At 38.9% G+C, this 71,101-nt stretch overlaps 3 protein-coding genes and 2 long non-coding RNA genes across 13 annotated transcripts; 3 read left to right on the forward strand and 2 right to left on the reverse strand.

The window, feature by feature from the left end:
* The first annotated feature begins 19,798 nt into the window (after positions 1–19,798).
* Positions 19,799–35,706, forward strand: BNIP2 (BCL2 interacting protein 2). 9 transcript variants are annotated; one of them, XM_053988890.1, is made up of 12 exons: positions 19,799–19,869; positions 23,507–23,644; positions 24,151–24,281; positions 24,989–25,056; positions 25,817–25,990; positions 27,809–27,985; positions 28,614–28,716; positions 28,834–28,965; positions 29,599–29,685; positions 29,806–29,904; positions 31,293–31,328; positions 33,245–35,706. In XM_053988890.1, the coding sequence occupies exons 3-12, from the start codon at positions 24,232–24,234 to the stop codon at positions 33,291–33,293; spliced, it is 975 nt and encodes a 324-aa protein (XP_053844865.1). In that variant the 5' UTR covers positions 19,799–19,869; positions 23,507–23,644; positions 24,151–24,231; the 3' UTR covers positions 33,294–35,706. The 9 variants fall into 9 exon arrangements, with proteins under 9 accessions (XP_053844865.1, XP_053844868.1, XP_053844872.1 ...); XM_053988893.1 differs by lacking the exon at positions 19,799–19,869 and adding an exon at positions 19,941–19,959; XM_053988889.1 differs by lacking the exon at positions 19,799–19,869 and adding an exon at positions 19,980–22,834.
* LOC128813616 (uncharacterized) lies at positions 26,983–37,890 on the reverse strand. The gene is made up of 3 exons (XR_008439100.1): positions 37,801–37,890; positions 30,615–30,767; positions 26,983–27,218 (listed from the first exon to the last, which is right to left on the reverse strand). It is a non-coding gene; the product is annotated as an uncharacterized LOC128813616 (long non-coding RNA).
* A 133-nt stretch (positions 37,891–38,023) lies between these two features.
* On the forward strand, positions 38,024–42,501 carry GTF2A2 (general transcription factor IIA subunit 2). Its single transcript, XM_053988900.1, has 5 exons — positions 38,024–38,065; positions 38,389–38,522; positions 39,002–39,106; positions 40,414–40,540; positions 42,196–42,501. The coding sequence occupies exons 2-5, from the start codon at positions 38,451–38,453 to the stop codon at positions 42,219–42,221; spliced, it is 330 nt and encodes a 109-aa protein (XP_053844875.1). The 5' UTR covers positions 38,024–38,065; positions 38,389–38,450; the 3' UTR covers positions 42,222–42,501.
* A 1,034-nt stretch (positions 42,502–43,535) lies between these two features.
* LOC128813291 (uncharacterized) lies at positions 43,536–44,957 on the forward strand. The gene is made up of 2 exons (XR_008438989.1): positions 43,536–44,039; positions 44,737–44,957. It is a non-coding gene; the product is annotated as an uncharacterized LOC128813291 (long non-coding RNA).
* A 2,789-nt stretch (positions 44,958–47,746) lies between these two features.
* GCNT3 (glucosaminyl (N-acetyl) transferase 3, mucin type) lies at positions 47,747–49,601 on the reverse strand. The gene has a single exon (XM_053988284.1). It carries the CDS (start codon positions 49,599–49,601, stop codon positions 48,324–48,326), a length of 1,278 nt encoding a protein of 425 aa, XP_053844259.1. The 3' UTR covers positions 47,747–48,323.
* Between the last annotated feature and the right edge of the window lie 21,500 nt (positions 49,602–71,101).

A 71,101-nucleotide genomic window follows, 5' to 3' on the forward strand; every position in this document is an offset into this window, starting at 1 on the left:
GCTGATTCAGATCTGGTATGTGGAAGAAGTTCTTTATGATGAGGGTGGTAAAGAACCAGAGCACATTCACCAGAGAGGCGGTAGATGCCCCATCCTTGGAAACATTCAAGGTCAAGTTGGATGGGGCTCTGAGCAACCTGATCTGGTAGAAGATAACCCAGTCCATTTGGAGGGGTGTTGGGCTAGATCTGTGAATGTCCTTTCTAATGCAAACTCTTCTATGACTCTAACTCACCATATGTAATTTGAAGGAAGATATCCATATCAAGCTTTTTGTCAAAGAGGGAGGAGTAAGATAAATACTTTGGGATTTCTATTCATTTAACTCGCACAGCTCTTTGAGGAGGGGCATCATCTTCCTTCTGTTTCTTAAAGTTCGCAGAAGTGTGAGGACAAAGTACAGCCAAGGAAGTGTTCTTGTCTTAAAACCAGTGAAGCACACTGGCTATGTAGTCGATAATCCCTGAAATGTTGCATTATGTAGGATTGGGAAGCAGGAGCTACAAAATGTTAAGCTAGAAGGCAAGCTGTGCTAGAAAATGCTCTTTTGGAGGCAATCTGCATCTGAGTTAGGGTGACTATTATGTCTGCTAGTCACTCACTTGAAGGTCAAGAGATCATCTTGTGGGAGCCAGTGACTCCAAGCTGCTCTGGTGTGACATAGGGATGCTGCCCTCCAGAGAAACAGGAGGTTAGCAATCCAGATGGTGGTTTGAGAAGCCCTATGGAAAGCTTACAGAGAAGGCTGGATCCCATCTCTGTTCTCTTGCTGTAAGACAAATCAAATGGCAGAAATGATGTAATTTTAGACTTCAGTGAGTAAGCACATGTAGGCTGGAAAAAATACAGTTTCATGCATGATGCAATTTGTACAGTTAGAAATGGTAGTTCAGAGGAGGGAAAGCAGACCAGGTTGCTCAGAGTACCATCCAACATGGCCTTGAACACTTCCAGGGATGGGGCATCTTTGGGCAACCTGTGCCCGGGCCTCACCACCCTCACAGGGAGAATTTCTTCCTAATATCTACTCTAACCCTGCCCGCTTTCAGTTTGAACCCATTTCCCTTTTTCCTCTCTCTCCATGTCCTTGTCTAAAGTCCTTCTCAGTTCTCTGGCAGCCCTTTTGCAACCTGAACCTGACTCCTCTCTCTAAATCACTTCTCTGCCTTTCAGTAGCAAACTACTGAAAATGCAGGTAATTTGATTAAGAAAAAATCAACCCTTGTGTAAAAGTAGACTATACACGTAAACCTGTATGAGGCAAAGCAGCTATAAACATAATTCTCCTCCTCTTTTAACAGGATACCACCTGCTATTTAAGTCACTAACTATTCCGATTATTTTAGACAAATTTCAGTGTGCATTTTCCTGTGTCTCAGTAACAAGGAGTGTGTTTGCTCCAAAATCACCCTACTACAGCTAAATGTAAGAGCATGTGTATTTGATTCATATTGGGCTTGGAGTTTTGTTACTGAAATAGAATAGGAATGCTCCCAAGAAGTAAATACTTAAATAAACAATAATGCTGATGCAAAGAAGAGGAATGCTGAGTCTACAGAATGCATTATTAACAGAGTATTAGTACTACTCACATTGGCTGAGACGTGTAGATAGCTGTGCATGCTGTAAATAATTCTCTGACTGTCAAAATAGTAGTGCACAAGACAATTGAGCTCAGTGCAGGCAAAATGGCATGAGCCACTTTATTTTCTTTCATGACTCATTCATGAATCAGTGGACAGCTCTTAGATTTTAAGTATCTGTTAAAGCTGTTGGGCAAATTCCTTTTCACTGGAAGATTACTGATAACCTCTGGTCCTGTCGTTCTCATCTGAACTGGGGAGTATGTATATACGTATATGAGGCCTTTATCATACCTTTACATTTCCTTTTAGAGATTTCAAAGTGTAGTTGCTTTACCCCACTGACTTTAATATTGTTCTTGTGCTTCTCCACAAAAATAACTTTCTAGCCTGTTTTGGACTCTGTAAGAACTTCCCAAGGACCAACTGAAAAGAAATTTACTTCAAATTAAAATTCTTGAATTCAGGTATGATCATGCAGACAACAGGCAGAATTTATTTAACCTTCAGCCAGCTGCTTAACCAAGTTGAAATTATTGATAGCCCATCAGCAATGATCAAGATGGAGAACCTAAATGAAGAGGTGCCTTTTCTTTTCCAGCCTTCCCTGCATCCCCCTCCCCCTCCCCCTCTTCCTTTTTTTTTTTTTTTCTAAATAAGAGAGCCATTGAGCTGGTAACAAGACTTGAAATTTCATGTCAGCTCAGCCAGCGTGGTCAAGGAGCTCAGCTGTAGAAGGGAAATAAAACTGTTAAGTTATGACTGCCCTCCAATCAGTCACAGGGGTAATGATGTTTGGCTTTAGTCAGGTTATATGTCAGTAAATATACATCTCTCAGACAGCCTTAAGATCATGCTTATTGTTTTATACAGATAGGGGTCGGATGCTGATATATGGTGGTCATAGGCCACTGAAATAAATTTCACAGCATTCAGCAGGTAAAGTTAATCTCAGTAGAACAGAATGTGGCGGCACTTTTGATACAATATTCATTCAACAGTGACGGGGCATTTTTTTTCTGTTAGGTTTTGTGCAAATCACTCAAATGCATATTTTTTCCCCCCCTTGCCTTGACTCTAAATTTGCTGCTACCTGAAGTGACCATTTCCATTTGGTCTTTAGTGTAGAGCAAGATCAAAAATTCCAGTTTATAAGCAACACTGTGTTCACCCTGTTCACTGTATTCTGTTCACTCAGCTCACATATAAATCACTTTCAAAGGTAAGGGAATCTCAGCATTCTACGTTCTACCAATGAAATATCAGTCATGTTTGGGTGATAAAAGGAACTTTAGTCTCAGGAGCAAAGGACTGAGACAAGACCTTGCCAAGAGAGACATTCTACACTTACAGCTCTGTGAACTAAAATTTTACTATAGATTTAGACAAAAATTTTTTACTATATTCTTTCTGATAATGATATTTAAGTTTTCACTTAAGCTTACTGCTAAGGACTTTGTATCATCTGCAAATATTGGTTCATCCATTTCATTCCTGTAGCTTGACATTAGACATTGAATTTGCTAAGTCTCACCATAGCATTTTTATAACATAAATGTTGTAATAATCTATGTTATAAACCGCAGAAGGTTCCCATTATACCAGCTTCTGCTCTCTTACTATTATTCAGCATTACCATTACACAGAGTAAGAAAATGTAAAAATACAGCCTACATGCATTTCATGTAACAGCAGTGCAATTAGACCAGAATTTGATAAACCCATATGTAGTACTTATACCCTAAGTAAAATGTGCTTTGGGTTTTAGAGTATAATGCAGTGTCCATTTTAAAATTCAACAAAATTATGGCTGTAGGCCTAAGGTTAAACTGAAGCATCAAGCTGTCCTTTGGTCTCGGAGCCTTTAATCCAGATCTAGAATAACAAAACTGTTTTAGTTTAATTTAGTAGGATTTATCAGAGCAATGGCTTAATCCTAAAGTTTTATTGTGTGTTTAAATTGTCAAATATCAATTAAATTAATGGAAAATTGGTCTGGGTAAAGACAAAAGGCTATGTGTATAATTGAAGGCAGATGTTGTTGATAAGTTGATTATATATCAGGCTTTCAATGTTAACCTTTGTTGGTGGTGTTTCACCAGATTTTTTGAAGCTCTTGCAGTCAATGAATAAGTTAAACTCAGAAATTGTAATATTCATACTATAACTGTTTATATTTGCTAAATGCTGATCCAAGTCCTAAGAGAAAATTATTATAATGTCAGTATAAACATACCAGATTTTACCTTTTAAATCTACCAGAAGAATTTTATGAGTCTCTGAAATATTAAAAAGCTTTTTTCTCCTCTTAGATGGTATTAACTAGTCTATATCCACAAATTTTAAATTTTCTTTCCTAATATCTGATTTTCTTTTAAAGAAGATGCTCTAATATTCTGGGCTTGTACAGCCCTTTTTAGAAAGGTACTGCAGACATCACTGAATGATGCTTCATAAGCTTCTTGATACAAATGTCATCAGCTGAAAAATTCCCACTACTACCAGGAATCCCATAGTTCAATGAAATCCTTTACATGTGAAAACTGAGTAAGAAATGAGAGTTCATGTTGTCTGAACTATAACTAGGCATGAAATTATTCAGAGATCCACGTGATCACTACATGTTAACTTTCGGTCAAGGGGAAGGCCTTTGCAGGGAAGTGCTTAGGCAGGTATTTCAAGCTATCAGCTACTGTAAGCTGTGATTAAGAGCTTTCCTCGACAGTGACCCTAATTATCACTCTTAAATAAGGTAGGCTATGTCTGCAGACCGACTTAATTTGGGGAACATAGGCTCAGCTTTTCAAATTAACATATTAAAGTTTTTTATTTTCCCCATTTAACATATTAAGTTCCTTCAGAGAAAGAAAAACATTTTAAACTATTTTTGAACTCTTCTTCCTCTCCTAGTCAAGTTTTAAAAACATTAAGTTCCAGGTCTCTGAATATTCTGTTATAGAATATATATACTGGCCAATTCTGACTGTTCTTCTGCTTAATATTTGATCAGTGTGTGGAAAGGCACTGATCTGAAGGGAACATATGATCAGTAATGAGTTTGATACTTCCTGTCTTGCTAAGAGTTGGCTCTCTTGTAGCGATGCTTGAAAGGCTATGAAATGGCTTCTGTGTTTTGCAGTAGTGTACCTTATGTTGATTTTCAAAAGTTTTAAGTCTTTATGGGGCATGGGTAATGTCAACGTTATATTATTTATTTTTATTTACCTTTTTTACATGTATACTATCACCCAGTACCATAACCAGTCCTCATAAAAGCTCATTTTTCGGATTTCATTTTTGCCTTGTTTTTCTGTTATTTTTTAAAAGCACATTAAAATAATTCAGATAATCAAAGCAGGTCTTATTTAGGGTGCCTGTAGCTGAAAAAAAAAAAAAAGATTTAAAAGCTTCTGCATCCTTATAATGATTTAATGAAAAGTAAAAAGTTTCCTTGATGTGGATAGGGATCAGTATGAATTTTTTTACACTGATAAAACAAATTCTCATGAAGGAAACACAAATCCTTCAAAGTCTTTAAAAGCACTTTTTAAATCACTGTACTTTCATGTATGCCAATTTTTTTGCTGGCATTATATCAGAAAACAAGTCACAGCCGTTTGTGTAACTACCTTGGTGAGACTGGTCAGTATCAATTATTACTTCTTTTCTTTTACAGATTCTTCATTGCAGCCTAGTTATCTGTAGAGAACCATGGAAATAAATATTTGCTTTGTTTCTCACAAATTATTTTTCAAGAAGAAAACAAGAACTTTTACAGCTATTTTTTCTAAGTATAGTCTTTTTCAACACACAGATGCCCTCAAGAACTACTAACATAATTCTTTAACTACTAATCTAATTGTTAAAACTCCTAATGTAATTGTTTAACATTTCATAATAGGCTACCCAAGAACTACAGCAATGCCCAGAAAATTGAAAGCAAATGGTCATGTAGTAAATTACTAAATTTACATAAATGATCTGGTAGTAAAAGTTCAAATCCATGCAAAAATTATTATTGCATCATTTTAGTTAGGCTGATAAATGAAATTTTAGCATATTGTGTATGGGATTCTGAGTTAAGCTTTTTCTACTTGTATCTTCACTGAACAGATTTTCAACACCTGTACATAAAGTATATTTTTCTTATTTTTCTTACCAGGGCTTAACAAACTATAGCTTATTCCCATATGGGCGGTGGGGGGGGAAAGGAAAAGTATTTTATTACTGCACTGCATATCCACTGTTCAGACACCTTTTAAAATGTTGATGTGATTTTTTCTGTGTTCATGCAACTAAGGCAGACTTTATGCCAAGACTGAAAGGTACTCTGGGAATAACTTTTCATAGTCTCTACTTCCAAACATGCAGCAGATCGCAATTAGTTAGCTAGTTAAGACAGAAGTTAATCAAATCACAGCTGGCTAGAGCCAAGACAGATACATCAACACTCTTTTGCCAAGCTGTCCCTTGCAAATGCAGTGACTGACATATGGATTTATCTCATGCCTATGGAGATCATCAACTGCAGCATTAAAGGGAGGCATTTCCATGAGTTACTCCACAAATTCAGTGTGACTGGTTTTACTACATTCACTGCACTGAATGCTTCTGCAGTCACTGCTGAAGAATAAATTATGAAGGTTGGTTGATGATTCTCAGCAATTACTTCCTAAGCTATCTTTGCAATGAGAGTCAACTGTACTACAAGACACCATTTCTGATTTTTGCTTTTAACGTCTAGTGGTCCGTAGCAATTGCCATAGATTTGGCTTTGAAAAAACGCTATTAAAACATTCCAAATGGAGCACTGAAAAATACAAGCAAATGCAAACTACAGTCTTTAATCACATGGCCATCACTGCACACAAATAATCTGTAGGAATTTGGTGGTTTTCTAGAACAGACCTCTATTTTTCTTGTACTTAGTTGCTGAAACATAGAAGCATTTCTCTTAATTAAGACAAATTATTCTGATATTTTCCATAGGCACAGTTTCAGTGCAATATAGCACTAGTTTTTTGAGATATTTGTCTTGTCTTATAAAAGGTGTTTCAACATAGTTTTTAAACCTCACTACAAAAAAAAAAAGAACACCAAAAAAACCAAACAGAAAAACCCCACCCACAACTATTTTTAATCATTTCTGCTCCTGAGGAGCAGATTAACAGGAAGATTTCTCTTACAGCATTACAAGGAATAATTAAGCTGTAAATGTAGTCCCTGTTTGCCAAGTGGGAAACAATATTTTTACCACAGGCTCCCCCACCTCAACTTTATCTATCTAAATAAACATAATTAAGTAGTGGATGATGGTTTGTTAGCATTTGATTACATGTGTTTGCAAGGGCATTAAGAATAATCATAAAATGCACAACAAATGTTATAGGTATTGAGGTTTTCAGCAGTAGAAAACGTGACTTTTTAAAATCTGGACTGAAAACATGTACTCCTACAAATTAACTATTCCTCTATGCAGAAAAGCCATTGAGATGCTGCTGTCTTGGTTGATTAACATACACTAATTGCTAGTTCCTATTAAGCACTGACTGGTCACCTGCTCAATAACATAAATAGATTCATATTTTCAGATAGCAGTTATTCACAAGTAGTATGAAGCATTAAATTTTCTTTAGATTTTAGCAATAAAATTGGATTTTCCTTTTGTTTAGGATCCTGTTTGCTGCTTTGCTATTCAAACAGAATAACCTAGTGAAGCTGTCAAAATTTGCAATATTTTGTATGTGTATATTATGTAAATGTATGTATATAGTTATATAGTTGGTTATACAATGGTGAAAGTTTCAAATAGGGATGGAAATTTTTTTTTTTTTTCCTGCATGTTGGCTAAATCACAGGATCTAAATGTCTGTACCTGAGTCATTTATCTGGCTGAACCTTGAAAGTGAATTGAATTTTCTACAGACAGAACCTACAGGAACGATTCATATTTACAGCTCCATGAGCTGAAAGGAAAATCTGACCTGGCATGTGTAAAATTCCTCATAGCTGAACTTCCTCCAGAATCCATTTAACAGCTTAGGTCAGTGGCTCATCTGTACCTGAATCAATGCACAGCTGGCAAACCAGGAGACAAGAGGCTGGCAGAGGGACCTTGCTGAAAATGCTCATCTGTAGAACAAGTGGCATAACCTGTCTGGCCTTCCCAACAGCACCACAGCAAATCCTCAGAACTGCCTTGGCCTTCTCAGCCATGGAGAGGAAGCACAGCCAGGCCCTTCTGACTGGCTTACTCCAATAAATGCTCCACTGAGCTGAGGCCTTTCTGTGGGATGCCTTTGGGCTCTATTTGCCCAAGAGACGTCCCCAGTTAGTCATGGCAACAGTGGTAAAAACCCCTCAGTTTTCCAGCACACTGACACTTTCTGAAGCGCTTGGCTCTTTTACTCTCTCCTAGGTTTGGTAAAAACACTTCAAGTCCAGGATACACAACCCTTGGAGATCTGAGTGCAACTTCTAGTTCATGCTGAAAAAACATACAGGAATCCCACATGCTGCTTTAATGATAGTGTAGAGGGACTGTTTTGGGAAAAACAAGTTTCTCAGTTTTGGAGATTCAGTTCTGTACCTGACCTCTGAAGATACTTTTTTTTTTTGAGTTGTTTGTTCTGTTATAACAACACTTGCCATTTTAAAATGTCTTGATTTTTCAAAACTAGAATACCACAACCATCACAATGCTTTTCTTTTACAGAATTCTTGATTCTCTACATATGTAGTTTAATATTCTAGAAAATGAAAAAAACTAGCAAGAGAAATAGGTTTTTTATCTCTGTTTAATTCTTTGTGTTTTGAGGAGTATGTTCAGAGACAAGAGGACCTTGGTGCTCTTGCTCAAGGTATGAGCATATAACATAGGATGGAAAGTAGCATTAATAGCCTGCCATAAGAAAGTGACAAATACAGACCTTAGAAAATGCTTTTAAAGTCTACCATTACTTCTGTTATGCCATTGAAGAGGCACAGAACTGCCACTACTGGAATTTCAAGTGAAACCTCAATTTACTCCTGGAAGCTACTGATTTTCAGAGTCTCATGTGCAGCCTAAGGTCCTGAATTCTGCTTGTGTTGTGTTTCTACTGACTCCACTGAAGATACACTGGAATCCAAGAGGGCATAATTAAGGAGGAAGGGCAAAGGACCCGACAGAAACATTCTGAATTTAGGATATTACTGTCGAGTATTTCTGCATGGTTTTCAAGATAAATATTGTCCTGCATAAAGAAAAATAGTTGATAACTTAATCTGATGGACATAATTAGTTATTTTTACTCTGTGTGTGTATCTAACAGTTACTTGTTCATTACTGTGATACTTCTAATGTTAATTACTAATAATTATTAGCTTGAACAGCACTTCATCCCAAAAAGGTGTGTAAAAGTGCATTGATGCTGTCCTTTTGAAATGCTTATGTGATAGTGTAAAGGCTATAAATCATTCCTGTGAGCCAAAATATAATTTACTACTGTCAGAAGGCAAGTTAACAGTATTACAACTTTGTTGAAATTTGAATGCATTCCATGTTCAATTTTTTAAATAAGAACTGTAAATAACAGGCCATTTTGAAGTGAAATAAATGATCCTTTCCAAAGCCTAATGATAGCTTACTTTAGTTATAGCCATTCTTTTATAGCAATAGACAGCTTTAAAAAATCATTCTTGCCACATACACATAATTTTAAGGAGCTGGCATAAAGTTTTGGAGTTAGTCCATTCATTTAATTTACACAGGTATAGCAAGTAGTAGGAGCATCTTTGATGACCTCAATCTCATCTTACACAGAAAGCTGCCTTATCTTCTGGGTTTTGCACATAATATTTTCTTCCCAGGTAATTAATATTCTAGAGATTTCCTTTCTACTTAGGGTATTGCTTATCCTCATTGATCAAACTCATCAATCAGAGGCTAAAGATTTAGTGTGCCTCTGATTTGGTATGTTTAAAAAAATAAGATTAAAAAAATTAAGGAAGTATTATTAAAAACTTTCCTCTGAATTTGCAATCTCTGTAGAATATATTTTCCAGATATTAACAGAAATCCCCAAGAGTAATATATTTTTTTAATTAAGTAAAACACCAATTCCAAATTAATCACTCAGATTTGGAAGTTGCAAATTTAAAAAAAAAAAAAAAAGCAAGATTTATTATATCATTGAGAAACCATTAGCATTAACTACAGCATTATAGTATTCTTTACCTACACAATAGCAGATAGCTATTTTCAATTGAACTAAGCTTCAAATGTTCTGGAAAAAAAAATAGGGTAGAAAAACCAAGTCCCCTTCAAAGAAATCCATGTATTTTTCTGGCTCTGGTGTGGCTGTGATTTTGTTGTTTGAAAGCAAAAAGATAAAAAATACTACAGGTATTAATGCATCATGAAAAGAAATAATAGTATAAACTTCAGTTGGAAACCACAAATATCTGGTGTGGATGAAGAATACAGATGGTTTTTTTACTATAATGTTTTGACTGCTTGTTGGTCCTGCTCTTACAACAGATAACAGTGACCCATCACCATAGAAAAAAAAAAAAAAAAAAAAAAACCTCTCCAATTGGAATTGTGTCCATGGGAAAAAAAAAGAATGAAAATTATTTGTTTTGGGCAGGTATTTTTTTTTCTTCAGATTTTGCTGGTGGTCACATTTATTCTTGAGGAGAAAGATGTGACATTCTTGCTTCCCACTTTTGTTCTACAGTTCAATCATCAGCTGGCACAGCCTTTTGCACCACTTTATTTTTTTACAAAGTGTAAATTTCATGGTAGTTGGAAAGATGAAAAGCTGTTTCTGGAATAAACAGCAACACAAACCAGCCAATTCTGCACAGCATAATGGGATTTTAATGTATTCTTCTTGTTGGCATAGTGTATTTCTGTGATAATTTTATGTGACAGCATAATTAAACTGGAAAACAATTCCCATTTCCTATGTATTTTATCTATTTATCATAATTTATTTCTTTACTTTCTTGCTCTGCTATAAATATTACTGTAAGGAGAGTTAAATAAGTTAAACCAATGCAATTACTTTTACAGATTGAAATTAACTTCATATATCAATTTATACTGGTTTGTATACAGCACCTACTATTTGCCCTGTACAAATAAATGCATTTGTTGCAGTATATTTATAGTGTCACTATGGTTTCCATGTTTGCACTCCTTTTGACTAATGTTCCATATGTTAAAACTTGACATTTTAACAGTATTTTCAAACAATTTCATTCATTATCAAATAACCATTTATTACATTGTGGCAATTTCAAACCATTTACTGGACCCTCTAGACATTGCTAAACAATGATTTATCAAGGAGCATGCAAATTTTACTGCTTATCACAGCAAATACAAAAAGTAACATTAAATACTGACTTGACAACAGCCCTGACTAAATTATTTTCCTTTTTTAATCTTGATGAGTCATAGTTAGTAATAGCAATTTGTAAGTGCACTGGAAATTGAGGCCAATATTCTAGATTGCTCCATTATATGAGGTTCTTTCTGGTTTGCTCAACTCTTTTGCATGCCTGAGGGCTAAATTGAAGATTGTGGTACATAACAGATGCATCTCTTACTGTCTTTTTATTTTCTAATGGCTCTTATAGTGCCCCAGCTTTGCCCTGTGTGACAGTGCTTTTCACATTTCATTTCACCATGAATCTAACAAAATTCACCTCTAGCCAAATCTATATTGATTTTTGCTTACCTAGAGTGAATAGCAGTGAGGCAAAGGATTTTCAGGAATAAATTCTTCCAAATATTCTAGCCAGTAAATAGAACTGATTGAATTTTCTATGTGGATACTTGGCTGCAAAATGCTGCACTTTTTACAGCATTACTTATCTCTCCCCTATTTCTATAGAATTTGAGATCCACTCCATGTCTGTGAGAGAACTGACATCCACAAATGACAATTAGGTCTCTGCAAGCACTTAGGTGTAAATCTTACAGGAAACAGTATTTGATGGAGACATTCCCATTCTCAGAGATCTCATTAATTGCAGAGCTCACACATTCAGCTCTACACAAAGTAAATTAAAAGGTTTAAATATTCCAGAGGATATTCACAGAAGGAGTTTCAAGAACTTGGGAGTATTCCTTATTTGTGGGGTTCATACACAGAGTAAAGCTGAACAAATACTATTAACACTGAATTTAAATTATCCCTAGGATCCCTAAATCAATAGTTTGGCATTGTTGGTTGATGCTACAGTAACATTAAATAGCTCCAGAAAAAGCCAAGGCTTCACTGTGCAAAACTAACAGCTTAACATCATCCTACAGAGAAAAATTTATAGCCCACACTGTTTGTTTGTAAACAAATTGAGGTAATAAGGAACCACAGAGTAGATTGTGATCTTCTTTGGCCAAGGTCACGAAAGGAGCAGAACTGAAGAGTGCACACAGATTTTCTACATGTCATTCTTAATTTCAAAGGCAGCCAAAAGGTTTTGATTCATTTGATCCAATTCAGGACTGGTTATGAGGAGCCCTTATTCTGTTACTGCTTCCATACTAGAAGCAGCAAAGACAGCTTTTACTCATTAACCTAATAATGTAGTCATTTAACTTAAATTGCCACAGCTTTAGCTGGTTCTGGTAAGTCAGGTTGTAAACTGTGGTACAGGAGAAGTAGCCAACTTTCTGCTCTGCACCCTGTGTCACAGGACAACCTCTGCCAGAAGGGTGCAGTTGGGCTGGGGCACTTTGCCAGTGCTGCAACAGGAAAGGTAAAATCTTGTTTGCTTGTTGAAGGTCTTCCAACCTCCAGCATAAGTACTTCTCTTCTTTATTTTTACCCACGTGTATCTGATATGTTTAGCCCTAGCACCTGAAAGCTTGGGTGTTTTCTGTGATGTCAGTAAGTAATGTTTGGGGTTTGGAGGGGTGAACTGCTTTCTTGAGGTTTTATATTTGTTTGGTTTTTGGTCACCAGCTTTATTAATGTTCTCTGAGAATTCTGCTAGACTAGTAGGGTATAACCAAGTCCAAAGTCTCTTTACAAAGTACACAAGGAATGTTCATCCAAAAGTGGTAAAAATGATAATTTTACCCCAGCAGAACTGCTTTCTTGTTTTCTCAAGTTTAACAGATAATTTCTAAAAATTATTCATCTATTCCCAAATTTTAGTAATTTTAAACACGCTACTACTTTAATCAAAACTGCCACTGAATTCAGGGAGGCCAGATTAGGCACAAAAAGAAGTTTTGACTTTAACCAATCATTTAAGTGATACTCTATGATGCTTGAATAAATGAACTATTACATCAATGTTCCTGCCTATTCAAAAACCGAGAAAAGTTTGTCTTAGAAAATGAAAGTGTCTGAGCAGTCAGGAGTGAGCATTTAATTATTGGAGAAGCTGAGTTCAATCCCAGGACAGAGCAGAAGGGCTGCTCAGAACCAGGTACCTCAAATTATAGCACTTCGGGCACAGATGTAATAACCCCACTCCAGTGACCCTAATTTAAGTATATTTACTTTCTTTAATTTTGGTCAGTCTAAATGACAAGCTGCTAGAATTTTCAGATACTTTCAGATCCAACTCTTGTTGATCCAGGAATTGATCCTAAGATGACTGGTCTTGTTAATCCATTTCCAGCCTCCTTTTCTCTACTAGTTTGCCTACTGGAGATTACAATTTCTTGGTTTCCACTGGTCAGATTAATCATGTATCTTCACCTATCTCTATGAAATCAAGCTTGAGGGGATTTTTGAGTGGGTTTGGTTTGTTTTGTTATATTTTGTGGTAGACTTCATATGTTATAATCTTCAGCAACCATCAGCTATCAAGTGCCAGAGCTAAGGCCTGATTAAGGCAAAAATGGCTTTTAGTATAATCAGGGTTAACAGCACTCCCTCTTAGAATGCAGAAATGGAAAAAGTTATTCTCTGTGGCCAGCAGCCTGGGCATGAGGAAGGAAGTCATCAAGGCGAACTCTTTCCTCACTTAAGGAGATATTATACAAAACATTAAACCCAATGAGGGTATCTGTCAAAATCTAAGAGACTTCATCTCTGCTGTTATCTACCTTCCATTATGGATTAATTTGACACTAATTGCAAAAATGATTTAATTTAGCTATTCTTCAAAAAAATACTGTTAGAAAATTAAAATTAATGGCCAGGATAAAATCCAAGTATTCTACCTGAATAAAAGCTTGGACACGAAGGGCCTGATACAGAAAGCTTAGATAGAAATTACCTCAAAAATTGCATTTAATACAGGAAGCAACAGAGAGCTAAAAATTGATTTTAAAAAGAATGTGACAGGTATCAGTGGAGGAAAAGTCAAAGTTGTGTACCACTGGAAAAGGATGGCAAAAATCAAATTTGGAGCATTTTAACTCTAAAAATAACTTTGGTACTATATTTTTTTAGACCTAAAAAACCTCAAGAAATTACACATTGTTAATTCCACACTTTTAGTTACCCAAATAGCAGAACCTAGTAAATCAAGTGCCTATTAGCTATGTACTGGACAAACCAGAGAATGTGATTTTTAGAAGTAGTTTTATAGTTCAAAAGTCAAATTTGTACCAGCAAACTAATAACAGCTTTGTGATGTTCCTCCAAATTCCTATTTCTGATAAAGGCACTGTGTAACATGATAGATTCTCATCTGTACCAGATGGCACAAGTCCCTGAAGAATCATGTGCCAGCTGTTCAGAGGCAGAACACAACTTTCCTCTCACAGCCTTGCTGTGCTGGCACTGGGGCTGCTGAGCATTCAGAGCAGCAGAATCTGTGTGTCACAGGCTCTCTGTGTAGCACATGTGTGACAGGTGACAGTGCCATACTTTGTGCTCCTACTATGAGTTTGTTCCCCTGCATTGCTTTCCCCTGTTAAGTTTGGCCTAGACAGGCCTGCCTTGTCCAGGGGTCAGAAGGGAAATGTTCTCCAGCACACACAGAATGTGATTTCCTTCCTCCTGTTTGCATTAAATGAAGGGGTGCCATTCCAACATCTTCCCAGTGCCACTGGACTTGCCTTGCTCTACAGTACAATGGGAAACACAACTGCCCCAGCCTGCTTCCCTTGTGCTCTGTGTGCCTATTTAATGTGGTCAGCAATGTGTACAGCTTGCAAGGGAGAATAAGGCTGATTCTAGCACATGGTTAATTAAGACATTACAGTTAGCTATTTGCTAGGCAGGCTCAGGGGAGTAGTAACAGGATATGGAGTCTTTCACCTTAAGTTCAGTCATTTTTACCCCCAAATTCCCAGGTAGTGATCAGTAATTTCTCATTAACCCTGACACAAGCTGAATCCGATTCCACTCAGGCATGTGGATGAGTTCTGAGCACATGTCTGCCAACAAGGAGTGTCAGTATCTCTGGTAATTAAATTTCAAAGTGAAGAACCCCACTGCTGTAAGTGAGCAGCAGAAGTTGATGTTTCCCTGTGGCATTATTTTCACTCCTCTGTTGTTGTCTCCAAACTCAACAGCTATCATAAGCTGTCATAATATCAGCAGATACAGATTTAGGTTTTGAAGGCTACAAATTGACTATTGTTCTTAGGTTCTCCAGTAAGACAAACAATTAGTAGTAATACCACATAAAAGTTGGGAAAACATAGTTTAAAAAATACCCAACCCAACACCTAAATTATAATGCATCTCCAAGAAGTCCTTAATTTCATGATCCTACCTGCACTGCCAAGAATGTAAAGAATCATTTGCTCTTGACATCATTCTCTTGCCAAGGGCAATTACCTATTCTGTATGCATTGCCTTAATCATGTCAAGTTGTGTCCCATAAATTTGCATGTCTCCCAAGGAAGCACTGTGCATTGCCAGCAGCCTGATAGGCCAGATCAAAACAATTTCCTGGTGTGTGTTTACATCAGCTTTTGGCTTCTGAGCTGCTCTAGCTGTAGTTGCTCTGCAAAACAGCACAAATTCCCTCTCTCTGAACTGAGCTGCATCAGAAGTAGAGGGGGGGAGTAAGCAGAATCTGGATGGATGCATGGTCCTTCCCAGAACTGAGCAATGCTTTCTAGATTAATGAACTGCAAATCAGCTACACAAATGAAACCACATGCTAGAGATGAACACAGTCCTCTGAGATGGGCTTGTTGTCACAGTCAGAGAGGGAGAAGGAGAGAGAGCACACACACGTGTGACTAGGGGCGTAATGAATGTCAGCTTCCCTCCTGCCTCTCTGGGATATGTGAGAATGACAAACTCTCTGAGGAACAATTCCTTTGACTGGTTCGTTGAGAAAAGGAAACTTGTCATGCTGCCAAGAATAAAACTGCTCCCGGGCTTAGTTTTGAATTTTATAAAGTGAATAAGTGAAAAATGTATACACATTCATTTCAGACCCAAGCCATGAATAATTAAAAGAATATATAATTGTACCCAGTTTTCCCCTCAAGCTCAACCAGGAAAGATATCTTCTGTCCATGTAACAGGGAATTTCATGTGTTTTGTGGTTTTTTTCCAGGAGCTGTTGGAAGTGAGTTGAACGGAATGCATCCTGCATGCAGGTAGGAATTACAGCCTGACCATCAGAGCACACAAAAACACAAACTCAGAACTCAACTGTTTTTTGTATCAAGGAAGCGGCAGATTTTTTGATTATGCATAAATATTTTCCTGGTATGAGTTATCCACAATTGATACTGGATTTAGACCACAATATGATAAAAATTATAATATTAACACAGCATTATTTTAGACATTAATACTGCAAATGGCAAAGATTGGACATTTTTATAAGGCACAGGAAGGTAAGAATGTTTACCTTGTCAAAAATAAATATGCAGAAAATAACCTCAGAAAACAAAAGTTATCTGTATCTGTTTCCCTTTTCTGAGACAGGCACACTTCCCAATACAAATTTAGGAATGCTGAATTAACAGTATACAACCACACATTGGTCTGCAATTCTACTGCTGTACTGGAATTATCTAGTGGTACGTACCTGGAAAGAGATGCAAGAGATCTATTGCCTTTATTTTTATGCATTATTCCCACAATTAATAGGTTCCCCAATTTTCAGCCAAAATGAAATTCAGGATTAATATTCACTTTTCTTGAGAGCATAGTATCAGGAGTCATGTATTTAGTACCTTTCACTTGCAATACAGAAATCTTATTTAAAGAGCAATAAAAAACATTAACAAATTCTGTAAACAAAACAATCATTATACATCCCCTCCCTTCCAAACACAGACAGGAAGTTTCTAATGGGTAGCAAGCTGGCTCTTGCTTCCTCTGATACCAGTATGGCTGTTTGTAGCCAACACACTGTGATGCTCTCTGACAGAGAAAAAGATATAAAACTCCCTGAAAATCATACACAGAGGGGATCAGTAGACTGTATGTAGGTAATAGCTATGTCCTTGAAACAGCAAATGTGTGGGATTTTGTTTGACTCTAAGAAGGATGCACATTTTGTACTTCTGCAGCTAAATTCCAAACACAAGTTCTTAATGTAGACCTGACTTAGAACTTGGCTTCTTTTCAACAGTGCATTTGTCCAGAGACAGAAAAAGACAAAACACCAGAGGGTGTGTTGGGGGATGTGAAGTGAAAGTCTGCTTAAGAACTAATCCACTACAGCATCATGAGCTGTACCTGAAGTAGCTCAGGAAGCTTGGGAAGAGAGAACACAGGGACACAGACTGTGTGAGGGTCACTTCCAGATCAATAACTTACCTCATGATATGCAAAGACTGTGCAACCCAGCTATCACTGCAGTGGGACAACTGAGTGCAGCAGAATGGCTTTAAAGAGGAGATGATAGAAATATCAGAAGTGAAGCAGAATATTATATACCACCTACCTCTTACCCACATACCTGAAAGCTGCTACTCTGTAACATGTTGATCTTAAAATTTCATATCACTGTTGTCCAAGGCAGGAGCCAAATTATTTTTATGGACTACAAAAGCAAACTAAACTACAACCCAAAAACCTTCCCATCAAAAAAGGGCAAAATAAAGTTGCAAAAAAAAAAAAAACAAACCCACACTAAAGTATATGGATTTCCTGTATAGGGAAAATGGCAAGGAGGAGTTCTGTACAAATGCAGTCTCCACATCCACCCCCACTGGGACAGACTTTCAAATTAATGTTTTCAAGTTCCAACATTTCTGAGCTGTTGCCTGAACCAAGTTGAAAGGGAGGCATTTCCTGTCTAGTTGATGGGGGTTTTTTAGATTACTAGAAAATGTTTTTCTAGTATGTAAAACGTGAAAGGACTGTAAAAAAGGGGAATGTTTTGTATTCCACTACTTTTGATGACTAATTTCTATTTAAAGGTTAATTGTCAATTATGTCAGACCCCAAAATTGTGTAACAGTTGATTTTCCCCATGCATACAACAGAGCATTATTCCTTCAAGACTGTTCTCTTTGGTAATGCTTTCATGTCAGAAACTGCTTATATTTGCAATTATCTGATGCTTAAAAATATAATTATTCAACATTCCCCAGTCATTGGCTCTGACCTTTTGTTTGCTTATTTTCTCGGTTCAATTTGAGCACATGATGGATTTCCAGCTATCTTGTGCCACCCCGTGTAAGAGATGGGAAATTACACAACTTTCTGACCACTGTGACCTGAGTTCGGCATTTAGAGTCCTGCTGATGATATTTTTTCATTTTGAATACATTTTTCAGTTTATCAGCAACTGAAGCACATTTCAAAAAGTATTGAAAGTATTTAATATGACAATTTTTCATATTTACTTTCATATTAACTTACATATTTACTTACATATTAACTTTCTTTATAGTTAAGCGAGCTCTACCTTTACATTTGTAACTTTTATATGATAATGTGTACAGCCCTCAGGCCATCTGCTGTGCATGATACTAGTTATTTATGAATATATTTTCAATATTCTAATTAATATATCTTCATAATTGTGCTTTTCTCCCTGTTATTTTTTTTTTTATTTGCTGGTTGGTGCTGCTTGCTTTTTCTTCAGTGGTATTCTTCTTTCTCATGTTTTCCTCCATGCATTTTTTGCACCCTTATATCCCTTTTTAATTCCTTCCACACTTCTGCATTTCAGACACAGTCACTCCAAGTTCATTTAGTATCCTAAAATAAAACAAACTTTGTTGCTATCGTTGTGTCTATTGGTCAATAGATCAGCTGTGATCAAGTCAGTAGTTGTCTGTATATTATGTGTTAGTGGAAAGTTTTAAACCTTAGCCAAAACTTTAATTCTAGTTCTAAACCTAGTACCATTACAATTTGGCACGTGAAAGAGATAAAAGAAACTAGGTTTATCTGCCTTTCCATGATATTACTGTGATAAAGGTCTGTATTTTGGATGCTGTATTTATACAGGTGAAATTGTAGCTGCAAATTATGTGGCGATTCTGAGGTTTGCCTCGGTACTTCGGCTACCGCTATGTTAGTGCTGACATTACCTGTGCTCCTTTCCCTCATGCAGGAGGTTCCCCTCGTGCTTTTGACACTCATTTTACACCTTTTTGGGCCCCTCGGCACGGCACTCCAGCCCTGCACGCACAACTCAGCGAGTAGATTTGACTTCTTCCATCCCGTATTCCGCGGGGCGCGACCCAGGATTCGAGCTCTCGGATCAGTCCTGCGACAAGCGGCACGGGCCGTGGGGGAGGGCGGTACCGAGTGCAGGGACAGCAGCTAATCAGCGTTAGTTACGTCCAGCCGAGGGCTGCCCGGTGCACGGCCCGTGCCCGCCGCGCTCCCGGGCGGTGGCAGCGCCCGTCGGTCCGGCGCCGTCCCTCAGCCACAGCAGGGGCAGCCGAGGGCACTTGGCCCGTTCAGCCTGGAGGAGACTGACGGGCGAACTCACTGCGGGCTGTAGCTTGCTCCCGAGGGGCAGCGCAGGGGCAGGCACTGATCTCTGCTCTGTGGCCAGGGACAGGGCCCGAGGAACGACTGGGGCAGGGCAGGGCTGGGTATCAGGAAAAGGCTTTCACCGGGAGGGTGCTCGTGCACGGAACATGCTCCCCCAGGCAGTGCTCACAGCACCAAGGCTAACACAGTTCCAGGAGCGTTTGGACAACGCTGTCGGGTACGCGGTGACGCTTACGGCACCCGAGCCCTCCCGCCCTCACGGCGGCCGTTCTGCGTCTCCGCTGGCCCACCCGCCCGCCCTCACGGCGGCACGAGCCACGCCCCGCGCTGGTCACGCATGCGCGCGAATATCTGCACGGCCAGGGCTGTCACGTGACTCGGACGGCGGATGCGGTTCCGGGTGAGCGCGGGCGCGCGGCGCGGCCCCGAGCGCGGCGCGGCCCCGCTCCCGCCAGGTACGGCCGCGGAGGGGCGGGAGCGCCGGGCCGGGAGCCGCGAGCCGCGGGGCGGGCGCGGGGCGAGGCGAGGCCGCGGCCCGGCCGCAGGTGCGCAGAGGGCGGCGGATTCAGCGCTCTGGCCTGGCCTGGCGTAGCCGGGGCGGCGGTGAGCAGGGACCCCGCGGCCGGGCAGCTCCTCGGCTCCGCTCGGCCGCGCCCGCCGCTCCGCTGCCGCCGCAGAGGGGAGGGCTGTGAACCGTAAATCTCCGAGGGGAAAATCCCCTGCCCTGCCCTCTCAGGATTTCGCGTGGCTGGGCTGTTCCGCTGCAGGCGTAGCGAACGCGCAGTACAGAGCCGTGTCGCGGAAGTCAGAGTTGCTTTCTAGTGCCTTTTGTCTTAGTCCCTCCCGATTTCCTGCTACTAATGCAATACAGTAAATAATGGTTGATTATTTCTGCTTGTCTTGTATGCGTGTTTAAGTCCTGGGTATTTGGGCAGGGTAGAAATTCTTTGGGATTGTTTTGAGAACAATAAGTTTGGCGCAGAAATACAGACCCTTCTGTTGCTCTGCATGTGGAGTTTAAAGTAGTATCCTCGGGAGGAAAGCAAGAGTTTTCAGAAGCTTTCTCTTTTAGCTGACTGATTTCTCTGTGCTTTGATGCTGAGAGAAGGGAATAAAAGGAGACAATTGATCTGTTATTAACTATAGGCTTTGCATCGTCCCATTTTGCAAACTTGCAAGTGGTAAAGTCTGGAGGTCCATCTTCAGGTTTGGGAAACTTGTCCTGGATTTATGGCTAATCTGGCCACGTTCTAAAAGCCACTGGAATTATAGAAGCATTTAGAAATTGCAGTGAGCTGCATCCTGTTGGTTGTGTACCAGAAGGTGTCTGTTCCTTGCTTTAGGCTTGCTGCAAAATCAGATGTGAAAATTACTCTTAAAAGCGCCTCTTTAATGCCTGAAATTAACTTGACAGTCAGTCAAGTTTAGCTTTAATGCCTGGAATTAACTTGACACTCAGTTAATGTTTCTGTTGACACAGTGAAGTGAAATGTAAGGGGGGAAATATAGGCTAACCGTGTTTTGAAGTTGATTTTGACTTTTTGAGATGGAAACAGCATTCTGTTCTTTGCCAGTCAGGTACATTGTTCAGTAAAAATGCCTGACATTGTAATTGTCCTGCAAAGTTAAACTTTGTATTTATTCTATTTTAGATCAAGACTAAATATAGGTGTTTGTATTGGATAGGCAGATGTGACCATGGAAATGTCTGGCTTGTAATTATTTGTGTGCTTGCCTGAGAACTCAGAGATGAAAACCTAAATAATAATTTTTGCAAGCAGCCTTTAACTTAGTAAATAAAATGATCTCATGCTTTCTGTTGTTCTTCTGTCCCACCACTGCTGCCACCTCTTTTTTAGGTATTTGGGACAGACCCAAGTCTCTCTTTAGCTGTACTGTAAATTTTTATAAATGGCAATTTTTAACAGGCTTCTTAACACTGTTGTACTTGATATGACAGAACCTACCAGCTGGGGCAGCTTAGTATTAATGAGAGAACTTTGAAAATGACCTATTCTTCTAGGAAAAAAGGATGAAAACACTGGTGTTTGACCTCTGGTGCAAGCAGTGACATTCTTCAGATGCAAACTTAAGTAGGTTTAACCTGCTGTTCTGGAATGGAAATTTGTTCATTAGCTGTAGTGAAAGAGCAGTGGGTGAGGATAAGATCAGTCTTGCTGTTCTTAGAAACCAAACCTTTTTGAGCTGGCCATGAAGAGTGCTAGGATGAGGTACAAATTATTTGCGTTTTTTTCTACATGACTGATAAATACTTGCATTATTAAAATTTACATTTTCCAAGTTACATTTTTAGATTTTAAGATTTACAGCTGAATTAAAATGGCTTTGGCATTTTAAAAACATGTCAGCAGTGCCACAGCAGGGATAGAAAGACTATTCTAAACTTAGCTTTAGTTTGCATAAGCAGAAGTAGATTTTTTTTTTTTTGCCTGCTAGTAAGCATTTATATCAGTTGATGTAAAATAGCTCTGAAGTCATCACTTTTCTAACTTCCTTGAAAAGATTACCCTTCCTTCATGATTTCTCATTCTTCTAGTTGACAAATGACAGTGCTTTTATCGGTGGGACTAGAAGTCAAAACATCCAAACCATCTACTTAGTCTGTGTGTTAAGTAGGATGCTGAAAATCTAAATTTGGTTTTCTCTGAAGCTTCACTCCAAGCTTGCTTTGTAAGTTGCTTTCAGGTGTCCTACCTGGTACTTAACAAATGATTGCTTTATAATCTACCTTCTTGAGAAACTGCTGATGAGAATTCTGCAAGTAGTGTGAGGAGTGTTCCATAAAAGCACCTTAAGCTTAGGTAACAGCACCAGTAGCTTTTAAACTCTTGTCTTAGTATAACAGGTTTATCCCAGTGTGATGAAGTAAGTGCAGGTAGAAATGCTTCTGCACTGGAAGGCTGTCCATTTGAAATTAATAGGTGTTACTTGGTGTTTGGTATTCTTCAGAAGTGCGGGAAGAAAACTGTTCAAGTTTTGGAGCAAAGCCCTGCTTTCAACTGTCTGAGAACTGTATAGAGAATGCAGTGCAAGTGAGCTCAAGGGGAGCATCTTACAGCCACCAGCACAGTGACAGGCTTGGACGGGGGTGATATTTGGGTTTTGACTGCCAATTTTTTGTCCTTTAACAGTGAAGTCATGAGTTAAGATTTTCTTTCAGGATTATAGTCACCTGCATATTTGCATCAGCTGGTTTGTTCCATGCTGCTGGAACCAGCAGCCTTCTTCCACCACTGCATTCTCCTGACTGCTGAGGGCCCCTGGGGAAACTCCTTGGGCTTCACCTCAGTGTCCTGAAACAAGCACATGGAGAGTTCTGCACACATTCACTGTTACTGCTGAGCCAAATGAGATCTTCCCTCTGAGCAAATATTTAAAACACTCTGTTGCAGCCAGCAGGTTGGTGGCCAGGAGTATCCACACCTTGTATGCTGAGAACATCATCAGCTTGGTGAGAGGCAGGAGTTGTTTCCAAGCAGAGCTTTAGTCAGGACAAACAGATGGCCCCAGGCAGGCCACTGGCTGGGGCAATGGCTTCACACTGCTGAAGAACAACAACTGAGAAGTGCAGGTGTTGAATGTCTCAAACAAGGAGAGTCTGGCCCTTCAGAGGAACTAGGTTCCTACCTTCTAGAAGTTTTATTTAAATATTTTCTGGGTAGGGAGGCAGGGAAATGTCAGTAAAACAGGCTTAAATTGAGATCATTAGTGCTTAATTTGTAGTACTGCAGTTTTACAAAAAGATCACTTAATTTTTCTTTGTTAGTCAACTTGCGTAACGTAGCTTTAAGCATTGCAGGACATTTTAAAATCAGGTCAGGAGAAGAAAAAATTTGATTTGTCATGAAAGGAAAGCTGGTTCTACAGAACAGTAAGTGTAATTTGGTTTTCAGCCATTTAAAAAAATATATCTCTGGGTTAATAAGGAGTATTGGTTGAATTCAAACTTTGTACTTACGGCTGTTCTCTGTTGATTGGTTCTTTGCAAAATTCCATGGTTTCTTGTTTTGATGGGTGTTGGTTTTCTTAATATCTTCATTGATGAGTTTACCTGTTTCTGCCAATCTTTAGAGCCAACACAGCCAAGACCTTCACCTGGTTTGGACTTTTATGTCAGCAGAATGGTTTACCATGTTCTATTATTGGGGATTCCTCGTTGCTGGTGATGGGTGAGCCTGAAAAACTACAGCTTTACTTGCACATCATAGGGTGAGTTCTCCAAAAACACTGTCTTAAATAGTTATTTTTAAAGTGTGTTGTTAGAGAGGTTTTTTTTTGGGTTTTTTTTTTTTTTTTTTCTTTTTAAATGGCTTGTAGTTGAGATCTGACCATCTGGACTTTTTCTCAAAATATACACTTATTAATTAGCTCCTATAGAATCTACAGACACTCCAGGTTTCTTACATTTTGGAGTGAACTGGTGTAATCATAAATGATACAACAAATTGCTCAAGGCCTTAATTTAACTGAGGGGTTGATCCTCCTTGACTGCTTTAAATCCCTTCCAACCTAAATTATTATGGTATGATAAACCATTACATGAGGAGTTCTGTATGGAAAAAAAAGGTAAAATTGAAACAAACAAAAAACTTTTCCCTGTATTGTTTTGGTTTTATTCTGCATCATACCTCAACTTGATGATAAGTTAAAGGATGTGTTGCAAGTATGGGAATTACCACATTATTGAACTAACACCTTTCGTTATGTTCCTGCAGCTCCTCTTTAGCCCATTGTGCTGAAGACCAGAGGTTCTGCCTGATCAGGAGTCTCTGTTAGCTATTGAAGTGAGCTGGAGAATGGAAGGGGTTGAGTTTAAGGAAGAGTGGCAAGATGAAGATTTTCCAAGGTTTTGAATTATTTTAAAAGTAATTTGGATCAAACACATAATGTCAGCAATAAACTACCTCTTGGTCTTCCTGGTGAACTAATACTCAGTAATAATCTTGAAGTGATTTCCATCAACATAGCAGTTTTGGAAAGGTTTCGTGGCATATTTCTTAATGATTGCTACTGTTGACATTTTCAGTGTTTTTGAAATGAAGATTTGTAAGCTTGGCTTTGTTTATTTCCTATGATAATATTTTGTAACTACATTGTTTGCATATTACTTCCAGTGCCTCATGGCCCAAATATTTCATTAAGCAAAATTTATGAGGAAAGTCTTTAAAAGTTAATGCTGCTACTGGTGCTTGGGCCTACAAAAAATTAAATCAGCTTTAAATGCATTCTAAGATAACATGACTAAACTACTTGTGTAATTTATTTCAAGTCAAATTTTGTCAAGCAAGAATATGACAAGTTTTCTTAAGGATGACACACTGGTAGTAGTCAGTGTTTTGGTATTTGTCACAGGATGGGATGGTCACTTGAATGCTGTAAAGGAATTTTCTGCTGCCTTGGTGTTTGTCAACTGAAAGCTTGAATTTAGGCTATAAGTAAAGTTAATTCAGTACTAAAATTACAGTGGGTTTTTTAGTAATGTGCAAGTCTTAATATATGGCATTAAAAAAAAGATCAAAGCAGGTTTGTAACAATAATTTCTTTGTGTCCCAGGCCCCTGCCAGAGGATGATCCTGTTGACTCTGATGCACTGGCTGCAGCTGGAGCAGAAAGTGAAGCTGGTAAGAACATTCCACTCCAGTCCAGCTGACTGCTTCCTACTTAAATGGCTGCTTTAAAGCTCCTTGGTTTGGGGGGATTTTTTGTTTGTTTTGGGGGTTTTGGGTTTTGTTGATTTTTTTTTTTTTTTGTTTCATTGGTTGGAGTTTTGGAGGTTTTTACATTTAAATTTTTTTTTTTATTTTGTCAGTCTGCTTTACTTGCGGCATTTCCAGTGCTGGATTGGTAATCTGATTTTATTCCTTGCTTTCAACTCCTGTCTAAGTTATGCCAATATTTGCCTTGTACCTTGAAGTATTCTGTGTATTCACAGAACAGATTCGTTAATTTTATGTCCTCACTGTTGTCTGTCAGTATTTTTTTTTTCAGCTTGTATATTATTTTCTATTTTATCAAAGATGGTTATGATGTCACTGAAGCCTAACAAAAGCAAGTGCTAGGGACATGAATCTGTTGTATTATTTGCAAGATTTATTCAGTGTAATATCTGGAGCAGCTCCTGGGACACTTGGATGCAGCAAGCAGGGGTAGTAGTGTCTACCAACCTGCTTGCTCAGACTGTGTGTGTGCAGTGGGTAACTTGAGAACTTTTACCTGCTGTTCTTTCCATCCCCTATTAAAGTCTTACTCCAAAGATACCTTGTTTAAATTATGGGCAATGATTTATAATGCATTATGAGAAAGGACTGAGCTCTTCTGTCTTGGTAATATGCTTATCTAAACTTGCTTTAGCTTTGAAAATAAATAATTTGCTTTCTTTAGATACAGAGGGTAATGAAACAAAATTGAGGAAAAAACTAATGGCTCCAGATATTAGCTTAACTTTGGATCCCAGCGGGGAATCTGTTTTGTCTGATGACTTGGATGAGAGTGGAGAGATTGATTTGGATGATTTAGATACTCCTTCAGAAAACAGCAATGAATTTGAATGGGAAGGTGAGTATTTTGGTTCTTTTGTCTGATACTCTAAAATATTTTCTTATGTGCAGGTCGACTGTTTCTCTAGTAAGAAATAGCTATGATTCAATAGTACAAGAGGAGAAATACAAAAGGGAGTGATTAGATTAGGAATTAGAAATAGATGCAGTGACTTTTTAAAGAGCAAATCAGACCTCATCTGATTAGTAAACAGGCAAACAGTTACTAGCTGTAACTGCAGGTAAACTTAGGTGAAGATCATCTACAGATGCATCTAGAAGACTTGAAGTTATGGAAAATCCTCTATTGCAGTAAGTTTTTAAGAATCACCCAACAGAAGAAAGTACCCAAGGTATTTTACATGTGTTAGAAATGAGTTCTAAATGGAGGGAGCCAAACAAAGGGATATAGATTAGCTACTCAGAAATTGCTGTATTGCAATTTAAGGAGGACTGAATAGTATTTTTAAAAATACTAACTAATACCTGATCTCAAATCTTCCTGTGGTGAGAATGACAAAAGCTCTGTGGCTTTAAAGTATGCATATTTCCAGACTGACTAGAGGCAGTAGAAGAGCTTCTATTTTATGTCAAGGAATTCTGAAATTACTTCATAGGAACTTAAAGTAGCTATAGCCACACTAGTGAGTAATGATCTCAGTTTTAAGACATTAATAGGTGATATATGTTACAGGCAAAACCTTGAGATTCTAACACATTTTATTTGAAATAAAGGTTTGTGTAGGACTTAAAGCACAAATTTTAAACTTGGAGTTTAATGATGTCTTAAGGCCCTCTTTATGGAAGCCAAGAACAGTTGTGTTGGGCAAATTGTTGGAGTCTCTAACATCTGTAAACTTCATGGTTTAGGAATGTCTCTAATAAGTAAATATGTAAACTCAATAAACTGAAAATAAAATAATTTAAAATCCTGAATAAACAGGAAGTTCTCTTTTCACTGTTATGTTTGAAACACTACCTGTGGAGAAAGAAACACCCTTTAGAATAAGGGGGTGGTTTTGGTTTTTAAATAGCTAAAGGCATATTGCAGTGGAAGTTTTCTTAACAGAGACTGTGTGTTTAAATTTGTAAAAGGATTTTCACTGTTTTAATGAAGAAGAATTGGCATTTAGGGTTACTTTTGCAGTGATGCAAAGGAAATGTTCCGGATGTTTGTGTCTTGTTTTTAAAAGTGTCTGAAAAGGGTTTCTGTCTTTTCTTCCTTTAATGCTGCTGCCTTCATTTTCCTGGAAGGATAGTTTCAATTAACAGCTTTGTTTCGGGAACAGACAACTAACTTGCAGTAGGTTTTTCTCGCTTTGGGTAAGGTCCATGCAACAAAGTCAAGAATCATAATTTCATTGGAGCAAATTGTCCTACAGATTCCTCTCAGCAGAAATTTCATATATTTTGATTGCACACATGAATTAGATTTAATTTCCAATAGATTTGTCTGCATGTCTGCTTGCAAGGTACCTCAATGTTTTAAATCACGCTTCATGTAAATCTGTGATCAACCTCTGTAATTCTCATTGGAGTTAACCACTTTGTCTATTTTGGTCAAATTCATTGAGGTCTGTGTTCTGAAAGCCTGCAATTAATTAGGCTTCTCCATGAATGGAAATTTTTCACATACTTGTAATAGAGAAAATTAAAGTCAACAGATAACTGCCAACATGAGTTTGTTAATAAAATATCCATGACATCAACTGGTGTGTCTGACTGGCTGAAGAATACCAAAATAGATTAGATAGCAAAGTGGTTAACTTGTGTTGTAGCAGATTGTCACTATGCATGGTATTCATAATGGGTCTTCAACATGTTCTCATTTTGGCAGACGATCTTCCAAAACCAAAAACTACTGATGTGATTAGGAAAGGCTCACTGGCTGAGTACACTGTGGCAGAGGAGAAGGATGATGGTCGCCGCTGGCGAATGTTTCGGATCGGAGAACAGGACCATAGGGTGGACATGAAGGCAATTGAACCGTACAAAAAAGTTATCAGTCATGGTGGTAAGGATTGGTGACGTGCTGTGGGAAACTACTTCTTTAAGCTGAGATGGGGAGGCAGAGGAAGAGCTTTGGGCATAAAGACTTATGGTAATTAATTTGTTGCAGTGTTAAGACATGTTTGATAAAATATTTTTTTCTCTATTAAACTAAAGTTCCAAAATGTACACATGGTCACATGTACTAAAATGCACCTTAGTAATAAGAAATATTTATTCTACAGTGTCACTGCTACCTAATTTTTTGGTTTCTAGACTATTGAAAACATTAACTGTTGATCTGCTAAGGCAGAAATCAATTCATGACTCTTTCCAGTAGTCTGTAAAGTTTAGGTTGGAAAAAACGTTGATTAAGAACATAAGATATTATTAAATATACTGAGTTTCTACTCTGAAATGTTGGTTATAGATAGAGTGTTTGACTGACATCAGCTTCAGCTGTTGCTTTAGAAGTAGACAAACTTGAAAAAGATACCTTGATGTTTTCTGTAACTGCATGAATGTGTCCATATGGATGTGTGTATATCTCTTTAAGGTAAATAATGAAAAAGCTTACTGAATGTGCTTGACTTTGTGTAAATGTAGTCAGTGTATTGTCACCTTTGTCACTACTGCTGCTTACTTCTTTTTAGGTTATTATGGTGATGGATTAAATGCCATTGTTGTGTTTGCTGTTTGCTTCATGCCTGAGAGCAGCCAGCCTAACTACAGATACCTAATGGACAATCTATTTAAGTAAGTCATCATCTGCTTTTCTGAGTTTTTGTTATTTTTAATGTATTTGAGCACTACTAGGAATTAACTTCAATATCCATAAATCTTCATCTTAAATTTTCTTTGCTGTCTCTCCAGGTATGTAATTGGCACTTTAGAGCTGTTAGTAGCAGAGAACTATATGATAGTTTACCTGAATGGTGCAACAACACGGAGAAAAATGCCAACTTTAGGCTGGCTTAGGAAATGTTACCAGCAAATTGATAGAAGGTAAGAAGCTCTGCAATACTCTCTTACAATATTCACATACTCAGAGATAGACCTATTTAGGAAAAACTGCTATTTAATGTGGTCTCTTCTGGTTAAGATTTGATGAAGGAAACTGGTGTATTGAAAACCAGTATTGAAAACTAAGCTACGTGATGTGGGATGATGCTACAAACATGCCTGGGTAGTGGTGTGTGGTGGATTTTTTTGGTTGGTTGGGGGTTTTGTGTATGCTTTTTGTTGCTGTTGTTCTCAGAGTGTTTTTTAGTGAAAGTAGTACTCTTAGAATACTGAATATTGTTATCCTGTAGAACATCCTTACAACTTAATGTATTAACATAAGGTTAATAAGAGAGGTCCTTTGTCATCCACTTCATCATTAGCTCTGTAAAACGATTTAAAGGAGCTTCTCCTTGGAATGGAATTTCCTTGTCAAATTGATACTGAATCTTTAGTTTTTATTTTACAGTTGTGTAGTATTTTTTCCTCTCATGGAAGTTGACTTCTAATAATGGGATGTCAGAATACTGTGTTTGTGACAGTTGTGCTTCTAAAAACATACTTCTTACATATTCCAAAACCCCTGGTCATGCTGCCTTTTTGTTCTAGTAATTATCCATTGTTTAAATCCTTCAGGTTAAGGAAAAATCTGAAATCGTTAATCATAGTTCATCCTTCCTGGTTCATCAGAACTCTCCTGGCCATTACAAAACCTTTTATTAGGTAATACTCTGGAAGCTTTTTCATAAATAATTCTGACAACTGTTTAAAAGACTGTTTTAATATTGACCTAGTGAAAAATGTTTAGAGTTGTAACTGTACCCTGCATTTGTTCTTCCACAGCTCAAAATTCAGCCAAAAAATTAGGTATGTCTTTACCCTGGCAGAACTAGCTGAACTCATCCCCATGGAATACGTTGGCATCCCAGAATGCATAAAACAGTACGTCTTATTATTCCAACATCTTCTACATTGATCATGGTTTAGGACTGGTAGATGTTGTAATCATTGTTTGGTTTGAATGTAACACTTGGCACATAATGACTTAAATGTGATTACTGCTCTCTCTAGGAGGAGTGTCCATGTGTGACCTCATTGCTAAAGGCAGTTTGGAATGGAAATATGTAGTCATTTTCAGAGTGGAGCTTTGTGCAATTACAAAGTTGTGGTGTGAGAATTAAGCCTTCTAGACTCATTCCAGTTGTTCTGCACCTTAGTGTGTATATTAAACTGGCTTGTGAGTAAGAAATTGTAGGCATGTTGATACTGAAGTTATTTATAATGTCTTCTAAAGCATTTTAACTAAAATGTGGAACAACTTAAGTGCTGAAATATCACTTGGATTGGGTTTTCATTTGAACAAAAATGATGGGAAAACACTGAATTCCTACCCATTACAGTTCTAAACTACTTTGGTAAAGAAATGAAGACAGCATCAGTGTTAATTTTTTTTTCCTTCCCATCCAGATAAAAATAGCCATTTTAACATCAGCACAATTCTGCTGTCAAATAAGATGATGATCCTTTTGTCAAAAGCATTTGTGAATGCAGTAATAGAGTAGAAACCATAAACTTGGGTCTTAAGAAAACCAAATGAAAACACTTAACAATCCTGATGACAGCCTATTAGATAGAGGGTATGGCATACAAACCTTCTCTTGTCTGCATTGTAATAGGTGAGACAAACTGGGGAAAGGTGGCCCAGTGTCATGCGGGCACACCCATGCTGGACAAAGCCTTGTGTCCCTGCAGATGGCTGGTTATTTCAGTAGACATCTAGCTGCTGTCAGTTCCACAGTTTAACTCTGTAAGACAGAAAAACAGTTTTCATGGGGTGGGAGTGAAACGCATGACAAAGCTGAGGCAGCCTTGTGCTGTCTTTAGAATTTTTTTGACTGGGGTTTTATGGGTGTGTTACTAATATTTAGACTGTCATTCTGAGTTTTAAAAGATTTCTCTCTGTATTGATGAACCTTTAACTGTTCTGCAAAGTCTGGACATGCTTAACTTCAAGAGTTAATTCTCAGATTTCTGTGGAGGAGGATTATATCTGGCTTCAAACTGTTATGGACACAGACTTTAAATTCTAGTGATGAATGCTAACTCTGTACAAGAGATCGTATTGAATTCATTTGTTATGTCATAGTAACTAAATGGGTTTTTTAATGCTAATAAAGTTGGAGGTAGAGTGTGGTTTTTTCTTAATTATATCAGTTTCAAAATTTGGTAAGTTTCTGCAAATTCTATTGACACTAATACTGGTTTGCAGCTTCTGTTGATTTTGGCCTTCATATGTTATATTTACTGAAACAAAACTTTTCCTCACCAAGGTATGAAGAAGAAAAGTTTAGAAAGAAACAGAAAAGGTATATTCATCTTTTGATTAGGGTTGCATCTAGATAAGACAATTTGCACTGCAACTAACTCCCAGTTGATTGGCTTGCATAAAGGAATAAGCATTTGTAAATATAAACATGCACTAGTGCCCAAGTGTTTATGCATGGCAGCAACTATACTGTACTTGCAGGCAGTATGGAATCTGTAAGAACTCACTCTGGGTGTTCAGACAGCTATTTGCAAATAGTTTCTATTACACTTTTATGTGAGATGCCCACTTTTAAGGGGATACATAGGTTCTCAACTTGGAAGTCTTTAAGAGGCAAAAGTAGTGCTTCTGTATGAACCCATTAAAGCAAATGTCATTGTTTCTAACACGAACTGATCTCTGGAGATGAGCTGTATTTAGGTGCTAAGCTGTAGCTATGCATTAGCAGAGATGCAACTCTGTAAGAAGTTCTAATATTGAATCTTGTATTTTTGGTATTTGCTACCTTTTTAGTTATTAACTTGCATAGATGCAATCTAAATTAGTATTTTAGTGCTGTTTGTATTTGCAGTGCCTATGTTCCTTCCTAATAAATATTGGATTTCCACTTTATTTCCAGTCTCCTGCTAACTATTCAAGCTATTCCACAGCTGATAAATTTTTGAATGGATATGTTATTTTTTCACTCACTAACAAATAGACTGAAAGATTTTGCTACTAACTTTGGAGTTTTTTTAATTACTTTTCTTTTGTGTGCCTAACTGTTAAGGTTTATTGTCTAAATTGGGTAGAGGAACACTGAGATTGAAGTAAAATGAATTTAAATTATTTCTGGAAACTCACATGTAAATCTAGTGATGTGTTGAACATTCTTCAGGAATTACTCCAATTAAGGGGTAATTAAAAAAATCTCCAGTAGAACAAGCACTTTTTGGTGTCCCTGTTGATAATTTCACCTATACTACCATCACTTTTGTAAAAAGTAATATGTTCTTCAGTGAAAATAAGGTATAGAGATCACAGGTAGAATTGGATACTGAGCCTTCAATCAGGTAGAAAGCAGCTCCTTTTTATGGATTTGTGGCCCAAAGGAGCCGTCACTGTTTCTATCATTTTGAAAAACTGGCTGGTTATAGTTTGAGAAACTGGACAGGTATGTTAGACAGATTGTTAGAGGGAGTTTCTCACTTTAGAACTGCTGTTGGTTTTAAAATTAATTTACTTCCATGCACAACTTATTTGCCAGAAGATGTTACCAAGATTGTAGCTTATTCTTACTGTAAAGAGGAAAAGTACACTTTGTGCAGGGCTTCCAATCATCCCCTAGTATCTGCAAAGCAGCATTTTGTTTGCTGGTCCCAAGGCAGATAGTAAAAAATAAGGTACAAAATCAAACCCACTTTTATCAGCATGATGGTGAATTTTTCCAGGGTAATTGCAAGAGTTTTAGAAGGTAATAGAAAAGGTATTGTAGTTAAGGAGCCTCTTCACTTTTGTTAATTCAACTAGTGCTGTTACCTTTAATGTTATAGTAGTTAAGCCAAGAAGGTAATTCAGTGCTTATGAATTCATCAGAGTGGTAGTGCTTGCCAGTATTGTCATGTTACCTGTACTGTATTCCTGCTTGCATTTGTTACTATGAGCACAGGCCACGCTTTTTTCTTCTGTAGTCAAACTTCACTTGCACTTTTAAAATGCTTCCTCTCAAGTGCTGTAGTTACTTAAATGGTTTCCTAACAATTTTAATTAATTTCTAGGGGGTGGTAGGAAAATAGATATTGAAACGAACCCAAACATCATGACTACATCAAATAAAAACCTTAATTTAATATTTATTTACTAAAATGTTTTCCATGTAAAAGCTTTGTGTTTTCCTGTTAATAGTATTTTCTTAATAATATGAGCTATCAAACTAAGTTAACACAGTTTAATTTTACTACTTTCTTTGCTAAGCAGAGTTGACCAAGAGCTGAATGGGAAACAAGAGCAGAAAAGTGAACAGTAAGTTTGGAGTCCAAAGAAGACTGAAGAATACGCAGATGGAACGATGCTGTTTGTGCTCCATTACAGTGCATTCTCTGTGTGTATGTATTATATAATCTGTTGCAAAAGGTGCTTTGGACTAGCACAAAATGAACTGCTTACTGCTGTATTGGTTTGTCTTGACTTTAATTGCTGTTTATGTAATCATTTTATATTGCTAAATGGCAAAGAACCCTATGTTTTCACAGGATGTTCTTGCAACTGTATATCTAAATGATGCATGTTCTTCAGTAAAATATTTATATACCTAAATGTTAAAGGAAAGAGATAATATATATATTTTTATGACTGAACAATATATTGTGTGTACCTGCTGAAGGAATTCATTTGCAGGTAGACAAGGCCATAAGTTACTTGTTGCTATTGTATAAATCTGTTTTGCTGTAAATGGTCAAGTGCATTTCTTTGTTGTCATGAAAACTTGTTTGGATATTAACAATCACATTAACTTGGCTTTCACAAATACAGAGATCCTTATTTTTGTTCATTTACCTTACACAAGCTCACTCCTTTACCAAGCTTCACCTTTGGTCTCTTTCAGTCCATAATTCAGGATGCAGAACTGCAGTTCTGTGGGTGGCAGTTTGTTGGCCAGGAGGTTTAAGCCTAAGCCACAAAAGCTGAACTGTGACTGGTAAGATACCAGACCCTTTTCAGTTGAAGTTGTGACTTTAGATTCTGCTTCAGTGTGTCAAGACTGTCTCAGCTAGCAGTAGGAAATGAGTTCACTGCAGTTCTTTGTGATGAATCTTGCTTGTTTCTGGTGGGAACTCTGGTCACGCTCAGTAGAACCTGGGAGCTACACAGGTATTCTAGCCACAATACCATTTTTAGGCAGAAATGTGAGAAGTCTTATGCTACCTGTGTCATTCTTGTAGATGAAACATCCATTTCTAAAGCTATTAGTCACATGATACCAGCACTAATTTATCTTTTAAGTGTTTTAAAGGTTGGGGTGTTTTCACTCCCTGCAATGGTGGTAAATCTGTGTCTGCAAGAGGTCTTGGACACAACTAGTGTGTATAGGTTTACTGGGACAACAGTAAAGCACTGGTTGATACATTGTAAAAGTTTGTAACATCTTCTGATAAACATTGCATTTTCCATGTAAGGGCAGGTGTATGCAAATAAATTCATTCAGGAGTTGAGCAATTTAATATGTTGTAGCAAGTATATTAAATCTTTGCTTTTGGTGTTTATTGTGCTCACAGTTTTGTCTTAATGGTAAAAAATATCACTTTTTAACTATATTTAATGTTACTCAGTTACCTTATTTTAAAAAAAAGTTATGTTCAACCAGATTATTACATGACACTGATAGATAGCAGTTGTGAGATATTCCCTGGTCAAGACTTAACAAGTAACAATTAATCCACTGTCTCCAATGACACCTGCATAGACTCTGAGAGCATATGGATGTCAGGTGAGGGAAAACAGCTCATCTCTGGAGGTTTACTGAAGTCTACGGTTCAGATACTTTCATCTCAAGATCTAAGTCCTTTTGTTGCAGTAGTTTCTGTATCAGAGTTTCATGGAGATTGATAGGCAGGATGTATTTACACAGCAGACAATACCAATGCAAGTTACCTTGCATCCACTCCATCAGGTTTGGATCTTGCTCTGAAAGCAGAAGACAAATGCACTTTCTTTGGGGCTGTCTTATCTCCTGCTTCAGTTTTGATCTTGACACAGGTTAATGTAAAGTTCAAGTCAGTACATGGAGCACTTGCAGCCTGTTTACTTCTGATCCTTTCACGGTGTGGTCTGTACAACCATGTAAATCTGATTTTTACTGGGTTGGCATGTGTCCTAAGCTAAACAGGAAGCATTCTGGTTATCTCATTTCCATTTTTTCCTAACTGATAAAAGGATTAGTCTCAGTAAAATGATATTCTTTGTGGAGGGGGTTGTAGCTCTCTATGTCTTGTGGCTTCCTGAGTAGCTGTTCCTCTGTATATGCCACGTTTTCCAAATGATGGGATTGTTAATTGTGTTTCCTGGTAGCCAAGGATTCTACAGTTTCATGCTGCAGTAGTATGATTTCTGTTGGAAATGTGTATGTGTTCATAAATGGTTTATTTCTCTAGTATAAGTTGTTGTGAATGAGTATACAGCACAGCAGTTGTTCTGTCTCTAAAGATAAGCAGCTTGAGAAAGAAGTGTACTAAAGAATTATTCCCCTCTGCCTTCCTGCAGCTCATCATTTAGTGGTGAGATGGATGTTTACAAAAAGCAAAGTGGTCCCAAAGCTATGGATAATGTTTTGTCAAACTTAACTTTTTTGAAATCTATAATATAATGTAATATATTTTAATATTTAAAAACCTGAAAAGTTGGATGTCATACTTAAATAAAAATTATTTCAAAAACTTGAATCACTTTGTGATAAGATTCAGTATTGGAAGGAATTCACCTTTCAATGGCACTTCCTTCTAAAAGTAAGAGTAATTTTGCTAGAATTTGGTGACCCCTGTCAAGAAAAAAATTCATGAGTCACTGATTTACCTCTGATTTGAAGGTCTCATTAGTTTATATATATTTACATATGTAGTAATAAGTCATTACCTATCTCATTATTGCTGTGCACAGCTGAAATAGAGATGTCTGGGCCAGTGGCATCTCACTGTGACATTTCCTAATGATTTCTGCAACAGGGTAAATTCAGAAGTGGCAAAGAAATTCTGGAGAAAATGTCATTTAAAAACTGATGTGAGTAGACTCTGGATTTGCTTGAGTGTTCTTGATCTGTGTAATGTGGCAGAGCCATCTTCTGTTGGAGGGTAATGGAAAAGGATTTAGTGCTGAAGCAGATTGAAGAACTCTTATTCCAAAAAGGGTAGACCTAGTTAGAATAATATGTAACCTTGTTCATTACAACACAGTTTGGCGTATTTTTTCCTTTACTCTCAGTAAACAAGTGAAGAACAGCCCCAGTTGCTGTGAGGAGCATTGTACTGAGACAGCAGCTACACTCCAAATTGCAGCCACTAGATATTAGAGGCTGTGTCTGTTTCAGCAACTTTGTTGCATCGTACCCTAAATGCTCCTATGACAGTTTAAAACAGTTTCAGCAGTTAATTGTGTCATGCTTCAAGGTCAGATGACATGTGGTAGCAATGGAATCTTTTATGAAGGATCTCCAGGTGTGTCATGGACAGGAGAAGGTGTCATTGGTGCCTGGTCATGTCAGCTTCACTGATGCTGTCTGCTGAAATGTCTGTAGTTGACTGAAAAATATCGAACTATGCTGTGAATAGGCGCTTTATTAACTAGATATGTCACAAGGTAGAAAGTTTCCTGGTTAAAAGCATATTTCTTTCAGTGTAAAATTTTTGTCAGTGTATCCTGCAGATTTATACAGTATTTAGTATCTAGAAAGATGGTTTAAATTCACGTCTTCTCAAAAGCTGTTATCTTTGGAAATGACTTGAAGTCTCAAGTCATTCCAGTCTCCCTCAAAAACCTCGTATGAGGAATGGAGAGGAGAGGGATAACAGCTTGCAAGCTTTTTGTAACCACAGAAGCCTTACAAATCTTGCAGTCAAAATTCTTACTCAGTCCTTGTGTATGCAGGTCATTCTCAAGAGGATTTGTTTCACTGACTGCTTGTCAGAGACACTTGAAACAAGTGCTTTAATGATACTTTTTAAGGACACCTTCTTTTAGTCAGAGTAACACTCTGAAATGTAAGGAATATTTAAGTATTCATATTCTGAAAGACATCTTGCAGCTTTCCTAGCTTCAGAATTCTATGTTGAACTACACTGTTTCTTTTATCACATCTCATTACCCATATTAAACTAACAGGAAAAAAGAGCATTTGTGAGGAGGGTGCAGTCATGTTACTTTTTCATCATTCCCTTCAAGCATGACTGAGATCAGTGAAATTAAAGCCATTCTTTGCTCAACTAGATTTTTTTTTCAGTTTTTGCAATTTCAACTGCCCAGATTACTCTGATTTACATGATTTTTTTTTTTTTAGTATTGAAAATGATCTGAAGAGAAGCTATCAGAGTGCTTTCCAAAAGTCCTTATCTTACCGTGTTCCTTACTCTAGCTTGCTCAACTGCTAGTTAATATTGGTAAGATTGAATTCCAGGTTAATAATTACAAATAAATATTCATGGAGGACAGATGCTTAGTTTACCAGTGGCTCTGCAGTTCTGCAATGTTTCTTTTTATTAACAAGAAAGACTTGAGCAGTAAGGTGCTCTAATGGTTGAATGGTACTTTGAAGGGTTAAGATAGAATGATTACGCTGTCAATTAGTGTCTGTAAACTTTACTGTGCGTGATAATGGGAAACGTGCAGGGTTTAACAAAGTGAAGCTGTAGTAATCTTGCAAAAGCACAGGTTGTGAGTTATGGGTAATAGGACTGGCTTACTTGGGCTAGTAACTCTTCACAGATGTGACTATTTTCCTTTGTCCCTTTAATAGAAAAAATGTAAGTAGAAGACTCTTCACCTACCTCTTCAGGCTATTACGATCCTTTCTTTTTAAATGAGCTCGTTGCCTGCGTTCCAGGGCGTCCCGGGGTAATGCGGTAAATACGTGTGTGAATGTGCTAGCAGTCATTACTCACGGGGTATTTTGACGAGGCGCAGCTGTATCCAGTAAAGGCCTGACTGGTGCAGCGAGTGTGTGACTGCGGCGCTGCTGCCCGGGCCCGGGCCCGCCCCGTTCCGCTTCCGGGCCGCGCCGCCCGGGAGGGGCCGCGCTTCCGGCCGCGCGCGGTGAGGGGCGATGGCGGCACGGGGCCGGGCCGGGGCAGCTTCCCCGGGGGCGGCGGGGGGACCGGGACCGGGATGGGGCCGGGTGCGGCTTGGCGGGGCCGCGCGGTGCCCGGCTCCCGCCCGGAATGGCTCCGGCCGGGATGGCTGCCGGAGCCGGGCCGGGCTGTGGGTTGTGCGGCCCCGCCGCCGGGAGCGCGCCCGAGGGTCGGGCGGTGTTGCGGGGTGGTGTTTTGGACTGTGCGTGCCCCGCTGTGTGTGCCCGACGGGCTCGGCTGTGGGGCGTGGAGGGTTTTATTGTTACCTTTGTTTGTTTTCAATGAGAGCGAGGACAGCAGAGGCGCGCAGCCGTGGATGAGCAGGACGTGTCCAGCCCTCCGAGTAAACCATGGCGTATCAGCTGTATAGGAACACCACGCTGGGGAACAGCCTTCAGGAGAGTCTGGATGAGCTCATTCAGGTTGGGGGCTTGGGGTCTGGGCGAGTAGCTTAATAAAGAGAGAAGTTTTTATTCAAATGCCTTTGTTGTTCCTGTGTCGGGGTACTTATGACGAAGGTTTGGGAAACTTCCTGATTAAAATCATAAGGGTTTGGTGTTGTGGTGGTTTTTTCTTTACATTCTGAGTAAAGTGTTTTATGTAGGTGGCATAATCTCATGTGGCTCAGTAAATTAACAGCCACCTTAAGCTGGAACATTACAGTCAATTTACTGTTCTTCTGATTATTTCCAGTAAATATTTATTGTGAAAGATCTTTGTGTAGTACAGGATTGAAATTAAAAAATGGAAATAAATACAGGAACATAATTTTTTTTGTAGCTAGTTCTTCTAGAGATCTGCTTTATTGAAGTGAACTTTGTTTTGATCTTATTAACTTATATTGCACGTTTGAGCTTACTTTTAAACAACTCAAAACTTGTTTTCTTTTCAACAACTTCAGTCACAGCAAATCACACCTCAGTTGGCCCTTCAGGTGCTACTTCAGTTTGATAAAGCTATAAATTCAGCACTGGCACAGCGAGTCAGGAACAGAGTCAATTTCAGGGTAAGGAAATGTTATTTTAAAGTTTTACATGAGATACAGCAATTAAGTGTTGATGCAGAATGTCATTTAAAGCTGTGTGCTCTAAGCAAGAACTTAAGAGGGTTCATTTTGGCTCTGATAATGACTGTTTACCTGTTTATTCTGTATGCAGCTGTAAGGCTCGTTACCTTGTTCTGCCAGGGATCTTTTGAATAAATGCAAAAATCAGATGATGAAAACAGGGAAGAGGGAAATGCTTTTTTGGTGGCTAACATTGCCATCCTCAGTGTCTTGCAGATGAGGAGGGAGACTTCTGTTTCTCGCAGCTGTCCCTAGCAAAAGTGAGATGAGGCCAGATTTTCAGCCACATCAGTAATGTGAAGAAAGACTAGAGAGTTTTAGATCCACCCTTTCACTGGATCATTTTGTAGCTATTTTCTGTAGGTATCATAGAAAAATAAGTTGGGGGGGTGTTCCCAGTCGGCCACCCTAATTGATGTTAGATAGCCAGCAAGTTGTTAAACGTCAACTTGAATGTAGTGTTAAGGAAAGAAGCACAAAACCCAGCTTTACGTTAACTTTTGTTGTAATACTTCTCTACAGTGCATGTAGAACACGTTCATGATGTGAGTGGGTTCCTAAAAGACTAGATTTTTAAACAATCTAGAGATGTTTAAAATAGCATAATTTCTCTTGCATACTTAAATTGTTTCGCAGAGATAGCATGGTATAAAAAACAGTTTAGCATGTGTTTAGTGGATAAATTTTAAAAACATTACTTAGAGCTTAAGTTCTAAGTTCGAGAATGTCAATTTAAAATATGTAAAAGTGGAGGTCAGAAGTTTGTCATATTGTCATCCTCAGTAATACATCAAATAGGGGGGATACCCCTTTATGTCACATATGTCAGTTTTGTCATGATTTTTTATTTAAGCTACCTCATTGTTTAAGTAATTGCAGAATTCACATCCTGTTGTGATCACTGCTGTATTTGAATTTTCTAATGACCCAATATTTTAAGAAATGTTTTCTGCTACTGATCCTTTGTACACTTTAGAAAAATTGTAGAACTTCTTTGCCTACCTGAGGAGCCTCCCCTTGGATATCCTGTAACAGCACTCCATGGTCTTGAAAATTTCAGCCACTGGAGGGCATTTAAACTTCAGTTTTCCTCAGAGTTGCTTGCTTGCCAGTTTGTATGCATTCAGGTCCACTGCTGGCCTTGTAGCATATCTGTTCTAGAAGGGACATAGTTCAATAGATGCTCATAATATTTTCTGTTGCTTTTGAGATGCATCCTGTAGAAAATATCTCTTGTCTTTTTATAGGGGTCTCTGAACACATACAGGTTCTGTGACAATGTATGGACATTTGTACTGAATGACGTGGAATTTAGGGAGGTCACCGAACTTGTGAAAGTGGATAAAGTGAAAATTGTAGCATGTGATGGAAAAAGTAAGTATGAAATATGATATAAATAGGCTGAGACACGAGACTTGATTGATTTTAGAAAGCTTTGGCCAAATGTCTTACTAAAGCCAAGTTGACTGTGTGACTTAGACAGAAGTAGGGCTCTGTATTCCCCTTTACATCTGATGAGAGATGAAGCAAAAGCCAGCTAAGTGCTTCCCTGACTCCTAGGCACTGAGGTAGAACTGTGTTAGGGACTGCTGTGCACCTGTTGCTGGTAAGTACATAATACTAGAGCAATTAGAAAGTCAGAAGTAATCTTTACTTTCTGTGTGGTGAGTTTTCTAGTACTAACCTATTTTTTAGGATAGCACCATGTTTTACTGAATCTGAAGAGTGTGTGAGCAAGGAATTGTCTGAGAAAAGCATCTAAGCAGTCATTCTCTGGATTTGATACTTGGGGACACAAATCCATGCAAAGTTTTTGTGTGCATTTGCAAGTCATAAGACTTATGTGTTGCCTAACAGACCCTCTGTTTGTACACTGCTTGTGAGAGTTTGCAGTCCATATCTGCTTGACTGGATTACTTTTGTCCATGTCCCTTGAGATTCTTTACTGGAAAAAGTAATTCAGTGACTTTTGTGGCAAGCTGCTTTATAACTTTTAAAACCATCAGTGTGGCAGAGTATTGCTAAAACTGTGTGAAACGGTGCTGCTTGTTTCATCCTCAGAGAGTGATGATAAAAGCAGGAACTGAGCTTGGAAAAAGCTTTATTTAAATGCACCATAGACCTCTGAAACAGGTTCTTCATGGCTCCCTGACCCTGGCATGCTCACAATAGTCCCTTCAAATTGTAGTTCTAAAGAGTTGACAGAATTTATTGTTTTCTCAACTTCTGGTATTAGCCAAGCATATAATCTTACTGCTTTGTTTTTGTGTGCTTATTATAGCTAGTGGAGGAAACCTAACTCTCCAAGTATTAATCATTTTCATTCCTGATAAATTGTGCAGATAAGATTTAAACTGGCTGACTTGAAGTTGCTATTAACATTACAACCTTTTTTTTTTTTTCCCACGACAAGCTGACTTGTTGAAGGAGCAGTACTCTAAACACTGGCTTGTTGTTCTCCATATTTGAGTTACATACTTTTTCCACAACTCTAAAAACAAGAAAGCAGTAATGGTTGTGTATCAAAAAGTGCACTGGCATTAACTGGTGATTCTGATAAAAGGTCAGAACAGAGAATTGGTCTCAGTTGCTTTATGAAGATCATGTTCATTCTTGCATCTATTTCAAAATAAATGACATTCTACAGCCCACGCTCCACCAGAGCTTATGGTGCTGGATGTGCAAAAACCTTTTTCCTTAGTAGGTGATAGCCAGATGTGCTTGTGGCTGACTGCAGTAAAGGGTTTGTGTATCGTTACATGTTAGAGCAAAGCTTGCAGTATTTTTAATGTGTGTGTGTACACAGCTCTGGAGTTTTGTGCTGGCTCTTCTCAGTGTTGCTAAGTGAAGTGAAACAGCACAAGCAGTTCATGCATGGCATTGAGAGCAGTAGAGACAATAGGGTAGGTGCAGAACATGTTCTAAAATGCTTGGGGAACGCTTTAGAACTTGGGGAGGTACTAGAGAAAGTTCTTGGTTCTCTGTTTTCAGTGGAGTGTATTTGTCTCACTTTCTCTTTTCTTTCCTAGACACTGGTTCCAATACTGCAGAATGAATAGACCTGTGGTTTGTCTGCAATGTTTTCTGTTAATATGCAGCACTTTCTGGAGAGAAGCATGGAAAGGGACTGATCATACTCAATTCCTGTGATGCAGATGTGAGTTAATCCATACTAGAAAGCATCACAGAATGACAGCGGAAGAAATACCTGTAGCATTTCTTCATTTCACCTTATAGGGCATGAATATAATGTTACCTTTTTTTTAATGACAAGAGATACTGTTGTCTTTTTTCGTTCAAAATAATTTCTGTAATAAACTTTTATTTAAAAACTTTTGAAAGAGTGATCATTGGAAAACTTTGTTTAAAACTAGCATTAACATACCATATTTCCCCAAAATTTTCTAAGTGTGTTTAGAGAAATGTTGCAAATGAAAACATCTTTCAGTTACAGCCTTCCTAGTGTGGTTGCACTCTCAGGTATTGCAAGAAATATCTGTTACAGAATGATGGAGGAGGACATCAGCAAAAGCTTAGCAGCTCTTGCTGGGCAGCATGTTTGTGTGTTTATGACTGCAGTTTTCTCTCTATAAATAGCTCTGCTACGTGCCCTTTGCTGCACACTGCAGATTGGAACGAAAAGAACAAACAAGTTGCTTTTATTTAAATAGCACAATAAGTATCTGTTTTTGTCTTAAGGGATGCAAATGTGTATCTGTACCATGGTCTTCTCTTGTTCTACATCAGACTCAATCTTCTAGTTTTAAACTTTTTTTGTTTTCTAATAATCATGTGGTAAACTGAATTTTAACCCATACAAGTATAAAAATTTGCTCTTCCAATTTCCCAACTACTTGTAGTCTCTTCCTGTTTCTAGACAGACTTCTCCATTTCGAGTTCTCTGTAGCCTTTTGACTCTCCTAATGCAAATATTTATATATTTTATTTTGTTCCAATTAAGTGCGCATTAGAATCATAGAATGGCCAGGGTTGGAAGGGACCTTAAGGATGATTTCATTCCAGTCCCCTGCCATGGGCAGGGACACTTTCCACTATCTCAGGTTGCTCCAAGCTTTGTCCAGCTTGGCCTTGAGTGCTTCCAGGGATGGGACAGCTACAGATTCTCTGGGCAACCTCTTCTAGTGTGTCATCACTCACAGGGAAGAATTTCTTCCTGTTATCTAAACCTACCCTCTCTCAGTTTGAAGGCATTTCCCCCTTGTCCAGGCTTTAACTGTATTTCTGTGATGGTGTTTTCTGCACCTGTATTCCAGGTGCTGGATCTGCTCCTTCTATGGAGGTTGTTTCAGTTCATGGAAGGAGCAGGGGGCAAAGGGAAGTTAAGGCAGTCTGGTGCCAAAGTTTTCTTTCTGCTTTTTGTTGTTTTCTTCTTCATAACTTTCTTGCCACTTGCTATTTTTTGGTTTGAATTTCAGCTAATCCTGCCAAGTTCACATGATTAACGTACTTTGTGGTCTTGGAAGATTGAATTTACAACTAAAAGCATCAACTGCAGTTCTGCTATACTAAGCTATTGTAATATCCAGTGGAAGACACATCATTTCACTTGCTATAGCATCAGTACACTTGCTGTTGCCTATTTGGCTCTTCTTTGCCTGTAGTATTCCAGACTTTTTCCTTTATTTATTTCCTTGTTGATTTTCTTCAGAAAGATCACAATTGCTTCCATTTCTCAGCAGCAGAGAGATTGAACTGGAATAGATGTTTGTACTTAGAAAGTAAATTAACTTAAAGAAAGTGAAGGGAAGAGTAAATACCAGTGCAGAATTGGCTGTGGATGACTGCCTGTTTAAACACGGTTTCCAAGGATTTTGTCAATTCCATAGGTGTGCAAACCAGGATGTTATCTGAGGTAAGCTGTTTGCTCAGTTAAGGATGTCAATACCTGACTTCAGATGTTATAAGAGAGGCACAAATTTAAAGTGCAGGGCAGGAAGAATTTATGATGACTTTCCAGAAGACAAGTTTAATCAGGATCGTTATGTACCTTTGCACGATGACTAGGCACAGTGAGGTAGAGAAGAGTTACTCAAAGCACAGATACTTGTGTTTAAGCATCTTGGCAGCTTAGGGGGTAGGATTTCAGTCAAGGTCCTACTGACCTGGGTTTGATTTTCTGTAGTCAAAAATTTTGGGGTGGGGAGGAAAGTAGAAGCATGTTACAAAACACTTTAGTAAGAGTGTACTGGGAGACATGAACTTTGTCTTTGCTGTAACCTAAAGGGTGGTTTTTGTTAGCATTAGCCATTATGGACTACGAGGTAGTAATTTACAGATATATCAACATTTTGGTTTGCGTCTTGTGCTAAAAGAACCTGCATCATTCAAGGAAGTGGAAAATTGTTCACAGAGAGTAGTTAACATTTAATGGTCACTGCTGCTGCAGTCAGAAGAAAAAGAACACCCTAACCTTATTCCCTGAATCAATTTTACTCAAGACTGCAGATACTTTATTGTGTTCATATTGTTCATGTTTACTTTTGTTTCTTTAGAATTTATTACCTGTTTTCCTCCAAATTCATTTTCATTGACCCATCTCTTTATTATAGGGCATCTCAGAGATGATCATATAAAGTATCAAATGTGAAGCAAGAAGGAAATAAACCCTCCTAACTAAAGCTAAAAAGAGCTGTTATGGAGCTATTTTGTAAGTATGTAATAAGCCTTATTGTTCTTGTAAAAATAAAGTGAAAACCAATTGGAAATAAAATATAAAGACAAGTTTAAACCAGAAAAATAAATCTGTTATTAAATCTCAGAATTATAGTTTCATCTGCCTCCCGTGCACTTCTTGAAAGGTAAATTTGCAGCATATTACCTCATTAAACAACTGGTAGCTTATCTCAAGTTCAAGTTGTTAATTAATGATTGTAGACAGAAGTGCCAGAAGTAGATTTTTTACTACACAAAGTTAATATTTCTGATATGATTTCCAATTGGACAGCCCCTGATTTTACTGACGAATTTCATATGGGGTTTAACCTATTTTTGGAGGTAGTCCTATAATCTGGTGTGATTCTGTTACTTTGGGCTAGTTCTGCTCTATTCCAAATTCATTCTTTTTTCAGTTCTACAACTAACTGGCAAGTTACATGATTTCTCCGTGCTCTGTTGCCAACTTTCTAAGATGCCAGCTAACATCCTTTGAGATCTCTGGAAGACAAAGTTCTCTATTAGAGTTGAGTGGTGGTTTTTACTGCCATTTCTAATGGCAGAGACATATCACTGCTTTAATGTATGACTACATTCATAAATGCATTCCTAATATCTTTGAAAGAGAATATGCTGAGAACATTCCTTTGTAAGAATCTTTTTGTCTTAGTTCACCTTAAGCATTTGGGAGTAGGCTTATTCTTTCAGAAGAAATTAGGTCACTCCTAAAAGAAGTGATTTGAAAATAAATTTGCACAAGATAGCCTTTGTTTTTGCAACCAAATCATCTGAGAGGAATTCTGGGTAGTAACACCATTAGAAACAGGAAATTTCCTTTGGATCAAGACAATTGGATGTCGAGGTTTGGAAGTTGTTTGCCTCTGCAGGTAATAACACCAGAACAGTCATTTTCATCCAAAGCAATGACCTCTGAACGGGAGGGCTGCCTAGGCTGTGCTTTTAGATAACTGCTGTCCCTCGTACTGAGTCAGCAAGCTGGCTTTCTGGTATGCTGGACTTTATGCCTTCATATTCTATGGGCAAGCTCTTTCAAATCTGGATAGATGCTTAGATTCTCTGTCTTCAGGTCTAACCACGAAGGGCAAAGATTGCAGTAAGTAACATTAAAAGAAAAAATATTTTGACTTTGCTAAAAGGCTTACTGTGGAACAGATTTGAAGTGGCACTTTGCACCCCCAATGTAAATTCTTGTCTCTGACTCTCTGTCTGTAACATTTTTGTGTCTGACAACAGATAAAACACTGTTATTATATGTGTACAAGTTAAACTTCATGTTTCTGAGAGATGAAACAGCTGAAAAAATTAAACATATTTTCAAAGTAAAGGGGATAAAAATTACTGTTGACAAGTCTGTAACTAACTTGTAAGTATGTATCTTTCTCTACAGGTATGTTTGCAAAACAATAGGCCCCTCATTCAATAATTTTTCACTATTTCAAGCTGTGATTCCTTCCAGCCCCCCAAACACCTTTGTTCTTTAAGAAATAAATTATTTAGTTTTTACAAACATCCATTTCATTGATGGATTTGGGTTTGATGCAATTTCTTAGAACAGTTAAGTATGGGGATTTTTTTGTCTTCATGAATGTGCACATTTTTCCTCCATTTTCTAAGGGAAAAAGACAACACTTTGGCACAGTTAGAAACATGGTGACCCTTCTCTGCCTGTTTCAGTCCAGAAACTTGAACATATCCCAGCCCCCAGTGAACCCCTTGGCACTAGTTTGCCATTTTGAACTAATAGGTATTAAAGTAAGCGAAAGAGTTCTAAGAAGCAAAATCAGGTTAGGCAGCAGTGGTTTTTATGCAGTCTTCTATGGTGGTAGTTCTTACCCTAAGTCATCAGAGAAGTTTTGTTTGTTTTAAAATAATGTACTAGACATGGAGATAATTTCTATTTAATGTTGAATTTGCTGTTGAAACCATTTTAAAAATTTGTATGTTACCATCAGGTTAGTTTAAGCTTTCATCTCTTTAGCAAATGTCTGCTTATCTAAGTTGGAAACAGCTCCCCCCAGGATCAATAATTCTATTTATTTGTTCTTTTTTGCATAAACAAATACCCAATTATACATGGGTATTTATGCTTGAAAGCTTTTCTTGCCAGTAATTGGTGGTGTTGTCTTGAAGTCACCATGGCATTTTGAAAATCACTATTTTACAACCAATAAAAAACCATTTTAAAAATCACTTTAAAATGTTTAACAAAATTGCAATGACACACCTTTTCAAGTCAGTTACTTCATCTTCTCATCCTACTGAAGTCAATGTTTTAAAGATCTGTGTGACTGCAATCATAACTTCATCTAAACGTAGCCTGGTGTTATGGAATTGCTTCAGATATTCTTTGTATAATGCTAATTCTCCACTGTAGACCTTAAATTTGTAAAGGTGAGTGTTTACTTACAAGAAAGTTACTTGACCAATGACATTAATCTCTTAGCATTACAGGTAGTGAAAAGCTGTTGGATCCATGGAAAGTGGCTAGCTTTAATATGAGAAGGTGAGAAAAACACATGTGGGGGAAATACAGAAGTTTACAAATCTTCCTTTCAGCTACTAGAAACTTTAAAAACCAATGTGTTAGGTGATTGGTTTGTTCATTGCTCATTACTGGATATGGCAATTACAGTACTGAAATATCACCAAAATAACTTTTTTTTTTTTTTTTGGGGGGGTGGGGGGGTGGTGGTGGGAAGAGAGATGTAGATCTTAGAAAATGCACACCATTGTATGCATCCCTCTGCCTGTGTTTGAGATGGAGAAGTGGGTGCACAAAGGCTTAACTGGTTTAATGCTGCCTGCTTTTCTGCCAAGAGCACAGACCATTCTCCTCAGAGGACATAAAACAGCAAAGCACTATGTATTTTATTGTCTTGGATTTTATTGAAGGTTGGCTTTTAATGATTAACGGGTTTTTATAGAGTCAACGTTTAAAGTGAGGCAAAAGCAGCAGCCAGATGTTCAGCTGAGCAGCCTGTGGCTGCTCTATGGAAAAGCAAATTAATCATTGTTTCAGCTCTGCCCCTAGCCGACCTGGAGGCACCGTGACTGGGGCCTGCCCGTCTGCAGTCCGGGGGTCACCTTTGTCCGTAGACTCGGGAAGGGACTGTACAGCTCCCCGCCCGCTGCCTCAGCGGGGCTGGGGGAGAGCGGCGCTCCCGCGCCCTGTGAGGGGACCCCGCGGGCTGGGACAGGACGGAGGCCGAGCGGGCCGGGGCTGAGCCTCCCGCCCTTCCACACCGGCCCTTCCCTCCGGCGGGCCGCCCCGTCCGTCTGTCCATCCGTCCGACCCTCGGCTGAGCCGCAGCCTCGCGCCCGCCCGCGGGGCTTCTCCTTGGGGCCGCGCCGAGGCGTGAGCCCCTCAGGGGCCCAGGGGATCCTCTCCCGCTGTCCCCGAGGTGCCGTCGGCTGGAGTCGCCACGGAAGGCAGCAGGTGCTGGCCAGTCTCCGCGGCTGCCCCTCAGAGCCCCCGGCCGTACAGGGCCTTGTGGCGCAGGTACTCCTCGAGACACTGGATGGCCGCATCGTCCACCTCGGGGTCGAACTTGTTGGCCAAGAGATGGTGTTGCTGCAGCATCCAGGGCACGTCGCCCACCCCGTAGATGCAGATGGAGCGCTGGTGGCGGCCGGTGCAGGGCGGGTAGGGCGCGCCCTTGCTGATGTCACCCTCCAGGTACTCCCACTTGACCAGGCGGGGAAGGGCGTTCATGTCCGAGAGCTGGAACTTGTCGCTGAGGGGCGTGCCCCCCGGCACGCCCGGCATGCGGTTCAGGGTGGCCCAGACGTACTCGTCAGGGCTGTAGCTGTCCTTGGACCACTCGAGGAACTTTTGTGCTGTGGGGTTCTCGAAGACATACTGCACGAAGTCCCGTGTGACGGCGTTGTACGCGCTGCCCGTGAACATGGGGTAGTTGTGGGGTGGGGGCAGTTTCTTTTGGGCAGTGCGAGAGATGGTCTCGCCCACCTCGTAGTGGTACTCCCAGCGCTGCTGCTTGGCGGCCGAGGGCCTCTCCGACTCCACGGTGTTCTGGCCCTGCAGCACCTGCAGCACCCGGACTATTTCGGCGTTGGTCTTGATGGGGAAGTCAGTGCCGCAGGTATTGATGAGGTAACGCCATGGCACGGGGCTCTGCAGGAGGTCCTGCATGCAATTGAGGTCGGCCTGCAGCCGGGACCAGGCGGCATAGACCACGCTTTCCAGGCGGCTGGCCACGAAGACATTGGGGAAGCAGGCAGCAATGGCCCGCACGGCTTCCTGGAAGGCGGACGGGGATTTGCTGTCTACATGGACACAGTAAACATTCTGGGGGGCATAGATGGATCGCAGGAGTCGCTCAAACATGTCGATTTTGTGGTGGATGATCATGGAGTAGGCGATGGGGAACTCTTCCTCCTCCTGGCTGAGCGGGAACTCGATGTAGCGCCGGGTCTCCTTGAAGGCTCTGCAGTCCCTCGTAATGTTCAGGTACTCGCCGGGCGTCAGTGAAGCCCTTCTGTTCGCCACTTCCAGGTTGTTGAGCTGCGCCTTTTCGATGGCTGTGTGGTCCCCGCGGACGACCCCCGAGCAGTTGATGCTGCGGCTGGGGGAGAGCTCCAGCGCCCGGTAGAGGCGGGAGCGGTCGGCGGGGTCGGGGCGCGCGGTGCCGCGCAGCGCCAGGGCGGCGGCGAACAGCGCCAGCGGCCCGAGCAGCAGCGCCCAGCGCCGCCGCGCCGCCGGGGCCCGCTGCCACCGCTGCATCCCCACGCTGGGTCTGCCCTCGCCTCCTGGCTGCGCTGCCTTGAGGGAGCCGGAGCCGCTGCCGCCCGGGGCGGCCCGACAGCTGGGCACCTGCTGCCTCTCGGAGGTGAGGAAGCAGTGCCCGGGCGATCCCGGTGTGACCGCAGGTGAACAACAGTCCCCTCCCTCCCCGTGGCGTGGCTCTGTTTGGTTTTATCAACACTGGGGGTGGTTCTATAATCTTCTGTGTCTGTTTAAAAAACGATATTTCATCCTACCCCTGTCCATCACATAATGCAAGGAAAATTCCTCTAGAATTCAACCCTCTGTAATGCACCTTTTTGAAAGACTTTACTAGATTACTTTGGTGTCTAACCTGCTTTTCCAGTGTTCTGATTGATAGGGAGGATGTGTGCTAATGTCTTTATGAAAACTTCGATGGCAGAAGGTGTGGCTGTTAACGTCTCTACTAACTTCAAGCAACAGGTTTGTTACAGGAGTCCAGACAGTTTGACTCCTGAAGCAGACAAGAGTCTGCACAACCTGAACTTCTGTGGTATAGGTAACGTGTCAGAGACATATAGATATCCAGGCTTATAGGTAATAGGTAACCTAAACCCATGGTGAATCAGCTTGCTGCCTCTTTCCAGAGTTATTTGGATTAGTTATGTGAGAAATATCTAACCTGGCATGAGGCCTGTAAAATTAATTTGTAGGCCCACACCTAAAAATACTTAGGGTTGGCTCTGATCTTTCTTTAATTTTTTGGTTATGTAATAAAGTATTACTAAGCAAAATTAATGATACTCTCACTGACTGCTATTTAAGCAAAATTTTTCCTAGGTATACTTTGTATGCAATTTGCTGTCAAGTACATATCTTGTAGTAAGGTACAGTATCCTCTTGTGAACCACTGTATTCCACCTTTTTCATTTGTGCTCACATAAGGAATGTTTGTATTGGTGTCAAGTAGTAATGGCTCTTTTCAAAAGAACTGTTCTTTTTAAAATCAGTATTTCCTTTGAACTATGACAGAAATTGAGAAGAAATTACATTTCCATTTTCTTGGCTGTTCAGTTGGTGTTTTTTTTTTAAACTGTCTCTGCTGGTATTGTGATTCTTACCTAAAAAACATGGGATTGTGTTTGGCTTATAGTTTTGAGATTTATAGTTTTAAAATTACCAACAAACATTTGGAAAATTTCATGATAGCTTTCTCATTGTGTGTCTTCAGACACCAGAAGTTCAGTGTTCTTTTTATATGGAGTCTTTGGCACATACTCCAGAGGGGGAAAGTGAACAAAGCAAAGGTGGGAACGAGGAAGTATTGAGGTTTCAAAATAAATAAACCTTACCCAAATATAAGTATATTGTGTATGTACACTTTATCTGTGAAACTTTAACATGATGAACATGATCTTGTGCAGGTTCTGCTTTTTGAAACTGGAAACTGTCTGATTATAGAATTCTGCTTCTGTTTGCTTCCATTTAATTTCAACTGAATGATGTGTCACAGTCCTGTACTAACAGTTCAAGCTGTATCTTTACAAGCTGCTGAGATTGCATGCCCACAGTAGAGTCTTGGGTCAGTTTGATGATAAGATAGAGGTCAAGTTCATCTCTGAAGAAACTGTTGGATGTTAATTAATTTTCCTTTGAGAGTTCTACTTCATTGCTGGTTTGCGACAAATGGTTTGAAAGCACTACATGCAGTATGTCTGAAGCTGATTCAGAAAGAACATGAAAAGGTGACAGGAAAAAGCAGTAAGTAAAATATCAAACCACAATAATTTTTGTTGCATGCATACCAGTTCCTGTTATTTAACTGAGCACTGCCTGATGCTATTCACCTTACAGCTGCAGACTCATTGCTCTGCTCTTTCTTGGACCCGTTGTGCACTTTTACTGAAGTCAGAGGATTTCTGCTTTGATCCAAGACAAAATTGTTTGACTGAAGAGCATAAGTGAGTAAGGCTTAGAAAAAAGTTGAAGCAGACAATCATAATTGAGATATAGTCTATAGGATAGTATTGATTACTTGAAATTTTACACAACAGCTGAACACTGCTCATCAAGTATAACGCATTTCCTCAACTACATTTTGTATAATAAAGCAAAATAGGGTGATAAGGCTTTACTCACCTTATACAGATTGCTGAAGAAACAGACAAATAAATAGGATGATGCTGGTAAAGATGTTTAAAAGTATTTCCTTTAAACCATTCTTAAGACTGGCACTGTTTCTGACTGTGGTGACCAACACTGTAAGCTGGACTGTGTCCTGGGGAAGAAAACCTGTTTTTTTTCTTGAAGGATATAGCACAAAGAAGACACAGACAGTGGTACTGGGGATTATAAACACATTAGCTCATGCTGCACTGTTTCTAGAAAAGGGTTGCTTCATACATCATGGGAAATATAAACAAAACAGAAAACAAAACTCTTATAGACAGATGATAGAGGAGTTCAGGGCTACAGGAACAAAGAACCAAAAAGAATGGGTTTAATTTTGTACATTTTCCCACAATGAAAACTCCATTATAACTGTCTTATTGAAGAGATTGTTTCTTAAGAGATAAGGGACTTCCTGAATTAGACACAAATGTTACTGAGAAAGGTTTTTGTCTTTTACCCCTTAAAAGCATGTTAGTTTTATTTCTTGCCTTGTTTTCAGCTGTCTAAATAGTATTCTGAACTTGAGGTGTTTCTGTTCTGTGGTAGAACTTTTATCAATTTATCAATGTTCTGTGCAGTTCAATTTGGTCACAAGTAGAGAGTCTGCCACGATACACAGACACATGCACAGAGTGAGGGCTGACACACAGATCATGTCCAAAGCCTCTGTGTAATGGAGATTGTTGCTTTCATGTCTCTCTGGCTGCCCAGAAATATTTTAATATGTTTAGATCTACAGCTGGTCTGGTTGCCTATAGGCACACAGTTTGTGGTAATTGGGAGTGGGGCTGCAGCCCAGCCTCATCCCCAGTGGGTTCAGCTGTGAAAAGCAGGTGAACAGCACTGACAGCAATGAGCCATGGAGTGCCCAGGGGCACTGACCAACCACCAAAGGGAACAGAGGGCACACAGGTGCAGTGTATCAGCATGAGGGGCATGAAAGGTTGGGCTGAAGAACAAGAAAGGCAGATGCTTGCAGCCTTCTGCAGTGATATGGTGTTACTCTGTGTGGGCAGATGCCTGAAGCCTTCTGATGAGGTATGGTGTTACTGTGTATGGGGGACTGCTTAAAGCCTTCTAGTGGAGTATGGTGTTACTCTGTTTGGGTTGAAGCTCTCTGGAACTTTTTGGGGATACTCTGTGCATCGTGGCCATCTTGACTGAGACGTATGCTGCGACAGCTGCCTTTGAATGTCCTACAGCTGCCTAAGAATACTTTGGGCTGGGACTTTATCCAGTTGCTGAACAGGTATTGTGAGTTCAGTAAATTTTCCTTCAATGCTTGGAGGATTCACCCAGAGCACTCCTTACCTTCCCACTCATAGGGTACATTATAAGGGAAGTCACACAAGGAATCAATGGGGGAAAGGTGATTGTCATCTAGAACTGTTGTTGTGGGCTATTCAGCTCTGTGTGAGGTTTCTGCCATGTGCTGCCCTTGTTCTGGCTGGAATTCTGCAAAGAAACCCAAGTATTTTATAATAGTTTGAGTGCCCTGCTTTTTCTGCCATACGTTCATAGTAGAAGTCAATATGAAATTACTTTGTAGGGGAAAATGCAGTTGTGGGGAGTGTAGTACCATTTTTTCCTTATTTCAGGTGATATATTTGCTTCATATTTTCATCCTTTAAAATTCTTCTATACATTTGACACTTCTGCTTCCTTATACAAAGCTAGAAGAAACATTAGCTGCACTTATGCCAGAGAAAATCCTTAAGGTTTTTACTGCTTATTATTTCGTTCTTTTCATGCTTATAACATGTCTCTACAGCTTGCCTGTCTGTGATGTTTTCATACTGCTGTAAACTATCTTTGGGAAAAGGTTAGTAATAGCAAAAAAGAAGCTTTCTGTACATCAGGTGAACAGCTGAGGTCTACAACCACTGAGATATTTGAGCATCCCACCTCCAAGTAATCAGTGCTTCAGTGTGTAGACCTTTATTCTGGAACAGTTCGGTGCTGCATCAGTGGTGCTGATGCAGCAGACAGCAATTGCATCTTCTGGCACCTATTATATGCTGGTGTGTCCTGCCTGTGCAGAGGGGGCCAAGGAAGAACTCCTCTGGGTTTTGAGGAGCATTCACCGTCCAAAGACTGAAATATTGATTTAGCTGACTGAAGGTTGTACTCCTCAGTGTGTGCAAATGAGCATGACTGAGCTTATCTTTGCGAACAAAGCTTGTTATGTAGTGCTAGATGTCATATTGGCAAATGTATTTCTACTTACTATTCTTACTAAAAAAATATACAACACAGAAACCCCCCAAAACAAGCCCAAAAACCCAATAGCTTCTAACCTTCTGACATGCATTTTCTGCCTATAAAGTGATGCCATCCTCCATGGTTTTGGCACTTGTTTTAGGCAAATAGTGTGCTTTGCAGAAATACCAAAATTTAGGCCTTATGGTAAAACACCTTAATTACAAATTCAACAGTGGAAAGGGGAGTAGTAGTTTAGCCTTAAAAATACACAACACTGGCATGGTCCTTGTCTTAATGTTATTTTCAGTCCTAGATTTGGATGAAGTCTTTTTTTCTACTTCCACTTTTTCTGTGTTTCAGGGGTGAGGGTGTTATACAACAGTGGCAATAAATCTGAGTGGGAGTATGTGAATTGAAGCACTCTTACTGAAATCAGATGGAGAGGAAAAAGAGAAGTGTGTATGTGTTTCACTTCAAATGGATAATTTCATAGTTTTTACCTGAACCTTTGAGCTGAAGTTTGCTCTGACATTAGCTAAAAAGGTACAGTGTCTTAACTTCTCTTGTTGGAATAGTCCATACACCAGAGTGAGAGCGTTTCAGTGATTTGCTGATCTTTAGATTACTTCAGTATTGTCTAATGCTGCTATTGTGAGTAGCTGTTTCCAGAATATTTCACCCACCTTTTTAAAGCAATTTTACTGTGGTCACAAGTAGCTATTAATAACTTCATCTCTGGACTCCTATGGCAATTTAAAGTCATAGAGCCACTGTCTTTATGATTCTGAAATAAAAATAACTATTTGAATATATGCATCTCTAGTTATTAGGCAGCTTGCAGAAGAGTGACATGATACTATAAAATATATTTTCAGTTAAAAAATGATTCAAGCTATTTTTCTTAGTCACAACTGAGATGAAATTTTGCAGGTTGTTTCAGAGAAAAACCACTGGAATTGTCACTAAAACCATACCAGACTTGTGAGGTGTATATGTAAAAACGGTTAGACTAGAAAGATTTTGCCATATGCTAGAGCATAAAAAATTAGAATGTTTGAAAAATGTGTATTGGACTAATTGTGGAACAGTTCTTGGACAATAAAGGCTGGGTTCAACCAAGCTGGTAAGTTGGAACTGTTCTTCCCTACCATCTTCCCCAGGTAGACCTACAAAAAAAAAGCTAAAAAAAGAATGCCAAGAAAACTACCACCCTTTGTAAGGGTATATTTCAGCAAACAATAGATTCCATACTAAAACAAGGTGTTCTTTAAGAGTACTAATGTTCTTTATTTCAGGAAGGTTATGGTTCATGATCTCCTGGAAACTACTTGGATATGATACAGCAAAAAGGGCTACACTGTTCCACATTTAAAATGGTGAGATCCCAGCACTGATGTGTAAATCCTGACTGATACTGTGGCAGAATGCCCTGTGCTGTGCCAGTGTGGGACAGAGTTCTTAGAATACAGATGGCATTGTCCTCCTACTGCTGACACAAGGTGTTAGCCACCATTGCTAAAGCTAATGGGAAGGAGGAAATGCAGAGTATTGGTAATCAATTGCTTGGTGGTTTGTTGTTTCCTTTTTTAAAATATATTTTTTTTTTCTTATGTAACCGTTAGTGTAACTGGAACCATAAATCTCACCAGCAATACGGCTGTGTCTTTTTACTGCTAAGACTTGACAGACACATATATACTCACTAGTGTGAATGTTTAACTTGTAGAAAAGAATTGGGTCAGGAAATGTGGTGTTTGTGGTTGTGTTCGTTTGAATAAAAAATACATGTCACAGACTAAACTCTCTTTGCCAAAAAAGAGGGAAAACCTTCACACATATGAGGGTATGAGCTACAGTCTGGGTAGTTTTGGCATTATTATCTGGGTAGTTTTGCCATTATTTCATCCTATGTGTAAAGCATGTTGAAATTATGGTTAGCTCTAACAGGAATCAAAGTGACACAGATTTTACCAGGCAGTGAAAGCTGACTCTCCTGCTTTTGAAGCACCAGAAGTGACCAAATGTAATGGTAAATGAAATGCTTGCCAATAAGAGATAAAAATGTAAAAAATACAGAAAAGGTCATCATGGTGCATCCCTCCAGGCCTTCAGGCATCATATGCTTTTGATATGTGTGTTCTCACCTCAGATTGGTAGAGAATAATAGGTGATGTTGATGCTCTTACTCACCATTTCCATATTGATGTTGTTTTTAATACTGGGTGACTGTGAGGGTAGATGGCTGGGCTGTGTGCACAGTTTCACATATGAGCATGCCAGTGAATGTTTTGTTTTTGTAGCTTTGAATTTGTCACCTGCTAATGACACGACAACATTGTGTACTTTCATAGAGAAGATAGCAGTTGATCTCTAGGTGGCCAGCAATCAGGAAAAGTTGCAGCTGTGAGTGCAGGAAAACCCCAAAAGAGTCTGGGCAATATGCAACAAACAACTGAGTTTCTGAGAAGGGAATATACTGAAAAGAGCTTTTACCACTGGAATTGATAACAGAGTTTTTGTGAGCAAACAGCTGAATGAGTACTGTAAGAAAAAAGATCAGAAAGGCTCCATGTTCTCTTCTTTAACTTTATTCTATCAATTAATAGCCCGAGGGATGAGGTTTTTCACTGGAAATTAGTGACTCTTGTCTTTTGAAGGAACAGGCAATTATATCAAGAATGCAGCATTGGAATTCAGGGATTAGACCTAAATTAAGATAAGAAGAGGCATTAATTAGAGAAGAGACATGAGAGGAAGGCAATATTGCTGCATATGGAGAGCTGGTCAGGTATTAGTTGTCTAGTTCCAACTCCTTATGGCAGGGGGGTTAGAACTGGGTGATCTTTAAGGACCCTTTGAACCCAAACCATTCCATGGTTCTATTACCTCCTTAACAGGTGTGAGCTGAAAACTGGGTTAGAAAAATTCTTGTTTGAAACAAGGTACTAAAAACCCAGAACAAATGCTAAATACTTGGTTGTCTATAGAGTTTTCTAGTAAAACAGAACAAAATATTATCTTTTCTAGGATGATGGTAGAAGTCCATTTTTCTTTCCTTCCTCCATAAGAGGAATGGTGTAAATTGCTTCTCCAATGTTTTGATTTCCAGCTGTGTTTGGAGCTTCCATTAATGATTAATTTGAGATTATCTGCAGGCCATCAATTTTGTTCGCTCCTAATACTTTGTGTATGCTTAAAGCTGCCAACGTGGTCAAAAGCCTTCTAGATGGAGTGCCAAGTTTCAACTGCAGATATAACTGCAGGCAAATAATGCCTGCAAAGTGCACAAGTCCCACTTTGCAACTCCTTCATTTTTAGTGCAAAGTGAGTAAAGCTGAAGGGAGGATACAAGTCTTCAGGAAAAAAAAAAAAAACAACTGAAAAACAACCAAACCCAAGCAACTCTTTGTTTTCAAGTCACCTCAAAAGGAACACTTGAATCATGTCATACTTGTAAAAAGCAATTTCTCTGTATTTCAGAGTCATCTCAGCAATGTTTGCTTTTCTTTTCAACTTCAAAATCCATGAAAAATTGCCAGAGTGCAGTGCTGGACTCTGCAACCCTCAACACCAACCGAATGGCCTAACAATGGGACTAAATTAGACAAGCACTTGAAGTAGATACAGCCTTGCCAAATTACTGGCTGTGTCAGCAACACCTTCTGTCTGACAGCTGACAGAGAGGATCTGGCAAATCCAGTATATTGCAGGATCTGCCTCTGACACTGTTCCACTGTCTCCTTGTGTTTCTAATGAAACTGAAGTTAATTTACAGCTCAGGGAACTGGCTACATTCCATTGACTATCCCTGTTGTTCAACTGTGGGTGAAGAGTTAAACTGTACTTCAAATTATTCTATTGTTTCCAGCAGATTATTCAAATAATGAGTGTGAGACATTCTGCCAGTTACTAATTCTGAACTTCAAATTAATTATATTTATTTTGTGTACATATAAAGATAATATGCCTCTTCTGAGCAGTGTCACAAGTGATAGTTGATAGAATTACACTCTTGTATGGTGAAAAAGCTGTATGTGTCTTATTAGTTAAATGTGAGCTAGTTACTCCCTATGTGTCTTTATAGCTTGTCAGTGGTTTCCAGTGAGGAGCTGAGCAGTATCAACATGATGGCATTGAGAGGGAGAACTTTCATCCTTAGTGACAAATCCTGTTCTGTCTTCCAGTGAATGCTGGGTCTAGACACTGCCTCTGACAGTGCAGGTATGTATAGCACATTGCCTGTTACCTTTTGTAAATCCTTGAAGAGTCTCCCTCAGCTAGAAATGACTGTTTCCTATATACACATACTCCCATGTGTCCAAATCTCTATCCTACTGAGACACAGAATGTGAGTTTTAATGGGAATTTATAGGTTAGTGCTACTGGAAGCAAAAGGAAAAGGAAGTTGTTTTTTTCAAGAGGAAAAACGAATAAAACATGACTAAAATAATCACCAAGACCAGTACTGCTGGTTAGAAAGGAAAAACAATTTTGTGTCAAAACTCTCCTCAAACATTACAGGTTCTGTGTGGTTTTATTTGGTTTGTGCAGCAGTGTTTTTGAATCAAATCACAAAGTAATGGTGACAAAGTGAACTTTATCTTTTTAAGTTAAAAACTATTGTTTGCTGTATTCAAACATGTATGTTGTTCAAGCAATATCAGCTGTCTTTTCTCCTGCATATTTCTAATTCATTTTATGAAATGAGCAAAGTTAATTTGTTTTTGTCACCTTGCAGAATCATAAATTACTACAGAATGACTTTTATGTTTTTAAAATATGTGAATACAATGTTCTTGGGCAAGTGCCTGCTTAGTAATGCAAGAATAACTCAATGTCTCCTTCCTAAAGAACACCAGGGCTTTTAGCTTAGCACCTGTCTGGATGCAATAAACCCACTCACCTGGTGGTTAAAGGAGGGATGGCTCTGCTTGCTCTGAGTTCCCTTGTCACTGTTAGCAGGATGACTGTAATGAGAGCAGCCACATCAGAAAAGAGTCAAGATTTCAACTTATTTCTCTCTATCAGATCATTTCAGTGACCTAGAAGTCAGAGTCACATAAGCTTTTTTTAAAGGCGTGAGACAGGGACAACAGGCTGTGTTTTCTCTGCAGTCCTTCTGCTTTCTTCCACAATAATTTAACTAAACTCCAGAAAGGAATACACTAGAAATTCTTTTAATGGGAGCTCATCAGTTTATGCCTATACTTGGAAAATAATTCTTTTAAAGTTACTAGAATAACTAAAATGAAGTAATTTTCCAGACAAATTATGCATTCGTTCAGTTCTTTTTATGGGTTTTTTGTTTGTTTGTTTGTTTTGTTTGGTTTTTTTTGTTTTGTTTTGGTTTTTTTTTATATACTTTGTGGTACTTTTTATTAGAAAATAGAAAACTTTTGGATTAGAAAGGAAAAAGTGTGTTTGTGTGAGAAAGAAAGAGATAAGGGAACACTTCCAATTGCCTCTTCTGATGTCTGTATAGATAACTGTTAAAGTCCACACTAGTGACCAGTAAAACACAAATGTGCCTGTATGTACCTGAAATCTGAACTTTTAGACAATCTATAAGTTGTATATTTTGTGGTTAAAAGAAAAAATGCTTTTTAGATTATTTTTTTAGCCATGCTGTCTGACCTTGCTTTATCCTAGTTAATGACATAAATTTTGATCATGCCATCTTTCAATTAGCCTACACATTTCACAGAATTTAATACTTTGAGAAAAGGTGCAGTTTGGATAGAATCTGTGCATATATTTCAGTGTTCTTCCAGTGTTATTACTCTGTCTAACAGTAAAGAAATAAGGTAGGCAAAAAGAAGAGAGACTGTTCCTGCCTCAGAGAAGACAAGGATATTGAGAGTGCTAGCCTGGGAATAGGATTCATTTTCATTTTTAGACTTTGCTTTGGTGAAAAGCAATATAATGTAATTTCTTTATCTTCATTTTTGTACTCCTTTTGTGTGTCTCACAGGGCTTTTCCTAAGTTAAATATTTTCTCTCTGTAATCTCTTACATAATGAGGTGCCATGTGAGTACATAAGACTTAATCGTAAAGATAATCTTCCTCATTTAGATTGGCATTTTAGCTCATAAATGTTCTTGGGCACCCAGAGGGATCAAGTCTGCAAATATCTGCTGAAAAATGTGCACTTAGTATCTTCCCTGATTAGGACCTATGAACTTAATCAGAGGACTGGATATGCAATACATGCTTTGGAAATTTCTGCCTCCTACAGAACCCAGTGTAGTCTCCATTGCAGAATCATAGAATTGTTTAGCTTGGAAAAGGCCTTTGAGACCATTAGGTCCAACTGTCAGCCCAGCACTGCTCAGTCCACCACTAAACCATGTCCAAAGCACCACATCTCGCTTTTACTGTACACATTTATTCTTTTATCTCCAGGGCTAGTCACTCAACCACTTTCCTGGGGAACCTGTTCTTGTGCTTGACAGCACTTTTGATTGTCACAGTCTAACCTCCCCTGATGCAGCTTGGGGCCATTTACTCTTCTTGTATGGCTTGTCACTGTTATTTTCCGCCTTATGCAAAACACACACTGGCATGGAAATTGTGTATTGTCTGCAGTGTTTCCTTGCTTGCTTTTGTGACAGCTGCGTATTAGCCAGCAGATTTCTCAAGAGTGGCTTATCTGACAGATTTTTTTTTTTTTTCCCTGCTGTCTTGTGTTTGTTCTCAGGATGGGAGGATCCAGGAAAAGCATAGGTGCCACAGCCTGGCTTCTATTTGCTTTAATGTGCTGTATGTAATTCCTTGTGGGTTGACCTGGAGTTTGTCATGCAATGCTTTCTGACACAGCTTCTCTTAGGTTGCAAGGCTGGGTCACCTTGGGTCACACCTGTGAATTGTGGAAAAAAGAATCAAACTCTACAACTTTGTAAAGCCGGTATGTTTATTGCAGCACTGGGCACATGTGGGGATTGTTCCCCTTCAAAGGACATGTGCGCTTCTGAGAACCCCCGATCCTTTTTTATTCTTCCTTCTAGGACATATGCATAGAATTTCACAATAGGTTCATGAATACTCATTTTACTGGTTTCACGTTACAGCTTGCAATTAGTCCTAGTACAGAGAACAGTCCTTGTACAGAGAACTCTCTGGTCACTTTGTCCATCTCTTGCAGACTCAGCATTGGATTTTATTCTCTTCGTTTCAAAGTTCAAGGGGCCTCTCTTATCTGCTCAGCCTGGAAATTCGCATTCTTTCTCCTCGGCTGAGGCAGTTTTTACAAGCGCAGGAGAGCTAGCAGACTAAACAGCATATTTTACCTATGCTAGCAAGCTACTAATAATTCAAAGCAGCACATTTCATCTAAATCCAAATAGATTTCTACCCTGTTAAATTTACCCTGTAAAATACCCTGTTTCACCTATATCTGTGCTGCTGTCCAGAATGGCCACAAGCATCATCTTGTGGTGGAAAAATGGAACTAAAATTCTGTCGCTTGGAGGCTGATAATGAAATTAATAACCTGGATTGAAGAGTTGCCAGCAGTCATGCTCACAGGGCAACCAAGGTGACTTTCCCACAGCAGATTTTGGGGCTAGCTGATGCTGGGATTCAGAGTGGGCTAGAGGCCCTGTTCCTGGTTTCTCTTCAAACTGTCCCCTACTTTGTGTAGTGGCCCTGTCTGCAGCAGCATTGGAACAAAGAGGATGGAGGCCAAATTTGCAACCAAGTGGAAGAGCTTTGTTAGGAAAGGAAAAGGAAATTAATAGAACAGGATTCTCATCCAGTTTAGATGTCCTTACAAAGGACAGATCTTGCTGAAATGGCTTCATCTTCTACCTCAGAGGAAGTGAAGTGGGCTGAGCTAGGGACGTGCCCTAAGCAGTACCTTGAGATGGAGATATTGAAGGTGGCACTTCAATAACCATAGTGGGTAGCTGTATTTGTGGAGATTTAAGTTTAGACTTGGCCTGGTAAAACACCTGTCTTAGCAAACCCTCCAGTGTAAACATAATTTTGCCACATGGAAGTATGTGGTTAGGCCAGCTCTCCCTATGGCACTTAAGGGAGTGGCATATTAGTTCATTTCAGGATGAACTGCTCTCAGTACATGCCAGCAGCTCTGCTGGTGTGGTAATAGTGGCCTTTCACAGTGCCACAGACCACGTGCTGTGCTGGGAAAGTCCTTGTAGTGCAGATGTGCCCTCAGTATTGATTTGTGGTTTCTGCTCATCCTTGCGTGAAAAGATTTTCTTCTATTCCATATGGGAATAGTATCAGCCAAAAGAGGCTACATCACTGTTGAAGCTATTTAGTAACTATATAGCTACCTTATTCCATTGTACAAAGAATTTATATGGTGTATGAGAAAAATTTGACTGTAACTGGATTATTGATCTTCATTTTCTTCCATGAATAATCAAGCTGTTACTGGATTATTGTAGGATTTCTACTTTATCTCTTAACAGCTGTGCTCATGTTTGTTTTTAAATTGTTGACATGTTTACTACACAATTCTGTTCAGTGCAGTGCAAGGGGAAAAGGACACATTGGTATCCCTCCTGGGCAGTTTGATTCCTGATAAATCCTGTCATAACTTTGAGACTGTCAGTTCAGTTTCTCTTTGCCAATCTGGCAGAGTTACAGACTTGATGACTGATTTTGTGGGGTTTTGTTTAGAATAGTAAAAGGCTTGACAGCTAAATGCATAATATATATCCAAGAAATGTTCTTTCCTATAATGAAAGTCACAAGTCCTGTCATCTCCTGGGGAAATATTATACAAATTAATGTATTCAGAGTGAGAAGAATCTTCTCAGTTATCTTGGTTTTCAGGTCTTAGTTATTAATATATTAGTCACAATCATCCTGTAGGTGTGTGTTACTCAGCAGGTTTTTGTTTGTTTTTGGGGGGGTTTTAGGTTCACGTGGTGGGTAGCCATGGCTGGGTGGAGGTTTCTTTCCTGTGCAATGAAGGCGTGTGCTTTCCATGTTATCTTGCATACTTGAATAATTAAATAGTCTCTTTGACGTCTACTAGCTGATAGAAAATTTACCTTGTCTACTGACTTACTCCTAATGTTACCTATCCAACACTTACTTTATTCTTATAGGCTTCAATGTATATTATGCAAAACTTTGGTTATAATCTCATTAATGATGATCATTAAAAAAATATTTCTTGGAATAGCTTACACATTAGGCTTCTAGTTCTGCTGGTCATGAACAAAGTAAGCTCAGGTCTTCCTATGCTGTGCATCTAGAACTGGAGAAGACATTTTGCTTTATATATCAGTTTAACTTAATTTGTAATAAATGGTTCCTGGTACTCTTGTTAAATGTTTAACCAAAATTACTAAAATGAAAATCCAGTCATTCTTCACCACCAGTAAAGGCATCATACATATACTAAAATACTTCACCATTTTGGAAAGTGGCATAATTTTTAAATGTATTTTTCCTCTCAGCATCCCTCTGAGGTTGGAAGTGCTAACAAATACTCCATGAACTTATTTCCAGATGAGAACTGAGGTGCAATGAGGTCGAGACTTGTTTTTTGGGTTTGGTGACTTAGTCTGTCCAGCAGAGGAGGGAGCTGAATTTGCCTTTTCTCGCGATCAAGAACAGCATTCTGTCCACCCTGATCTGCAGTGGTCGGTCACTTCCCTCCTCCCAAGTCCCAGAGCCTTAGGGACGTCACAGCCATTGAGCAACCAGTTTTCCCTCAGACGACCAAATACTTCCTCTTCTTTGAAAGAAATAGCAAAGAAGGGAGTGAGTTATTGCCTCTAGGGCCAAAGTCAGCAATTTTGCCAAATACAAATCACTGAAGCTCTGTTTGCTTGGCAGTGCTAAGTTGTCTTTTGCTGTGGCTGGGGCGGAGAAGAGGCAGAGGACTAGCTGTGGATTTATTAATTATTTAAACTCTTGCACCATCTAGTGGTACCTTTTCAAAAACCATCTCAATCGTCTAAGATAAAAGCAGATAATCTATTTAAATTTCTGTTTTAGATTCCAACCGCATGCATAATTAAAAGCAAGTAGCTGTGTAAATGTGAATATTAAGCATCATCGTTCCCCTAAGAAGCCTGATGTTTTATTCCTTAACATGTGTTTACATATTTCTTGCAGATAACATAACTGTTGGGTTTATCTTCTTAAGCAAAATAATTTTAGTTGCAGAAAAGTTAGCTTTCAGAGAAGAGAAACCAAGATCAGTTTGTGCACAAAATAATATTTCTTTTTAGTTCAAAAGGTTAAATGTTCTTTTTAAAAGTATGACTTTAAAGAGAAGCTGTATTGGTATTCTGAAGAGTAAGAATGTCCACTGCACAGAAAGAGCAGTGACAGTGGCACTGCATATTTTTTCAATGTAAAACTGCTGATGTGCCTTACATCTGCTCTGGGAAGATTCTGAGGAACAGTCAGCCATGAAGAATCAATGTATTATCCAGCTCCTGCCACTCAGGCAATCAGCTTATATATTGTGAGCTTTTATAAGAATAAAACAAACCCCCTGAATTTTTGGTATTATTTCTAGTTTTTTAGCCTGTAGGCTGCAGTCGTTTCACACTTTCAAGCTTTTCTCAGAATGCAGGGGAGTGGAAATATTTTCTTTTAAAATTAATGCTGAGTCTCAGACGCGATTCCAGTCGCAGACTCTAAGCAAAGCACTAAAAATAGTGAGAGTCATGATAAAATTGCAAGAGCAGGAAGTGTTGCCTCTGAGAGGAGTGGGGAGGAATCTCAATTTGCATGCATTCATTAACTTGGTGTCTGAAGTTAAGCTGCTTTTTCTAGGGTGCTGCTTCTTTCTTTGCTGTGAGAATTTTAAAAACTTCATAAACCAACTCCTGTCTGAAGGCTCTAAGGTAGTTTATACCCATTACAATAACATGCTATTTACAATACATTATCACAGATCTAGCATGTAAATCAGATTATTTATAATTTCCTGGATGGCTTTGATTTTGCAGGTAGACTGAAGCTGTGTGCATGCTTAATTTTTTTGGACAAAATGTCATGGGTGCTAATCTCTGGTTAGTGGTAATGATCTGGAGCATGCTGGAAAGATAATTGCATGCTGGGCACAATGATCTCACTGAAACTGGTGATTGTGCTGCTTGATCTCCATTGTAATACCTATAGCTTCAAAAAATGCTGTATTAGTACTTCTGCATAGAAATAAATCTATATCTGGCAAGGTTCTACTTACATGCAGCTATTTATGCTCACACTCTTTTAATTATCATTTAAATATAAAAGCTTTGTAATTGCTGCCAGGTGTAATGCAAATAAAGTGCATTACATCACACTTTGAAGGAAGGAGTTCACAGGGAAGCTCATCATTCTACAAAACAGCATGAAAGGAGGTATGAAAACAAAGGTGATGGGTAACTTGGTTTGGGGATTTGTTCTGCCCAGGGTCCTTAGACAGACTAAGGACTGAGCCAGGTCCTTTCTACCTGTGAATTGGAATGGTTTATCATACCTTCTCTCTCAGGTAGTATGAATCTAACAATTGTACCTTGGAAAGGAATTACCCTTGAAAGTGGGAATGGCTGTTGCCAAGCTTGTGATACTTGGTACTGAAAGAAAAATGTCCAGTCTTTACCATTAGCACTGGATGTTTAGTAAGTACAGAAAGACAATATTCTGATATTAATGAATAGAAATGTTCTGCTCCTGAACAAACCCAGAATTTAAGCTTGTGAATAGTGATTGGTGTTGTATCTGTAGCAGGGTAAGTTTTATCACTGTATATTTGTTGTAAACAAGGAAAGCATATTCACCTCTGTCCAGTGCAATATGTGATCTTTCACATTTTGATTTTACTGTATCACACTTTAAATGTGGTCCCCATCAATACTTCAATAGTTTTTTTTTTAATTCAGTTTAATTTGTTACAGTTTTCTTTTGTGCTCTCATTTTGCTCAGTAATTCCCTACTCCTGTTGACTTGCTTGTGGTTGTACATAAAATGCTATAAATTGTCATAAATTTCAATACGTTTCTGACATTGAAATATGAAGAGGCCATTGTGTCAGTAATGGAATTTTCCTGTTTGGCATATTTTATTCTTTCCTAGACAGTAGTGCAGTGGTAATATTTTAAAGGGAGAAAGACTTTTTCTGCAGGCCCATCCTTGTGTTAGTACACTGAGAAATTCTGAAGTAAATAATAATCACAGTCCTTTCTACATATCAGAAGTAGTTTGTGGAAATGCTCTTTTTTATATTGCTGAACTGATTGGTTATACCTGTTTTTTACTATCTGTATTTGAGTGAAATACCAACAAGGCCAAAATGAAATCTAACAACCAACCACTTTCTAAATCTCAAAGTAATCCACAAGTATAGTGTCACATTATCTTCAGTGTTCTTGAGCAATGATTAACTTACTTAAGCAGCTGATGAAATTGGCCATGCTTCCCTTTTCATTCCTCTTGGTACTAACTCGGAATTTGAATGTTTAAATTATTTTATTTAATGTTATTTGAGTGTTTAAACAGATGAAAGTCCCGCTGTAGTCTGGAAAAATTTCTAGCTGTTGTAGTTTTAAAGCAATTATTGGAAATAAAACAGTGCCTCTCTTCTAACATGATGTTCAGTTTTAGTAAAGTTCAACTCCTTATACAAGTAATGTCAGACATCATAGACATCTAAACAGGCCTTCTATTTTCATTTCTTTGGAGGAACTGGAATACTCTGCACATTTCTTTATTCTGAGAGCTTTTTAAAAATCTCTATTCCAACATTTAAGTAACAATGGCTAAATCCATTAGCTGGCCAGTGGCATCCTTTTTCCTGAAACAGCATGACAGTCTATTTTCAGTAGACTCCCAGCTACCTAAATGACTTGAGGAAGTAACCAAAACCATATTTGCTTTCCCAGGGATTTCGGGGGAGGGAGCAATGGAGCTAGAGATGCAAATACTTCTGATATTATTTGAGGATTAATATTATGAATTCTTATTTAGTTCTTAGGAATCAAGTGATCCTAACAGTAAGACACTGTTACTGAGTGCAGGAATGAAGCAAAGATTTAGTATAACCATGGTTTTGCTTCCAGAAATGCCCAGCATTGCATATAATTTTCTTGTCCTTTGTATCTGCCATTTTCAGAGTTGCTTCTACTTGTGATGGCAACCCCATAGCAACACCATCTGTTTATTTAAATTGATGTTTCCTTACAAGTGAAACGTGGTAGGTAAATACAGCTTGACAATTACCTGATATTTTCAGAATTTAGTGGTTTTTCTTTGCAGCATAGTAAAAAAGCAAAACTGGAATTAATTTGGTTGTCAGACACTAACTGTAAATAATATTTCACAAAACCAAATACCCAAATTTTCTGTGAAGAAATGCTCTTATCTCTCACATTCACCCATTCACCCATTCACCCATGACTTGCTTAGTGTAGGTGACTGTATGATCCAGATAATTGTGTAAGGACTGAGAGTGGGAAGTATAAATTCATAAATGTCAAAGTGCCTAGACCAGCTTTGGTTAGCTTTGGAAAACACATACCGTACTCTAGTATGTCATGGACTCAGTTTTACCCTCTCACGTTTATTTGGATGAATGAGAACTGTGTTCATATTACAGTTGTAGCTTTGCCCATTTGTAGGTGTAAGTTCACAAATGTCAAAGACTATCAATCAGCATGAGAGTAAATTTTTAGATCCCACCACCTCTTAAATTATAGCTGTGCATAGGAGTTGGTTTAGCACTACTAGTCCTGAAAGACGTACCATAATTTTTAGGAACTTTGGGGTTTACTTTTTTGTTTGGGGTTTTTTTTTTTTTTTTTTCCTCTTTAAGAAACTGTATTTCAGAGGCCTTTTTGCACACAGAGTTCATATCCCTGTGTTTAAGTATTCAAACCCAATTTAAGTTAGAGGCAGCTGCAAATGCTTAAAAGAAATGTGTAATAGGAATATCTGTCCAAGCAGAGTTCCAGTCTATGCCAAAACATATGGTAAGATCAACTGGTATAACCTTTAAATGATTAATGAAAAAACAATCTGGTATGGTCACCTCGAATAAATGATGTAACAGCCTTAATCATAGCTACAAGTGCAGTTACTCTGTTTGAGCAGGAAAGTAAAAATATCACAAATATCAAGCACTTCAGGCTCAGATTTGAATGTCTATTTTGGTTCTGTTTAGTGCACTACTTAAAATGGAAATGTGACCATTCTTCTCATTTCTACAGATTTCAGCATTGTAGGGAAGGAAGCAAAAGGAAAGAGAAAACAGGACAATTCCTTCTTAAATCCTACTACTGTGTGGCAAGCAGAGTGGCATTACTGAGAGTTGTTCCTGTCTCTGTTCCTTTTGTTGAAGCTTTAGAGACACTATAAATTGTTAAAGGCTGCTATCACAACAGCACAAGGGCTGCCAGTGGGGGCTTTTCTACTTGTCCTACTTAGGTATATGGGGAGAGGCAGGGGAGAAGGCTGTAATGAAACTGTACAACTTCAGTTCATCAACATGAAAGGAAAGGAGATTAAAATGAAATAAGAGGCATGAGTCATCAAATTGACATGCACCACTGTATTTAGCAGTCAGTATTGGTAGGGTTTCTGTAGGAAGGCCTAGGGTATTTTTGGCTGTTGCTGTCAATGGCTGTCAGAAGAGTTGGACTGAGCAAACTGAGATAAGACTGAAATACAGAAGGGAAGTTTTAAAAAGCAACATATCTGCTTAATTAATTGTAGCCTACTTATATATTCATTAACTGCTATTATGAGTCAATCTTTCTTTGCTTCAGGTTTCCATTCTGAAGGTGGAAGCTAAAGAGCAAAGCAACTGTTCTGCAGCCACTTGCCAATACTGTTTTACATTTGGTCACATTTTTGTACCTCTCATTTAAAACAATGAAGTACAATTTTGAGAAAAAGTTCCTAAGGGAGAAACAGGACTGGTGTTTATACAGGAAGACTGTGCTATAATTGAGATTCATGCAGTCATAATCTGAGAGTGCTTTGAAATAAGCAAGTATCTATTTATTAGCAACATTATTAGAACTAGAATTGTGTGCGCACATGTGTGTGGGAAATAAAACTGGCAAATCTGTAAACTTTTAAGTTGAGAAATATATTTATTCCTCCCCCCATCCCCTATGTTGAAATAGTTGACTCTAAATCTTGTGGTTGTGGTGGGGTTTTTTGGGGGGTGGTTTTTTTGGGTTTTTTTTTGGTTTTTTTGGGGTTTTTTTGTTTTTTTTTTTTTTTTTCCTACTTCAAGCTACTTTTAAAAAAGAAAAATTAATTTTAAAATGTGGAAATTCTGTCATGGATTGCCTCAGATTGAGTTAAAGTTCATATAACACTTTAGAATTTGTAACACAGGCTTTTCACATGAAGTAATGTAAAGATCATTTTAATAACTTGGTTTGGATAAAGTTCTCTCTTTTTCCTTGGCCATTGTTATTCTCTTGTGAAATGTGCTTAAGCAGCTAGCATAGTATCCCAGAAAGGTCTATACAGTAGTCACAAGACACTTATATTTAAAACTACTTTTCTTCAGCACCAGTGGCTTGTTTACTTCTCATTTGCTGCTGTTAGGTTTTCTCACAGTGTTTTCAGCTGAGCCATGTTTAGAGATGACACAGGACTTTTCCTGGCTTGTTACAGAGCAGCATGTGCCTGAAGCGATCCAAACTGACAGAACAGCTTTCTTTCTTTCTTCTGCTTCATGGAAGTCCTTAATCCTGGCAGAGAGCTGTAGTTCTGACAAGTCATTCTCAAAGCCCTAGTAACTGTCCTTGGGGAACACAAAATGTCCTGGATGGTCCTGCTTCACAGGGCTGAATCTTGCCCCACATTACAGTGGGAGAAAGCACACGATCAATGGAAGAGTCTGTTTCTTGTTGCTGTTTCTTATGCAGAAGTAGGTAGAAGTCTTCCCTTTATGGCCCAGTATAGTTTCCTCCCATTGCACAACCCTACAGAATAACCTCTGCTCCCTTCAGAAGTGCATGTTTGTTATGATTGTGGTCCTGGTCAAGGCAGCTGTTACAGTGAGACCCTCCCCAGTTAGAGCTTTACCTCCGGTCACTTCAGTGAAGTCCTCCTGAATTACTTTTAACTAAGCACAGATAGGGCTGGTGGCAGTCAGCACAAACCCAGCACTGTAGCCTGTGGGAGAGGAGGCATTTGCCTGTTGTGATTGCCACTGGGAAACACCTTTGACACACTTTGGGCTGAAATAGTCCATTTCTGTGAGGTGCCTCACAGTGCACCCCTAGAACATTATAGGAAAAAGGAGTTTAGAGATTGCTACCTTGAAAGTATTGACTAGAGACCTTAAAGATGACCTGCAAAGTCAGGATTACTTAATCACAGAATTGAAGATTTAGCAAATTATGTAATTGCTCTGTGAGTGACAGTAAATCTCTGAAATGCTAGATTGAGGCGATCAGACTGCAGGTCTGGGAAGCTTGGGTTGGATTTGTAGTGGTGAAGAGCCAGGGAAAAACTTGACAGTGCCAAATTCAAGTCATTGCAAAGACCCAACTAACAAAGAGTTCTCAGGTCAAGAGACCTGGGTGGCCCCACTCCAGGGACAAAAAGAGCAACACAAACAGCAGAAAACTCTATCTAATTTCTAGGAAGAGTAGAAAGTATGCTATTGCTGACGAGGTAAGTGGAAATAAAAGCAATTTACTGTCTGGAAATTTGCCATTTGTTTGTATTAATATCTCAGTAAAAAGGCTGAAGAGACCATGAAGTGCCACTTGTCCAAAGCAGAGCTGCCAGTATACATCTGAAGGCTATAATTTCTTTTTATTATTATTTTAATTTGCAGCTAAGAAATAAAACCAGAAAAGGGATGGGGGAAGTCTGATGCATTTAAAATTAGTTCCAGGCAGTTCAATTCCTTTGGCTTCAGCTGAATATGTCTTTTTTCTAGAATGTTTACAAGAGGTTTTGTGTTATTGTGTATCTTTCCTCTTGGTGATGCTTATAATGAAATTTACCTTGAAGCAGTTGTTTTGAAATCTGATCTGAATTGCCTGGTATTGGCAGAGTTTTCTCTCTCTAATGGTTACATACATGGGTCTAATTAGCTGCTTTTAAAACATTTTGGTGAGGTAGCTTTATGATTTCTCCTATTTTTCTTTAGTTCAAACACCACGAGGTGGCCACCCTTGCTGATATTGGAGGAATA

The sequence above is a fragment of the Vidua macroura genome, chromosome 12 (assembly GCF_024509145.1).
Source record: "Vidua macroura isolate BioBank_ID:100142 chromosome 12, ASM2450914v1, whole genome shotgun sequence".
NCBI classification, from domain to species: Eukaryota; Metazoa; Chordata; class Aves; order Passeriformes; family Viduidae; genus Vidua; species Vidua macroura.

What these genes read in the sequence shown, in the direction of transcription:
- GCNT3 (XM_053988284.1), bottom strand. Translation starts at nt 49,601, where the DNA reads ATGCAGCGGTGGCAGCGGGCCCCGGCGGCGCGGCGGCGCTGGGCGCTG.
- GTF2A2 (XM_053988900.1), top strand. Translation starts at nt 38,451, where the DNA reads ATGGCGTATCAGCTGTATAGGAACACCACGCTGGGGAACAGCCTTCAG. An exon ending in GGAACAGAGTCAATTTCAGG is followed by an intron (nt 39,107 to 40,413) that starts GTAAGGAAATGT and finishes GTCTTTTTATAG; the next exon opens with GGGTCTCTGAACACATACAG. An exon ending in TGTAGCATGTGATGGAAAAA is followed by an intron (nt 40,541 to 42,195) that starts GTAAGTATGAAA and finishes TTTCTTTCCTAG; the next exon opens with ACACTGGTTCCAATACTGCA.
- BNIP2 (XM_053988890.1), top strand. Translation starts at nt 24,232, where the DNA reads ATGGAAGGGGTTGAGTTTAAGGAAGAGTGGCAAGATGAAGATTTTCCA. An exon ending in TACCAGCAAATTGATAGAAG is followed by an intron (nt 28,966 to 29,598) that starts GTAAGAAGCTCT and finishes TAAATCCTTCAG; the next exon opens with GTTAAGGAAAAATCTGAAAT. An exon ending in TTTAGAAAGAAACAGAAAAG is followed by an intron (nt 31,329 to 33,244) that starts GTATATTCATCT and finishes TTTGCTAAGCAG; the next exon opens with AGTTGACCAAGAGCTGAATG.